The following is a 70,932-nucleotide window of genomic DNA, read 5'->3' on the forward strand; positions in this document are numbered from 1 at the left end:
ACGACTGACTCCCTTCTCTACTGCTTCCCTACCAGCCCCTGGCAGAGTCTAAATTCTTATATGTAGTAGCATGCTGGTCAGTTCGAGAACTGGTTCTCTAGGAAGAAAAAAAAAATTCCAGTTTGTAGCACCTGCCAATTCATGAGGTGGAAATACTCTCACTGTGACTGATCTCAGGCTGTTAATGTGACATGTCGCTGGGCGTGGAATTGGGAAGAGATAGGCATGACTGACTGGTGCAAGCCAGCGGGAAGGGACTCCAGCACAGGGCAGCAACAAGCCTTTCTCGTGAAGCTTCTGGGGAGCCCCAACAGACCTGAGCGAGAAGCTGTTCGGCATTGAGTGTTTCAGGAACCAGCAATTTCCTCCTACCCTGAACGTGAAGGATGATAGACGCTGCCCCAAAGCGATCATGTGAAATCCTAAGCTCACCATAACGGGGGTCAGTTTTGGAAGATTTGGCCTGTCAATGACTTTATCACCGGGGTTAGCAACATGTTGGCAGCATTGGGATTTTTTTCTAAGTGAAAGGATGGGTTATTTCATTTAAAATCCCCAAATTTGGGGTGCCTGGTGGTTCAGTTGTTAAGCATCTGCCTTCGGCTCAGCTCATGATCCCAGGGTCCTGGGATGGAGCCCCACATCAGGCTCCCTGCTCCGCGGGAAGCCTGCTTCTCCCTCTCCAACCCCATTGCTTGTGTTCCTTCTCTCGCTATGTCTCTCTCTGTCAAATAAATAAATAAAATATTTTTTAAAAAAATAAATAAAATAAATGAATACATTTCACAAATTTAAATTCTCTTAGGAGAAAAACCAGAACAAAATGGGGCACCAGGAGGCCTGCATTCCATCCTGATGAGAGTTCCTCTTGTAACAGAGGAAAAGCTGTCCTCAGGACAAGCCCAAGGTTACTTAGGTTTGTAAATCCTAGTTGAGACCGTATCTCCTCTGGTTTGCTCTTTGGTAGCACGGTGTGTGTGTGTCTGTGTACGGTGGGCTGACGAATATCCATGCATGATCACAGTTGCCCCAGTTGGAGGAAACAGATGCCATTTGGCATCTTGGAGTACCTGTGCTCACTCTGGGTGCTCAGCAAGACTTGGTACATCAAGGGATACCAGAACACAGGCAGGGCATTACCTGGACCCCTGGTAATGCCTGGTTGAACATTAGAATCACTAAAGGAGTTTCACAAAAAAAAAAAAAAGGTACATAGTCCTCAGCCCAGACAGTTGACTAAGAATCACTGGGGATGCAGTCTGGAAATTAAAATGTTTTGGGGTGCCTGGGTAGTCCAGTTAAGCGTCTGACTCTTGATTTCAACTCAGGTCATGATCTCAGGGGCATGGGATCAAGCAAGGGGCTCTGTGCTAGGCATGCAGCCTGTTTGAAATGCTCTTCCTTTCCCTCTGCCCCTGCCCCTCCCGTGTTCACTGGCATGTGCGTGCACTCTCTCAAAGTAACAAATAAATAAAAAATAAAATAAAATGTTTTGAGAAAGCCGTATTTGTGATTCCAGTGTGCAACTTTTCTTTTCTTCAGGAAGCACTATTTAGGGTGACTTTTTCTTGGACTAAAAGAAAAGTCACGTGCAGTGACCAGCATTCCCTCCTCGGGTTGTAACTCCCATTCCTGCCTGCAGTAAAGGGGTGGGACAGCAAAGGAGGTGTGGCTAACCCGACCCCTGCTGCTGGATGGAGGGGAAGATGTATCTGGTCCAGAAGACTGGGGCTGGGGTTCCAGCAGAGGCCAGAGGCAGAATGAGTTTTGGTTCACAGTGCAGGCAGCTGAGTGCCCTAGAGCTTCTGCCCTGTGAGAAATCAAGAGGGACAGAAAGTAAAAATTCCCCTTGGTTCTTTCAACCAATATTTATTGAGCACATACTATGTGGCTAGGCATTGTTGTAGATGCTGGAGATATAGCAGTAAGCAAAAGAGACAGAAATGCCTGCCTTTCTGCCCTGACATTCTACTGAGGGAGACAGAAACTACACATAACCAAAAAATCAGTATATGAGAAAGTGAGAAGTGAGGAAAATAAAGCAGGAAAGGGGGAACGGGAATGTGTGGTGGGGTTGCAATTTGGGGAGGGTGTGGGAAAGAGGAAAGGCCTTGGTGAGAAGGTGACATTAAAGCTGAGGATTGAAGGAGGTGAGAGGGTGAGCCATGCAGGTATCTATTTGGCAGAAGAGAGGTCTAGGAAGGAAGAATTACAAGGGCAAAGGCCCTGAGGTGAGCATTTGGCAATTTGAAAGGCAGAGAGGAGGCCAAGTGCTTAAGCAGAGTGAGAAAGGGAAGAGTGGTGGAAATGAGGTCAGGGAGTTGGACCTTATAGACCATTGGCTGTGGACTTGGCTATGACTCCCAGTGAGATATAAACTAGATATATCACTAATGTAGACCGGTAGAAGGGAGCCTTCGAAGATAGTGGGGAAACTAAGACGAGAGTAGTGGATGTTCAGCCAGCTCTCTTTCAGATTTGCCCTGTGAAGGCCTGGGGAGGGTGGTGGCTCACTCCTGTTGGAGCACTCGGAAGAGCACGGGGTGGGAAGACAGAAAGCCAACCCCAGAGAAGGCAGAAGAGTGAGGGAAGAGAACCCAGTACTCTCACACGACCCCTTCCCACATCCTCAGAGTGTCCTGTGGCCAACTCAGGAGAGATCTGGGGAGGACTGACCATGCAGCAGGTGCTGTGCTCATTTCTGGGACACAGAGACAAACAAGCCGTTGTCCTGCCCTCTTAGGTTTTGTAAGGACTAAGGCCTCAGGCAAGCTTTGGGCATATCCTTTGTCTTCTTTTCCCAGGTTCCTAGGATGGGGGTTCTCTGCTGAAAGGAGGGAGGGAGAAAGCTGGTGGGAAGAAAGGAGGGGATCGTGCTGCCGTTTGATGGGAGAACTGGATCGGAGTGGGCTCCTGCGTGGTGGGTTACGGAATAGCACTCCCAGTAATGTGTAAAAGGGAGCTTAGTAACAGAGCAAGTGCAGTAGTGGGGGGCTCTCACAGGCAGAGAAGAAGTCCCGCTGTTGTGTGGGAAGACCAGGAAGAGGTAGCTCAGGTCCGGAAGCAGGTCGCGGAAGAAAGGTCACCGTGGGCAGGGCAGCTGGCTATGTAGGAACAATTTGTTCTCTTTATTCCCACCCAGAAACCTGTCAGTCCTCTCCAAACTGTTTGAGTTTCTCTGGGCACTGCAGCAGAGGCCCCAGTGGTCCTCGAGAAAGGCCCACAGCTGTGTGGAGATGTAAGGAGTGACCCGAGCTGTGAGGCCCGGGTGCTGGCCGGGTGCTCACACTCCGGGCGTGTCCTCAGTCGCGGCCTGGCACGGTTCCTGGGCTCTGGCCATGCCTGGCTGGCTCCCTTCTAGTGCCTCCTGCCCAGGCCTTGGCTCTGTGGAGGGGGCCCCCCTCTTCCCCCAGAAACACAATCCCTCCCTCTGCTCCCTCCCAGCCTCCCAAGGGCCTCCCTCCTACCTCCTGCACCATCGGGTTAGCCCAGCCCCACCTCTCCCTCTTCGTTCCCAGTTTCCCAGGCTGCTTCCCTCCCCGCCCCACCTGATGCCTGCCTCCGGTGACCTTGAGTCCTTCCTGAATAGTGGAATGTGTGCCAGGGCCTGGCACAAACGTTGCCCAATCCCCGAGAATGCCAACTTTGAAACCTGATCGTTCACACGCTGAAGAAGAAAGAGATGTTTATGCTCTACGCTGACGTCCTCGCCGGCCACCCACGACAAGGCTGACACAGATTTGCTGTCTCGTCTCCAGCCGCCTTGGCGGCCCTAGGGCAGCCGCTCTGCTTAGCACACGCTGATGGACGTGTTTGCTTTGGTCTCCCTGTGTTCCTCTCTGAGCGATCTACCTCTGTGTAATGACACTGTGAGGCCGGAAAACATGCAGGACTCCCGGACCAGACTGCAAAGGGGCAGGGGTATACAGCAGGCAAATAGGGGAGGCTTTCTGGGAAAGGTGACTGGTAGGAAGGCAGACAGCCACCTGAGGGCTGGCCCCCACAACTGCTGAAGGGGGCAGGCGGCAGCACCAAGTCCTCCTACAAGAGGGCTTTTGTGGGATTTCCAGCCGAGGGACAAGTGGGAAAATTCTGGCTGTTTGGGAGAGGACAGGGGAGCCGAGTCTTCCTATGAGGGACTTTTGTAGCTTTCTCCCTCTAAATCAGGGACTGGCAACGAAGGGCACTGACACTGCTGGTATGGCCTCTGCCCTTCCATGCCCCCGACTTGGACAGCCCCCCCACCCCACACAGGGCCTCCCAAAGACCAGTAGTGTGGTAGAGGACAAATTGGGGGGGGGGAGGGGGCTGGGAGGTGGCGTGCACAGGTTGGGGTGGCAAGGCCACACCAGCCTCAGGAACGGGTTTCAGCTGGCTGCCTGCGTCTTCCCTGGAGCCCCGTCATCCCCACAGCCTGTCACAGGCCATTAAGCTCTCCGCAGGTGCTGTGCTTGACTGAGGCTGGGTGCAGGCAGGGGTGGGGGCAAGGGGGAGGCTTGGGAACACACTGCTCTGTCCTCTCCTGGGCCTTGGCTTGCTAAAGATAAATGCTCCCCCCCTCGCCGGGCGTCTTCATTCCCCCTTGAAAAAGCTATGCCCTCATGCACTCCTGGAGATTTCCTGTGTGTGTACATACATATACACAAATACCACATATACATACCCCCCCACCACACACCACATGCACAAACATATCATGCACACACACACACATCACACACATGCCACACACATGTGGGCCTGTATGCACACACACGCACACATAGCATCTAGGTCCTAAATTCTGACACTTCTTCCCCAGCAGCCCCCACTCCCCGAATGCCCCCTGCTGCTCCAGGGCTGCTAGTGAGAGCCCCTTTGGATGTCTCTAGACTGCACACAAAGCCCTCTTTGCAGCCCAGGGCAGAGCTGTTCAGACAGTCAGCCACGTGACTGCCCAGCCCAGCAGTTCCTGCTTGGGTATCCCTCCCTGCCTGTGTCCCTCCAACTTTCCCCCTATTCGGGCTGCAGGGGAATGAGCTCATCCAGCCTCCTTAGGGCTTGAAAGCAGAGGAGAGAAAGCACAAGACTTACTCATGCCAAGGACCACAAGAGCCCTGAAGCGGAGAGGTCGCCCCCACTCAGAGGGAGACGTGTTCATGCCCAGAGGCTCAGGGACTCCCCTGCTTAAAACTCTGTACCCACTCCCCTTGGTTCACAAGCATCTCAGCTCAGCAGAAAAAGCCTGCCAGGGCCAGACCCCCAGGCTCCCCTCAGCCTGTGTCCCTCCATTCCCCGGCTCCTGGACTCTCAGATGTGCTGGACTGTTTGCTCTTCTTCCCCATCTAGTCTTGGTCTCTCAAGTACACACCCCTTTTCTTTGTACATGCTGTGCCTTCTGTTTCTTTTTAATATTTTATTTATTTATTTGCGAGAGAGAGAAAGAAAGAGAGAGAGCATGAGCAGGGGGGAGAAGAAGAGGGAGAGCGACAAGCAGACTCCCCACTGAATTGAGAGCCTGACAGGGGCTCCATCCCAGGACCCCGAGATCATGACCTGAGCCGAAGACAGAGGCTTAACCCACTGAGCCACCTGGGTGCTTCTATTCCTTGTTTTGAATGCCTTTTCCTACCTTGTCCACCTGTAGAATTAATTCATCCTTCACCCTTCAGTTTGCCCCTGCCAGGAAGACTTCCTTAATAGTACCCGCTATTCTCTACAGACTTTGATGCCCCTTCTTTGGGACCCTCGTTCAGAGCATTTCCCACATCATATTTTAGTGGTTAACAGGCCCATCTTCCTTATTAAACTATGAGCTAAGGGGCAAGGGACTGAGTTTCATCTATAACTTCAAGCCTAATGCTGACACACAATAGGTGCTCAAGAAATACTTGGTAACTGCATGGATGCCTTAATAATGTGGGGAAGAAAACATCAAAGAAAACAGAGAGGCATACCAGGTCTCTCAGGAGGAAAAGGAATGCCAATGGTAGGTAGCAAGGAAGGCTTCCTGGAGGAAGTGAACAGGCTGTTTCCAGGGAAAAGGAACTGATTGGTCAAGGCAGCAGATAACCATAGCAAAGGTCTTTGGTCAAGAGCAAGAATGTTGGGGCACCTGGGTGGCTCAGTCATTAAGCAGCTGCCTTTGGCTCAGGTCATGAATCCCACGGTCCTGGGATCGAGCCCTGTATTGGGCTCCCTGCTCGGCAGGAAGCCTGCTTCTCCCTCACCAACCACCCTGCTTGTGTTCCTTTTCTCACTGTGTCTCTCACTGTCCAATAAATAATAAAATCTGCTTAAAAAAAAAAAAAGAGCAAGAATGTTTGTAGCCCTTACACGTTACTCTCCCATTTAATCTGCACACCCACCATGGGAGGGTGACTCTGTCATGATCTCCATTCCACACATGAGGAAAAGTGGAGCTCAGTTACTGGCTTTTGCAAAGCAAATAGGTCAGATTTGACAAAAGCAGCAGAGCAACAAGGAGTGATAGAGAGTGTGGGATTTGACCTTCTACCACAGGGAAGCTACTTAAAGAGCTTTTTAAGCTCTTTAAGCCTTTCTTTTTATTTTTTTGACAGAGAGGGTGGGGTGGGAGAAGGGCAGAGGGAGAAAGAAAATCCCAGGAGGGCTCCATGCCCAGCGGGAGCCCAACCTGGGGCTCGATCCCATGACCCTGAGGTCATGACCTGAGCCGAAATCAAGAGTTGGACACTTAACCAACTGAGCCACCCAGGCACCCCAGGGCAGCTCCTTAAAGAATCCATGCCTCGAGTGAGTCTAAGCTCCTCAGGCGGGCAGTGGCGGGGGGTGTGTGAAATGGGGGGGAGCAATAATGAACTGAACCAGTGAAAAAGCGCTGGGGGTCTGCAGGAAGGACAGGCTGCCACCTCCAAGCCACCAACCTCGATGACCCAGGTGACCTGCGGGAGCAGCCGGCACCATTGGTCCTGGAGCTAACCAGCCAGCTGTCCCGGGAACTGGACAGGCTGAAGGACCTGGGTGGGGAACCCAGACCCCCTTCCACAAGCGTGAGCTGCACTGGCATGGCCTCAGGAGCGAGCACAGTGGCCGCAGCCCCTCCTGGATCCACGGTCAGCTTGTGGGGGAAAGCATTCTAGAATTCTAAAGAATTCTAGAGTTTGGGTGACGTGGCACAGAGCCACCGCTCAAGGTCCCATTCCAGACCTGGATGAAATGGCCGGGAAGGTTAATCAGAGCCAGACTGGGAAGGTCTGGAAGGCATACCAAGGAATTTGGGAATTTTTCTGGCTTGGAGTTGGCGGTGAAGGTGGGCCATGCCTCTGGTGATGTCCTGAAGGTGCTGGGCATCCTGAGGCTGAGTGGGGAGGGCAGGAAGATGTGCCTGTGGAGCCCAGGGGTAGGTTCTGAATGGGTGGTGTGGGCTGTGTGTCGCTGAGGCCACAGGGCCTGCACGGAGCCTCGGGAGGTACTGGCAGGTGAGGAGCAAGTCAGGGAGGAGGAACAGTGAGGAGCTGAGGAAGTGGGGGGACCAGGGACGCAGAGCCATGGAAGATTGATCTGGGTGCGGGCACCATGGCTCTCCTTCCTGGGCCGATGCAACTCTGAAGGCGCCGGTGTCACGTTCAGAGTTGGGCTATCAGATGTCCCTGTGCCCTCTCCCCGCCCCATGGGAGGGGGAGGTCATGCTGTTTGAGCCTAGATTCTGCTCTAGAAGCCCAAGGTACTGGCAGCTGAGGGCTGAGACAAGCCTCTGGGCGCAGGGTGTCATATCTGTCCATTCCACAGGCCTCCTGAGGCCCTACTATGTTCCAGACCCTGGGCTGGGCTGGGGATCCGGGCCGGAGGACCTGCCCTGCCCACAGGGAGCCCGTGTACAGTCCGGTGGGAAGCCGAGGAAGCAACTGGGTCCTGCAGTCTAGGGAAGAGGAGCACCAAGGAGAGTCTCTCCAGACCTGGAAACGTCCAGGAAAAGCGGCAGTTAAAGATGGATCTGAGCAAAGCCCCTAGTTGAACCACCATGGACAGGAAATCCAGGGGTCAGCCCTGCAATCAGCAAAATCCTGATTGTGGGACCTGTAGGGCCAGCAACCCAGTGTCCTCTGAGCTGTATTGTGTCGGAAAACAAAAAGAATGAGGTAAACCTGTGAGTGGGAAGGGAGTTCATAGGTGGGACATTGTAACCTGTAGACTTTATTTGAATCCTGATTTTTTTTTTATTAAGTTATCTCTACCCCCAGCATGGGTCTCGAACTCACGACCCCCGAGATCAAGAGTCACACGTTCCACCGGCTGAATCAACCAGGCGCCCATAGCTCCAAATTAAAAAAAAAAAAAAGAAAAAAAATAATGATGGATGAGTCTGCTCAGGCTGCCATAACAAAATACCACAGCCTGAGAGGTTGACAAAGAGCATGAATTTATTTCTCACGATCTGGAGGCTTGAAGTTCCAGATCAAGGCACTCGTGGTGTTCTGTTTCCGGTGAGGTCTCTCTTCCTGGTTAGCCTCCCATGGCCTCCCCTCAGAGGGTGTGCAGGCTGTGGGGGGAGGTGGGCGTGAAGAGATTGCTCTTCTTTTTCTTAGAAGGCCACCAATCCTTAAAAGGACCTTCTTCATATGACCTCATTTAAGCTTAATTACTTTCTAAACGCCCTATTTCCCAATACAGACACGCTGGGGGCTAGGGTTACCAGATGAATTTTTGGGGAGGGCTCAGTCCACTGGAGATGACATTTAGGAGGCAACTGGCTCTTTGCTGACTCAGCATTCGATTACATCAAGGAATTACCGGTAAATATCTCGGGGTATGGAATGGTAGTACTGTCTTATGTATAGGCATACACATGTATGTAGCATATGTGTGTATGCATATAGTGAATAATATTACCATATATGGATGTGTGCATGTAGTATGTATATATGTTTCCTTATCTTTAGATACACAACAAAATATTTATGGGAGCGATCATCTGACTTTGAGTATTTGCTTCCAGATAAGGGGGAATGAATGTGGCTGCAAATGAGGCAGGACTGGCCATGAGTTGATGGTTGTTGGGTCTGGGTTATGGGTTCATGCGAGTGCATTATGTTATGCTGTCTACTTTTGCATGTGTTCTAACTTCTCCATAACAAAATGTGAAAACAGAAAGTGAAGAGGACTGGGGCACCTGGGTGGCTTGTCCTTCTTGAGCATCTGCGACCTGATTTTGGCTCAGGTCATGATCTCATGGACAGTGAGATTGAGTCCAGTCCCATCCTCCCCACCCCCCCACCCCCGCCCTTGGGCTCTGTGCTCAGCAGGAAGTCTGCATGAAGATTCTCTCCCTCTGCCCCTGCCCCCACATGCTCTCTCTCCCTTTCTCTCTCTCAAATCAATAAATCTTTAGAAAAATGAATAAATAAATACAATCTTAAAAAAGAAAAGAAGTGGAGAGGATTGGTGAAGTTTAGGGTTGGGGGAAGGAGTCAGGCATCTGCTAGAAGAAATTGTTCAGGCAAAGCTCTGAGCTGGTGGGGCAGGTGGGTATGTGAGCCCCCGGGGGTTTACAGGTGCTGGGGCATGAAGCTGTGCCGAGCACGTCGGGGATCCAGATGACTAAGGCCCAGTCCCTAGGCTTTGAGAACAAAGATGAGTCTCAGTGGAGCGCCCTGCTCCAGGACCAGTGAGACTAGAACCCAGTGGGAGAGCCCTGAAGGGCCAGTAAAGCTGTAAGGGGGGTTAGGAGATGGGCATTTGTTGTGGAAGGGCTGGGAGACCGGGTGGTAGGGGAAGCTTCCAGCAGAGACAACCTGGCACGCTAAGAGCAGGGCAGTCTGGGGATGACGCAACAAGAATGTGCTCATCCGGGTTCTCAGCCAAATCTCTGCTGGAATTGTAGGCAGCTCACCTTTGCTTTGGACATCTGACTTCTTTTGTGTCCTTACTGGGTGACTTTGGTCAGGTTACTTAACCTCTCTGATCCCTGGTTTTTTCTTCTGTGAAATGGAGGTAGTAATGGGGCTGCCTCATAAGGTTATTGTGGGATTAAATGAGAAAATGCTTGTAAAGCACTAAAAAGAGTGTGCGTTAGCTGTTATTATCAGAGTTTCGGGGAGGAAGCTGCTCTCCCCTGGGGCAAGGAGGTGGAGACGGTAGCCATTAAAATGAGAGCCCGGATGGGGAGGTGAGAACAGCTCTGTATTCCTCCCTGCTAGCCCTTAACAGGTTTGTGATCTATTTTTAATTTGAAAAAAGTGGTTTCCTCATAGCAGTGAGCCACTGGTCAGATGCAGAAAAGAAGTTGCTGAGAAAATTTCAAGTAAAATCCACTGGGCCTTATGATAAATCGTGGCTGGTCAAGATCAGCCATGGGAGGGCTCCAGAAACTGCCTCTGGGCCCCGTTGCCCCCTTGGGAGCAGAAGGTCAGACCCTGTGAGGGAGGGTGGGGCCTGAGCAGGCTCCTCCCTCTTGGAGGAAGCACGGGCCTTTCCCCTTCGGGGCTGTGGCTCTGGGACCACTTCCTCCTTCCTTACTCTGAAGCTGGTAGCAGGCCCACTGAGCCCTCTGGAAAGACCAGAGCTCATTCCAGGATGCCTTAGCGCCTCTGTGACCCCACGTGGGGGTGGCTGAGGGTGCTGATTGGAGGCCTCCCGCCCTGTTTCAGGGGTAGCTGAGGACCACCATGGAGGCCTGCAGAATGGAGGGAGAGAGTAAGGAGAAGCTGGCATCTGTGTCCAGTCTGGTGACCGTGTTTGAAAACAGCAGGTATGTGGTGGTGGGGGTGGCAAGGGTCGCCAGGGCCAACCGGTGGGCTCCCTGTAGTTCCATTGTCCAGCCCGGGCCCCCCTCTGCCCACCCACCACCAGGCCTGGAGCACAGGCCCTCCCAGTCTCCATGGTTAAGGATCAGTACTCGGGCCACCTTGGCCCCCCACAGTGAGCAGTTTTCTTTCTGGGCCCATGCTAGACACCTCCTCCTGTCTGAGCTGTGCCCGGATTCCTGGTAGAATGGAGGAGTGTGGTCAGGCCCCAGGAGCTGGGCAGCGGGGAGGGTGTATGCACAGATATGTTGGGGAGAGTCCAGAGGTGTGTAGTTATGAGTGAGTGTGGGTGGGCCCCACAGTGCTGGGGCTGCAGCACTCCACCCATTGCCTCTCCCTCAGAAATGATGTTGATGCTTATCAGACACTCCTTATAAGTAGGACAACCATATAATTTTTCATTCCAATCAGGGCACAATTAAAACTGGAAGTGGATGCCATTAAATTTTTTTGGTGGAGGAAAGGGGGCGAAAGGAAAAGCTGAGACTGTATTGGGCGAACCCAGATGGATCAGCAGCCTACGTTTGGGACACTGTTCTAAGTGACTTGTGTGACTTTTTTCGTTTAATTATCTAACAGCTTCCCGAGGGTAGGTCTATTTGTAGTCCTACCTTCTGATGAGACTGTGGGTGTACAGAGAGGCAGGGAAGCTCAAAATGCTTCAGGTTCATGGATAGGAGCTCCCATCTGAAGGGAAAAAAAACTGGGCCGGATGCATGGAGTTTACTGGTGGCCCTGGCAGGGGCGGGGTGTGTGTGTCTGTGTGTCTGTGTGTCTGTGTGTGTGTCTGTGTGACATTGATCTACTCTGCAGGCTTTTCCTTTCTTTTCTTCTTCTTTTTTCTTTTTTATTTTTTTGAAGATTTGATTCCTTTACTTGTCAGAGAGAGAGAGAGAGAGCACAAGCAGGGGTGGCTGCAGGCAGAGGGAGACGCAGGCTCCCCACTGAGCAGGAGCCCGATGCTGGGACTTGATCCCAGAACCCCGGGATTATGACCTGAGCCGGAGGCAGACACTTAACTGACTGAGCCACCCTGGGCATTCCCCTGCAGGTGTTTCTTAAACCCAGCACTATGTTAGGAACTGTTGTTGGTAGCATTCTCTGGAAATAGACTCTAAGGTAGAAATTTGCTTCAGTAGATTTATTGGGGATAGTTTTGGGGATGACACTTGTCGGTGCAGGATATAGCACTGGGAGAAGCTGAACTGTGTATACTTGCAACAAAGGCCTCAGCCTGTCCCAAGGAGCTCTGGAGCTGAGATTTCCGTCAGGTTGTTCTATTGAGGCAAAGCCGGGGGTCTTTGTACCGCCACATGGACCAGTCATTGGATGTGGACTTGACCTGGAATGACACAGCATCACCCAGAAACTGTAGTGGACACAGTAGCCAAAAGAATGATCCCTGATGGGAGGATTTCTGTCTTTGGACATTAAGCTTATGGAATTACTGTGATGCCTGGTCACAGACAATAGATTTCCCAAGAGGAGCCTAGATTCTGTGCTGAGGGAACTCAGAGCAGAGAAAGACTTCTGTGGGCTTCACAGTGGATGTGGCACAGATGTGGGCCTATAAGGGTGGTTCATCTTCTTGAGCTCGTGACCTTACCCCGCCTCTCCCAGAGTTCTTTGCCAAGCACGTTCTAGTTCAGCACCGAGGACAGCTCTAGGCACCGCCTTCCTGGCCCACCACCCGCCCCTTGGAGTGTGGGGAGAGAGCACCACCCAACTCCACAGGCCAGGCATGCCCAGTGGAGACCCGTGGCATGTGTGCCAGGCCCAGGCAACACTGGGCAGGAGGAGGCAGCCTGCAGACCAAAATGGAGTCAAAGGAGGCCTTGTCCGCAGGGTGAGAGCCACCCGTTATCGGGTGAGGAGCCCCGTGCCAGCAGCCTTGGCTTTGGCTTTCTTGCGAGGTCTCCCCAGCACCTTAGCTGATCCAAAACTGAGGGGTGAAAAGGAAACAGAAGTTGGCCTGGGGCACTTGGAGGGAAATGCAGAAGCTGAAACCAAATGTAGAACAGAAAGCCAGAGGCCCAGCTATTTCCACGGGCCGAGGAACCCGGCACCAGGGTGCCAGACAGGGGTGGGAGAGCCCATGGGGAGCCGTGAGGACTGGTTTCCAATCCTCTCTCTCCCACCAAACAGCTGAGGGACTCGGGGCGGACATGTTGACCCTCTGGACCTGCTTCTCCTTAACTCAAATGGGGAGGGGCAGTTTAGGGTGAGGTCTCAGGAGCCAGCATGCTTGATCTGGATCCCATCTTTGTCACCCCTAGCTTTGTCACTAATGCTCTCTGTACCTCAGTTTTCTTAGCTGCAAAACCAGGGTCATGAAAACCTTTCTCAGAGTTTTGGAGACTTTGTACATGTCTGGTCTCTCCATCTACCAGCCTGTCTGTCTCGTTGCAAGCCTTTCCATACCAAAGAGAATGGGTATAGCCCAAATTGTGGGATATATTCAGTGAGGGTGGCCTCTTTTATCTAAAGAATTTAACTAGCCTGTGGACCCTGTAGTAGGATAAACACACACAAAGCTACCCTTCAAGAGGGCATTCCTGGAGGAGCAAGGAAACTGCTTCCAGACTGCCTTTCCCCTGCCATTGGAGATGTAGAGGGCATGGTTCCCATGGAAAAGCCCCAGCTTCAGCAGCTCTGTCCTCCCTGTAGAGTGTTCCATGGCTCCCACCTTCTCTCCATATATAAGTTACTCAGATTTTAGGGCCTTTCCTGCCACAGAGACTAAAAACAGAGGTGAGATGTATAGGTGAGGGTAAGCTGGGGCCACTTAGAAAGCACTGTATACAGATGAGGGGTTCCTCACTGTGTTTTAAAGAGGGAAGTATGTCGTTCTCCAGAAAACAAAACAAGTCTACGCTGACTCATTTTGAAGACTGGAGTTCCCTCCAAGAAGATGTTGGGGAAGGAAGTGGATGTTTTACTTAGCAAATTCCTTCTGAGTGCAGGGGCCACTTCATACCTGTGATTTGCATTAATCACCCCTAAATCCCCACCAGGGAAGTGCTATCCTTCTTCCTATTTTACAGCCAGGAAGCCCTCAAATCTGTTTTGTTCACCTCAGGACTCCAGGTGCAGCATCCAGAGTCTGCAAGCTGGAGATCGAACATCACTGCCCTGGGGGCAGGGCTCCCCCACCCGCAGAGCCGTGGAAGGAGCCCAACCTTGGGGAGACCCTGCAGGGGTCCGAGCCCAGGATGGTTAGCAGGAGGTACCTGAGCTCTCTGAAGAACAAGCTGTCCAGTGGGGCCTGGAGGAAATCTTGCCAGCCTGGGACCCACCCTGGGCTAGGGACACAGGTGCCTGAGGGCTAGAGCAAAAGTGGGGAGCTGGGGGGACCCCTTCACTGACCTCCTCCCAGAAAATTCTCTCCCAGCCAAAGCCAGCGCTTCCCCAGACGGGGTCTCTTGTGTCACCAGAGATCAGTTGAAAGCTAGATTCTCTCCTCTTAATGGCCTTTGATTAATGCCTACAACGCACCCCACTGTTGGCATCATTTCCCGTGCCCCTCACTGCAGGAGTCTTTTAGGCAAGGACATGAAAACTCAGACAACTTAAAGAACTTGTCCAAAGCCACGCAGCTTAGAAGCGTCTCCATTTTGTGAACAGGTACCCTTCCCATGTGTGGCCTCAGTTTATCCACCGAAGGAGGCAACAATCCCAACTAGAAATAGAGGCTAGTGCTAATGCTGCCGTTAGACTGATCCTGGACAGGTCACCTGCGCAGTCGGTTGTCGGTTTAATTGTCTGTGGTGTTCAAGGGCTTAGGGTGCATGACCCTGTACACCCTGGAGCCAGACCACCAGGGGTCATGCCCCAGCTCTTCTGCTTTCTAACTGTGTGACCTTGGGCAAAGCACTTTTAAAGTACCTCTTTGTGCCGTTCCCTCATTTATAAAATGGGGAGGGTGATCATGTGGTGGCTGAGTACAATTTATTATTTCTCACAAATCTCTGGGTTGACTAGAATGCTCCCTGATGGTTCTTCTACTGGTCTCACTTGGGGCTTGTGTTAGCTAGCTTGGGGCTGCCATGACAAAATGCTACAAACTGGGCGATTTACCGGAAATAGATTTCCTTATGATTCTGGAGACTGGAAGTCCAAGATCAAGGTGCTGGCAGGGTAGGTGTCTGGTGAAGCCTCTTGTCCTGGCTTATCAATGGCTTTTGTCTCACTGTGTCCTCATGCGCATACTCTCCTGGGGTCTGTCCCTACTCTTCTAAGGACACCGGTCCTGTAGGATGACGACCTCACCCTTATGACTTCATTTAACCGTAATAATCACCTCCAAGGCCCTATGTCCAAATACAGTCATATTGGGGCTTTAGACCTTCCACGTATGGATTTGGGGAGGGGGCCACAATTCAGCCCATGATAGAGTTTCTCCCATGACTGCAGTCAGATGGTGACCACTGCTGGAATGCCCGAGACAGCTCAGTTCTCAAGCCCGGTGCCTGGGCAGGGACAGTAGAAGCTGGGTTCAGCTGGGGTGCTGGCACAGCTGGGCCCTTGGCTCTCTCTATGAGTGAGGTCTTTGGGCCTCTCCTCTCGACATGGCCTCTCCATCAGGGCAGCCAAATTTCCAGATGTGGTGGTTCCTGGCTCCCAAGAGAGCATAAGCTTCCAAGAAGCTTCCAGACCTTTTAGGCCTTTGGACCAGGTCTGGCACAGCCCCACTTCCTGCCCCATTCTTTGTTAAAGTGATCCCGGCGCCAGCCTAGATGCACTGTGGGAGGGCATGAGCGCCGGGAAGTGGGTGTTCATTGGGACGTCTTTGGAGACTACACCCAGGGTCCCCATCAGAGGAGACCAAAGCTGTCTCTCTCCTTCTCCTTCTCCCCCTTGACCCGCCTGCAGGAGCCTGAGGAAAAGAGGATCGTCCAGGAGCTCCTGGAGACAGAGAAGGCCTACGTGGCCCGCCTCCATCTGCTAGACCAGGTCAGGGCCCAGAACACCGCCCTGTCCTGCTCCGAGCTCCAGCACCCAAGTCTCCTCTCCCCACCTTCACTCTCCCTTATGTGTACCTCACTGGCGCTGAGAGTTAGGACCTGGCATGTGATTCGAGGAAGTTTCAGTCTTTACCCTCATTGGCTGGAGTTGGGGCAGAAATGAGGATTTAGGGAACTGATGCCACTTGCCATTCCAGCCCTGGTGCCCAGGCCAGCACCTCGCGTGTAGCAGAGTGCACATGGTCCTCCCAGCCGCGCACAGAGTCCTCATCTGTTACCCCCACACCCAACATCCTCACTGTTATTAGACTTCACACATTCTTAAAAAGCCCCAAGCCTGAGGGTTAAATATTCATGCATTTGGAGCATGATCCTTAGCCTGGTGAAGTCCAAGACCTTGACCGACATGAGGTGGGCCCATTTCTGACATTCATCAGCTGCCAGGCCCTGGCCAAGTCCCTGAGCCTCTAGGCCTTCATTTGCCCATCTGTAAGGTGGGCAGAATACAGCCCTTTCTGTCTCTTCCTGAGGCTGTTTCAAGGATGATGGGAGGCTGAAGAGGTGAAAGCATCCCCCAGACCACAGAAGGGCCCGGAAAGCCCCCAGGCTGTGCCTGTCTCCGCCTGGGCGGGTGTGCGGGAGGGGCTCTTCTAGGCCACGGACCTAGTGACTGGCGGGCGCGGCTGCAGGTGTTCTTCCAGGAGCTGCTGAGGGAGGCCCGTGCCAGCAAGGCCTTCCCCGAGGACGTGGTCAGGCTCATCTTCTCCAACATCTCCTCCATCTACCTGTTCCATGCACAGTTCTTCCTCCCAGAGCTGCAGCGGCGGCTGGACGACTGGTGAGAGGTCCTCCGTGAACACCCGAGCCCCCATGGCCACAGCCCAGGCCGGGACAGGGTGCAGACCCCCGTGGCACTAGCTTTGGCCTGTTCGGCCCCCTGCCCCTGCTGTGTGTCCATGATGGTCTCTTCCCCTGGGCTCAGTCTGTGCTCACAGTAAGGGGCTTGGACGCGTGGGTGCTAAGGGGCTCTATGTGTGTGTATGTGTGTGTGTGTCCTGGGGAAGAGGGTGTGTCAGTCCCCACCAGGCTGAGGGACTTTAGAGCCAGTGGAAAGAGGCAGTGCTAACTGAGGGCTTCTGACATGCCCGGCCTTGGGTTTCACACCTATGAACTCACTGATTCTTCAAACCCATCTCCTGTGCGGTAATGCAAGGAACTGTCTTCATTTTCAGAGACGACCACTGAAGCATTTGGTGGAGGAATTACTTGCTTTATATATTTTGCTTAAAGAAATGCCACGAGGACTGGGGTGTCCTTTAAAATTCTTCAGCAAAGAGAAATGTCCATAATTGTTAAATTCAGGGTCAGATATATAGGGCCTCATTATTATATTCTTTTTCCTTCATGACGGCTTAAAAAGTTTTTCGCGATAAAATGTGGGTTGGTTTTTGTTATTTTTACTTTATTTTGAAGATTTTTTAAAAGATTTTATTTATTTGAGAGACAGAGAGAGTGAGTAGGAGGGAGAGGGAGAGAGAATCTGAAGCAGACTTCACTCTGAGCTCAGAGCCAGACAAAGGGCTCGATCCCATGACCCTGAGATCATGACCTGAGCTGAAACCAGGAGCCAGGCACTTAACCAAATTCACCACCTAGACATCCCTGGGTGTTCTGTTGTTGTTATTGTTGTTGTTGTTTTAAAGATGACCCTATGCCTACCACCATTCCTGTTTTTTTCCAGTGGGAGAATGGAGATACAGAGAGGTTAGGTGACTTGTCCAAGAACACACAGCTAGAGTAAGTGGAACAGTTGGGAATCAAACTCAGGAAGGCCAGCTTCAGGGACCGTGGGGCCCCTCATCACTCTGCTGTCACAGCCCCTGGGCTGACCTTCAGGCCCTACTACGATATGACCCTGGATATGTTCTTACCCCTCTGGGGCTGTTCCGTCATCTCGAAGATGGGACAATGACCACCCCCCACAGAGGTGTGAGAATTAAATGGGGTGAGACCTGTGGTGTGTCTTGGACGGTGCTTGGCTTCTGGCCCTTGCTGCCATTACGTCAGCTGCCTCAAGTGGTTTCGGGATGTGTGGTGGGGGCCCGACGCTATGCTGGATCTGTGGGTGGAAGAGAACAGCATCTGCCCTCGGGGCTTAGAATCTGAGGGGGCTGGACCCTGCACATGTGGGTGAGGGTGATGAGCCCCCATGCCTGCACCCAGAAGTGCAGTGGAAGGATGTTTTGGGGGTTTGTGTGGTTCAGAGAGCCTGGCCTAAACTGACCCTGCCTGAAGTCGAGAGAGGAGGTCCTTGGGCTGAAGGCAGTACGGGTGGCCCTCTTCCAGGATAGCTACCCCCCGCATCGGTGACGTCATCCAGAAACTGGCCCCATTCCTGAAGATGTACAGTGAGTATGTCAAGAACTTTGAGCGAGCGGCTGAGCTGCTGGCCAGCTGGACTGACAAGTCTGCCCCCTTCCAGGAGGTGATCACCCGCATTCAGGTGAGGCTGGGCAAGGGCTGGGGCTGAGCCTGCACTGCCACCCCAGTGGGTACTGGCTCAGATTTCCCAGGGATCTGGGGCACTTCCCGCTCAGCTGCTTGCACAGGCTTCCCACGCCAGTGTGCCCCACCCACTGCCCCCGACCCTCTTGGCAGCCCGCTCTGCCCTTCCCCACTCTCAACCCACACTGTTCCACCTCCCATCCCTCCCCAAGAGCAGCGAGGCCTCCGGCAGCCTGACTCTGCAGCACCACATGCTGGAACCTGTGCAGAGAATCCCACGCTATGAGCTGCTGCTCAAGGAGTATGTCCAGAAGCTGCCAGCCCAGGCTCCAGACCGGGCCGATGCTCAGAGTGAGGATACCACCCCTGGAAATCCACAGGGCTAGGGAGACCTGAGCCATTCCCCTTTATTGATTGAACACCCCATCAGCTATCAACATTGATTGTTGGTACTTCCTAGATGTTATCTATACCATTAGCCGTTTTTATAGCCACTAAGGCCCAGAGAGATCAAGCAACTTGCCCAAGGTCACACAGCCAGAAAGGGGCAGAGTTGGGATTTGAACTATGCCTATATTATGCCAAAGCCTGTGCTCTTTCCACAGCACCCTCTGGGTCTGACTTGGTATGGGGAGGAATGAGTTGGTCACAGAAGCCCAGTGTCTAAGCCCTATCTTTCAGTGGCTTCCAGTCTCTCCACTCTGGGTGAGAAATGGCCCCCATCACACAGTCATTCCACGTGCTGGCCAGGCTTCTCCTACAGTCACTCATGGCAAATCCTCGGACCCCTTTGTTAAGCCTTAAGGACTTTCTGCCTCAGCCCCCAGCCCCACATTTTCAGGAGATAATTCTGGCCCTGTGCCCTCCTTCAGAAGCACTCGACATGATCTTCTTGGCCGCTCAGCACTCCAACGCAGCCATCACTGAGATGGTGAGCAGCTGGCCCTCAGGGGTGGGACCAGCAGGCATCCCCAGGGGCCCTGTACCTCCTCCCTGCAGCTCTTAGCCACCACCCCGCCCCCGCCGTCCAGGTCTCTATCCACTCATCCCCTCGGCCTCTGCTGTCCTCCCCCTCACCTCCCGTCCCTGTCCACACAAGGCAAACCTTCCAGAAGCAGGTGGGCCCTGCTGGGCCTTGGCTGAGGGTGCTCACCCTGTCCCAGGAGCGGCTGCAGGACCTGTGGGATGTGTACCAGCGCCTGGGCCTCGAGGATGACATAGTGGACCCCTCCAACACCCTGCTCCGTGAAGGTCCCGTCCTCAAAATCTCCTTCCGCCGCAGTGACCCCATGGAGCGCTACCTTTTCTTGGTACGAGGACGCTAAGTGGCCCTTTCCCCCTGCCCTGGAGAGGGCGGGCCAGGGGCCACTCCCCACCAGGTCCCACCTGCCTCGTGTCTGCCCGGCACCGTGGCAGAGGCCGGGAAGAGCCTGCTTCTCTGTGCGTTATTGCTTTGGCACCCAGGTGACTTTAGACAAGTCACAGGCTAGGCCTCAGGATTTCCAACTGAGGGGTTTCTCAGGTAGGCCCTAGGAAGCAACAGAGGCAGAATTGGAACCCAGTCTGTTTGGCTCCAAACCTTGCGGTATTAAACTGCTCTAGGAACTTTAAACATTAAACTTGCTCTAGGAACGCAAAGCGGGAGAGAATCAGGTTAGCTGGTAAGAAGAACTACCCAGATTGGCACTCATGAAGCGGGGGTGGGTGGGGGGGTGTCTCCTGGAAATCTGGCAACTGGTCCTCCCTGGAGGTCTGGAGGAGGGGGCTGTAATGTCCCATGAGCCTCTGCAGCCCTGAGCCCCATGAGAAAGGCCTTGTAAGTCTGAGGCCCACAGACAGGGCGACTCCTCAGTGACCATCCTCATCAGATTGGAGGCCAGATAGACAGCCCCTTCCTCATCACACCTGCGACTCCTGGGAGCTGACCTGGAGCCTGGCGAGAGGAGAGGGAGGCACAGGGTGCTCCAGCTCTGCCTCCCCGTCCTTCCTGCCCTGCCACTACCCACTCCCTCACCATTCCTTGTCTCCGGCAGTTCAACAACATGCTGCTCTACTGTATACCCAAGGTCATCCAGGTGGGCGCCCAGTTCCAGGTGAGGACCCGCATCGACGTGGCCGGAATGAAGGTGAGAAGCACCCCGTCCCCTGACAGCGCCAGGCTTCATCCTGAGGCTGGGATCGAGTGTGGGGAGTAGCAACAGGGTCTGCCGGGTTCTCAACCCAGGAACCCAAATCTGGAGATCCTGGGCTAACATGGAGGTGGGAACGTTTTGGGGTCGGAGCTCTGCCCTGTGGGGGCACACAGGCCTGGCCCACTCTTTGGGACAGTGCCCTCCCTGGCCTGACCTCTCTCTGCTTTCCCTATCCACCGCCCCAGAGCTCTAACAACTTGAATATGTGCATGAAGCCCTGGGAGTCTTGCAAAAATGCAGGTCCTGATGCGGTTGGTCCGGGGCGGGACCTGAGACTGCGTTGCTACCAGCTCCCAGAGCTGCTACCGCTGCAGGCCACAGGCCACACTTGGAGCAGTAAGGGTCTACATGGTCAGCTCCACCACTGGACCGTGTGTGTCCCCAGCCAGAGATGGCCACAAATGCGTGGGGACAGCAGTCCATAAATAGTGCCCACCGACTGGCTGGTCCCTGTGGATTGGGCCCTGCATCACCCCACCAGACTCTCATGTATCCCTATAGTGGAGGAGCTGTTATTTTCCTTTGCCTGTTTCTTTTAAAAATAACACTTTTTTACTTTAAAGCATAAATAATACACATCCCCAAATCAAATATAAAAAGCGCATACAATGAGAAGTCTCCTCCCCACTCTAGCCCCTAGTTCCCTTCCAGGAGACAGACTTTTTGCTTCTTTGAAGGCCTTCTGGAGGTAGTCTTTGCAGACACCAACTAATAATATATTTATTATTGCTTCCTTACTTACATTTTGCATAAACAGTGAAACCATTTTCCAGAGACACTGTTTTCTACTCGGCTTTTTTCACTAAGTGCTAAGTTCACTAAGTTCACTCCAGGCTAAGTCTAGTGATCGGTGCACGTCAGGACATTAACAGTGGCCTCACCCTTCAGTGGGTAGCTGCGGGGTGTCCCCGTTTGTGCAAAGTACTGTAACCCATTCAGCTAGCCCGCTACTGAGGGACAGCTAGTCGTTCCCCGTGAATAACTACAAAGGAATAACCAGGTACATGCCTGCATGTGAGTCTATCTGTAGTTAGTCCCATCCAAAAAAAAAAAAAAAAAATCCGGAAATAAACGGTGGCACATCGAGACAACGGAATATTGTTCGGTGATACAGAGAAATGAGCTACCCAGCCATGGAAAGGCAGGCGGGAATCTTCAGTACATTTTGCTAAGTGAAAGAAGCCAATTTGAAAAAGGCTACACGCAGTGTGGTTCCAGCTGTCGGACACTCTGGAAAAGGCAAAACTATGGAGACCGTAAAAAGCTCATTGGTTTCCAGGGGTTAGCGGGGAGGGAGGGACACGCAGGTCGGGGGATTTTAAGTGCGGCAAAGCTGTCTCATGCTTCACTGGAGTGATATTTGGCCAAACCCCAAGAATTCACCAACAGTGAATCCTAATGGGGACTGCGGACTCTGGGCGATCATGACGTGTCCATGGAGGTTCATCAGTCCTCATACATGTCCCCCTCTGGTGGGGGATGTTGATAATGGAGAGGTTCTGGTGTATGGGGGCGGGGGAGGGTATATGGGAAATCTCTGTATCTTCCTCTCCATTTTGCTGTGAACCTAAAATTGATCTAAAAAAAAAAAGCCTTTTTTTTTTTTTATTAATTTCAGGGGTAGAATTTAGTGATTCATCAGTTGCATATAACACCCAGTGCTCATTCCATCAAATATCCTCCTTAATGCCCATCACCAGTTACCCCATCCCCCACCCACTTCCCCTCCAGCAACCCTAAGTTTGTTCCCTATAGTTAAGAGTCTCGTACAGCTGGTCTCTCCCTCTGTTTTCATCTTATTTTATTTTTCCTTCTCTTCCCCTATGTTCATCTATTTTGTTTCTTAAATTTCACATGAGTGAAATCATGATATTTGCCTTTTTCTGACTGACTTATTTCGCTTAGTATAATACCCTCTAGCGCCATCCCTGTCGTTACAAATGGCAAGATTTCATTCTTTTCCATGGCTGAGTAATATTTCAATATTATATATATATTCAATATATGTATTTTATATATATATATGTATATATATATCTATCTATCTCACATCTTCTTTATCCATTCATCTGTCGATGAACATCTGGGCTCTTCCCATAGTGTGGCTATTGTGGACATTGCTGCTATAAACATCCGGGTGCAGGTGCCCCTTTGAATCACTATGTTTGTATCCTTTGGATAAATACCCAGTAGTGCAATTGCTGGGTCATAGGGTAGAACGATCTCTAACTTCTTGAGGAAGCTCCCTACTATTTTCCAGAGTGGCTGGCCTGGTTTGCATTCCCACCAACAGTGTAAGAGTGTTCCCCTAAAAGTCTTTTGAAAGGAAACTGAGGCCCAGAAATGTTATAATTTGCTTGGGGTCACACAGCAAATCTTGGTTTGAGCAATCATACCAGGTAAAACAGAGTCCAGAGTCCCTGGACCCAATCACCCTACTGGGCTGTCTCCTCTTTAGGCTTCAACTCAGAGGCGAAAAGCTTATGCAGAATTGCAGGCATAGTGGAGTAAGTCAGGGTGGGGAGGAACTTTCTTGACAACTCTGATCCCTCCTGAGCTCCAGTGTGTCCTGAAGGCTGAGGCTGGGAGAAGCGGAGGTCAAGTCCGGCCGATCTTGGTATGCTTCCATTTCTCCCATCCCGTCTCCCTGTCACTGGCCCCCCAGGATCTGCCCCAGGAGGGAGGTGCAGGTAGGAGTTGAGCCAGGACCCTCAGTCCTCTGGAGAACCCCTGGGCCTCTGAGAGCCCTCAGCAGGGAGGACCTTGTCTTGCTCCTGACTGGGCTTACATGGCATTTGGGTCCCAATCAAGGGCCCGAAAGTGGGGTGCACCTTGAGCATGATGAAGTCCAATGGGGGGACCTGGGCTCCCTGTGGGGATTCTAGCCTCCTCCCCACACCTGAGCTGCCTGCAGTCTTTTACGATTGTAGCCTTTCACCCCGTGGCATCCAACCACCCTTCCTGAGTGGTCAGAATGTCCCAGAGGCAAGGGTGTGTGCAGGCTTGTAGGTCTGGGAGCCTTGGTGAGTGAGACCGAGAAAGGCAGGTTTATGGAGAGCAACAGACAGACAGAAATGGAGACAGGCAGCCCTGTCTTAGGGCTGGCAGAGACGCAGGTGTAGAAAAAGAGAGGCAGAGATTGACAGATAGAAAAGCCAAGAAATAGAGAGATCAACACAGAGTCCTAAAGAGAAAATACACAGAGACAAGACCGAGAGCATCAGTGCGTGCCGAGTTCCTGGCTCCTGCCAATCCCAGTGAGCACATTTCCTGCACAGAGTGTCGAATGCTCTAGCAGCTGCCCAGCACCTTCTCCTGAAGGGCCCAGGCTGGGCCAGGGCAGAGCTGTCTACCTGCCTACCATCTGCGTGGGAGCCATTTCCCAAGTCTGCAGTCTGAAGGTAGGTCTGGCCTTTGACCACCATGACAGTTCCCACTGGCCTATGACCCTCTGGCCTCCTCCTTTCTGGATAGCAAGGAGGCCTAGTTCTCAGCAGCTGATTCTCCCAAGGTCCAAGTTGGTCCTAATGTTGTGCCATCCCACACAAGGCCAGCCTGGGAAGAAGGAAGGGATGCAGGCACATACACACCTAGAGTCTCCATGTACAACTGTGTAGGTTGGGCACTGCACAAGCACATCTCACGTAGGATGAGCACATCTCATCCAAGCAGACATTGTGGACTGTTTACTTACAATTCTTATTGTCCGGCAGATGGCAGTCAAGTGTCTTGTTCCAACAAAATCTGAATATTACGCAGTTTGCCAACAGATGTCAGTAAAGTGTTTTGAAGAAGGGGTGTCTCTTTCTAATTAGTACAAAGGCACTGTGTGGGTTAGCAGGGCCCTCAATGGGCCCAGACGTGGGGAGTGGTCGAGACTGGGCTCAGCAGACCCTGGAAATATCCTCTAGAAGCTTTCATCCTGCCCTTCTACAGAGGAGGGTTCTGGCCCCTCTGGTTCCCCCTTTTCTTTTCTTTTCTCTTCTTTCTTTCTTTTTTAAATAGTTTATTTATTTATTTGAGAGAGAGAGAGACAGCGAGAGAGGGAACACAAGCAGTGATAGTGCAAGAGGGAGAAGGGGGCTTCCCACTGAGCAGGGAGCCTGATATGGGGCTCAATCCCAGGGCCCTGGGATCATGACCTGAGCTAAAGGCAGAGGTTTACTGACTGAGCCACCCAGGCGCCCCTGGTTCCCCCTTTTCTAATAAAAGCATCATATTTCTTTTTATCTCTGGGCTCCAAACCATAGATTTCTCTCTTCTTTCCCTCCCCCATTTCCCTCACCAATTAGTCGTGGAGTCTTGCCAGATTTCCCCATATCATTCCCCAGAGAGAAAGCGTCTTGCTTCCCAGGTACAGGCTGGCCTGTTCCCCCCAGATCCAGCCCTTCTCTGCCCCTTGCACGCAGCAGCTGGAGTGGCTTTCCCAAACACCTCTTTCCACATCACAGGAGCTTCTCCATGTATCAACCCTCAGAGCCTCCCCATTACCATGGATTCAAGTCCAAATCACATCAGGCACCTTCTAGAGGGAACAGACCAACTCTGTGGCCCAAAGGGTAGAGCAGGCCTAACATGAGGAAGGACATACCCAGAGTCAGTTTCCCTGGGACGCGGTGGGCCGGCCTGAGAGTGTGCAAAGGCCTGGTTGCCACAGGGCAGGGAGCCAGCAGAAAGCCTCAGGTAACAGGTAGAACAACAAGGTTCCCCACACCACAACTCTTGTCTACGTCTTAGTTTCCCCTTGTGACTCTCCACTCTGGGAGAGGTCTACGTTTATGGGACTCTGGGGTGGGGTAGAAATAGATGTTCTTCCACCTTCCCCTGGGAGGCCAAAACCCTGAATTCAAACCCTCATTCTGTTCTTTAGCTGCTGTGTGAGCTCAGGCGGGTCTCTTGCCCTCTCTGAGCCTCCATCTCCACATCTCCTAAATGAAGGTGGTAGCATCTCTCTCCCAAGATTACTGTGAAGATTTTCTTTAACTTTTTCTTATGGACAGTTTGGAGCCAAGAAAGTAGCTCAAATAACTTGTGTACACTCATCACCTGATTTCAGCTGTTAACTCAAAGCTGGTCTTGTTTCCCCAGCATCCCCCTCCTATTCCTCTTTCCACCGGATTATTTAAGAGCAAAGCTCAGACCCATAATCATTTCACCTATAAATACTTCAGTATGTGTCTGAACGAGATAAGAACTCTTTTTTTTTTTTTGCCATAAAAGGTGACAACAGGACCATTATCACATCTAGCAAATTAATACTAATTATTTAATAATACTGAGATCCTTTGGTTTTCTTTGACGTGTAAATGCCTTCTCACAGCTGATGTGTTTGAATCATTTGGGATGTGTTTCTGACATCCCTTCTAATCCATTACACATCCCCTCCTTCTTCTTTTTTCTCGTGTTTTAATTGAAGCAATCAGCTCATTCTCCGGGAGCATTTCTCACGGTCTGGATTTTGCTGACTGCACCCCTGAGGTGTCACTCAACATGTCCCATGGTCCCCCACATTTCTTGTAAACTGGCAGCTAGCCTAGAGGCCTGACCAGATTCGGGTATGCAAGACCGTGGCTGGCTGCCACTGCCCTCAGGAGGAGTGTTGCAGCTAAGAATTAGGGTTGATTGGCGGGTTCAGCAGTACGTGTTAAGTGAGAACAGGTATGGGGAGCCCTGAGCTCAGTGGCTGGCACATAGTAAGCATTTCTCACCGGCAGACTTCATGATGGCCATGGACTTGGGGTTCTCAGACAGGGGAACAGTGAAAGACAGGAAGTGGGGGGAGATGTCTGTCAGATCTCTGGATTGGGCAACCAATTTCTTCCTTCACTGTATGGGATGAAGAGTCTTATTCTAGGCCTTAGGTCTGCTCTTGAAAAAGCTATGTCCCCAAACCCAATTTATGACCCAATTTCCATCTTTGGTTAATCCTTTGTCGGAAACTGTCACTCCTACCTCACACAGAGTCAATTTAGCTGCTACTGAAATTCTAGGAGCCTTGACATCCTGTTTACTCAGGTGCATTTACTTGGCTCCACAGATTTTGGGAGGCCAGGGAGAAGGTCCTCATACCTGTCCCTCAAATTCGAATTATTCCTTGGGCGCGATCCACCTCCATCCACCTCACGGTGCCTGGAGGGACGGAGTGTGACAAGTCTGAACGAGTCATCTCCCTCTCATTCCGGAGCAGGTGCGGGAGCTGACTGATGCGGAGTTCCCCCACTCCTTCCTGGTGTCAGGGAAGCAGCGCACTCTGGAGCTGCAAGCCCGGTAGGCATGGAGCCGGGGGCTGGGCCGGGCGGGAAAACTGGGAGTGGCTGCTCTCCTCAACACCTGTGTTCACTTTCCGAGCAGGTCCCAGGAGGAAATGATTTCCTGGATACAGGTACCAGAACATTCCAGGGCCCCTGGGGTTCTGAACCCAGCCTACCCACCCAGGCCAGGGGTGGGGGGAGGAGGTGTGTGTGCATGTGTGTGCACGTGCATGTGCGTGCACACATGCCCAGCTGCTCCCTGTGCATCCTCAGGAGTCACTCTGTGTTAGTTTGGAATGAGACCTGGGTTGAAATCTTGCTGCCTTTCGCTGCCTAGCTGGGTGGCCTTGGGCAGGTCACATAATGTCCTTGAGGCTCAGTTTTCCCATCTGCAATCTGGGGCTAACTGTTTCTCCTCCCTTGAGTCAGCTGGGTGTGTTTAGAACCTGGCACCCAGCACCCAGGAGGCTTCCAGCAGTGTCTGTTGACCGAATGGGTGGATGGACAGAGGAGCGAGCCCTCCTTGCCACTCCCTAACCGCTTCCCGTGTCCCCTTAGGCCTGCCAAGCGGCCATTGACCAAATCGAGAAGCGGAATGAAACCTTCAAGGCTGCGGTCCAGGGCCCTGAGGGAGACACCCAGGAGCAGGAAGTAAATGAAGACTTTGCCTCCCTCAAGGGAGCCACCAGCCTCACACAGGCGCATTCCCTCTCTTGGCTCTGCCCAACCCAGCCTGGAGGGCGGAGGGGGGGAGTGTCACCCACCGGGACTGATTTAAAGGGACCCAAGAAAGCCCACCCACCCCCACATCAGAGACTCAGTGCCAAAGGTTCTCCCATTAGAAAAAATTTCCTTTGGGAGCCTCTCTACGCAATCCTCCCCAGGAAGGATTTCATGTCTGTGTAGCTCAGGCTGTGGGGGGAGGCAGGTTGGGGATGAAAGTGCCCATGAAACATTAAGACCAAGGGAAAGTGGGAGGCAGGTGGGGTGGGAGAGGGAGAGTGTCCGGGACTTGACTTCCACTCTGAGCTCCGAAGTCTGGCTTGCTGGGTGTCTTTGCTGAGTCCCTTGACGTCTCTGGGCTCAGCTTCCTCACCTGTGCAAAGGGAGTCATATTAACTGATCCATAGTATAGTCCTTGCCAGATTTGGTTGGCTTCGAGCGGAAGCCGCTGGGAAGCAGGGGGACAGAGGGCCCCTGGGCCTCAGGGCGGGGCCAGAAGGGGGTCCTGAAGCCCCCACCCGACCTCCCAGCAGCTGCTGTCCGAGGAGCTGGGCCTCCGGGCGCCACAGTGGGTCCGGGACAAGATGGTGACCATGTGCATGCGTTGCCGGGAGCCCTTCAACGCCCTGACGCGCCGCCGGCACCACTGCCGCGCTTGTGGCTACGTGAGTAGTCCCGCCAGCACCTGTCCCCTCACCTGTCCCTCGTCTGCCTCCACCCTCCCGGCTCAGGGCCCCTCCGGTCTCCCCACCAACTCTGCCAGCCTGAACCCATGCCACCCAGGGGCGCTGGGTGCTAACTCAGGCCCGGATACATGAGTGGCCTTGTTTGGACCTTACAATGTCCCCCTGCGACCCAGCGGCTTCTGTGATCCCCGTTCTGCACATGTGGAAGTGAGGCTCGCAGGGCTTAGACGAGGTGCTCCAGACACCCCGTGAAGCTGGCCCTGCGCGTTCACCTGTTCTTACCACTGCTTCCTGAGAGCCCCAGACCCAGCCCGGGGAGGTGGTCTCCCAGTCCAGGTGGGGCATGCACCCAGCACCCCACCAGCCCCACGCCTGTCCTCCCGTCTTCTTGTGTGACCTTGGCTCTCAGGCCCCTCCTCTCCAGGAAGTCCTCGGCTCTCCAGCACCTGCTCAGTTCTGCGGCTAACTGTGCCTCAGTTTCCTCGCCTGGGCAGTAGGGATTATAATAGCTACCTTCAGGGTGGTAGTGAGCTCCTCCTTTCCTTCCTCAACAGTTTCGGGCAGGGCTCACTCAGAGCAGCAGTCACCAGCTGATTGAGGAAGGAACCTGTCCCCTCCTCGTATCAGCTCAGGCCCAGTTACTCGAGGCAGATCCTGCTTTGCTTTTCAAGCACCCGCTGCACTTGGGCTGTTCTTTGTGGACCCAACAACCCCCTCGGTTTACTCTGCAAACAGAGAAGCCCTTTACGGCCTCAGTCTTTAATGACTTCCAGGAGACAGGAGACCAGCTGGGCAGGTTGGGGCTGCTCAGGGAGGTGTCCCCAAAATGCACTACATGGCAGTTGGAGCACAGAGTAAATTTCAAGGACTGGGAACACACCTGTGTTTAGACGTAAGTGAGGCGTTCTATCAGAGCCAAATAGAAAGGATCCAGGGATTAGCCACTGTTCTTGGTGATTCACGTCTGCAAATAAGGGTTGAGTCAATTCACGTTTGCAACTTGGTAAGTAGTTCCTAAAATATTATTTAAAATAGTTAAGAAATACAAAGAGGCGCAAAGAGTAACAATACCTGTGACCTTTAAGGTACAGGGAGGAAATATAACATTCTGACAACTGAATGAAATGTATGATCCTTGATTTTTTTTTTTAAAGATTTTATTTATTTATTTGACAGACAGAGATCACAAGTAGGCAGAGAGGCAGGCAGAGAGAGAGGAGGAAGCAGGCTCCCCGCTGAGCAGAGAGCCCGATGTGGGACTCGATCCCAGGACCCTGGGATCATGACCTGAGCCGAAAGCAGAGGCTTTAACCCACTGAGCCACCCAGGTTCCCGTGATCCTTGATTTTAATCATGGATCGGAAAAACAAAACCAGCCGCAGAGGCCCTTATTGGGAACTTTGGGGAAAATTTGATCACAAGCAGTAATCCTATATGGATGTTAAATTTCCCAAGTGTGATCATGACATAATGAACAGTCAGGAAAATGCCCTTGTTCTTACACGACACCAGCTATTTATTTGAGGGTATAATGTCACAATAACTGTAATTTATACTCAAATTGCTCAGAAAAATGATACATTGATATAGAGAGAGATAAAGCAAATGTGGCAAAAATGTTAACAATCGGAGAGTTTGGTGGGGACAGTATCATTGCAGTATTCTTTTGACTTGTCCGTAGGTTTGAAATTTTTCAGACTAAAAAGCTGGGGGAGGAGAAAATAAATACACACTAGCAAGATAAAAAAATTTAAAGCTCAATAAAATAAAATATTCCCAAGGTAGTTAAAGCCCCCTGTGTGGGGCTCTGTGAGATACCCTTGGCCCAATTTCAGGATTTCTCATGCCTGTGCCGACCTTTGTATTCTGTGAGTCATCTTTTCAGTCGTTTGGGTGCCCAGTTTCTGTCTCCCCACCTGCCAGACCGGAATCCTGGTGCGGGTGGGGCAGGCCAGGCCTTCTCTGGCGGGGCCCTCCCAGACCACGTGCTGTGTTGGCCACCCAGAGGAGTGGCCCTTGTCTCTGTGTCTTGCCCACCATTTCCAACCCCACATCCTAGGCTCACGGTGACACCCCAGTCTCTCTGGAGGTTACAGCCTACCCCCCCCCCGCCATGCTTCTCTCCGAGTCTTGCCAGGCCTCTTTCTCCTGGCTTCCCCAGCATGATCCGTGTTGGTCTGCCTGGGGGCTTTCTCCGCGCTGGGCCAGCAGGGGCTGGGTGGGGGGCATTCCCCCCAATGCACATGGCAGGTCTTCCTGGCAAAAACCCGCCCTTCATGTTTATATTAGAACACGCTTGACTCTAGGATTGCATGAATCTTAAAGCTAAACCATGGAACTTTAAATACCTGTCCTGTCCCAGGGAGGGCCAGCTGCTGCCTGTGAGCAGAGGGGCCCTTGGCAAGTCACTGCCCCCTTGCTATGGGGGAGGATGGAAGGGCCAGCGCTGTCCACCTGGTGGGGAGGCTGGGACAACCAGAGGAGATGGCAGAGGGGAGAGAGAGCTTGGAGAAGTGAATTAGAGGCAAGGGTGTGTGCAGGGAAGCCCCTGGGATTAATAGCCGCCCTCACAAAGGGGGAATCAAGACACACCTGTGGGGGTGGGGGCACACAGTTGGGGGGAAGCTCTTGAGCTCCCAGCTGGGGGAGCACAGAGCCTGAGCTCTCCCCTGAAACCATGGCCTCCAGGCTGGGCCTCTGCCAGCACAGGGGACCACCTGTCTCTGCCTCCATTCCTCTCCTGAAGTTTGCTTTGTCTTCCTCCTGTCCCCAGGGGCTCTCATGCCCCCCACCATCTCCCAGGCCAAGGCACCAGTGCAGCCCTCCCCTGCCTCACCTCAGGCCCCGAGCCCCTCCTTCCCCCTCCTCCCCTAGGTGGTGTGCGCCAAGTGCTCCGACTACCGGGCTGAGCTCAAATATGATGACAACAGGCCCAACCGCGTGTGCTTCCACTGCTACACCTTCCTCACCGGAAACGTGCTCCCCGAGGACAAAGAGGACAAGAAGCGGGGCATCCTAGAGGTGAGCGCCGAGGGCCTCCACTCAGCAAGTGTGTGCAGACGCCTGCCCCGTGCTGGCCCTGTCCTTGGTGCTCAGGACCAAGCCAGCCGAGGTCACACTTGCCATCCTTATCTCTGCCTGTGGTCCTGGGGAGGTGGGGAAAGACACCCCCCCCCATGCCTTCCAGCTGAACACAGTTTCCGGGGTTCACGGCTGTGCCCTTCCACGGACCTCTGCCCACTTTCCAATCTTCCCCATTCCCTGCGCATGCCTTCCCCACCCAGGAGGCCACACAGCTCACTCCCTCCCTGCTCAGGTCCCAGTTCTGTTCCCTGGGGCAACTCACAGGTAATTAGCCCTCCCAGCACCTGCCCCAACCTCAGGCTGCCTGGGGCTTGACCACAGCTCTGCCACCGACCAGCTACATGACCACAGGGCCCTGGTGGGACCTCTCTGAGGCTCAGTGACAAATGACCCCTCCTTGTAGGGTTGCTGCAAGGACTAGAAATGGTGATTGTCAAGCCCCTGGTCCAGTGTCTGACACAGGGTGGGTGCTGCATTCCCCAACAGTCAGTCTCTCTCTCTCTCTTTCTGGTTTTTAGAAAGGGTCCACAACAGGGTCCGAGCAAAGCATCATGTGCGGCTTCCTGCAGCTGGTCGGGGACAAGTGGGGCAAGAGCGGGCCCCGGGGCTGGTGTGTGATCCCCCGGGACGACCCCCTCGTCCTCTATGTCTATGCTGCCCCTCAGGTAATGCCACCCCCTGCCTCCCAGACTTTGGCCTTTTCATGGTATGTGTGTGTATGGGGGGTATTGTGGGCCCCATATGCCAGAGGAGGAAACGGAGACCCAGGGAGGATGTGGTTCCCTCCAGCCAGAGGGTTAGTGGCTCTCAGAGCTGGGCCCCGACTCCAGGTCACAACAGCTTTGCCCAGCGGGCAGCCAGTCCTCCTCCATCGTGATGCCCTTCCACCAGTCCACCCTGCTTCCTGGGTGTTTGGGGAGCAAGAGGTGGGTATGTGGCTGTTACCTTCAAATTGGTTGTCCCAGGTGCTGGGGCTGAGCAGAAAGACAGTGGCCCATGGCTCTCTCCTCCCCTCCCAGGACATGCGGGCTCACACCTCCATCCCCCTGCTGGGCTACCAGGTGACTGCGGGGACCCAGGCTGACCCTCGGGTCTTCCAGCTGCAACAGTCATGCCAGCTTTACACCTTCAAGGCTGAAACCGAGGAGCTGAGGGGCCGCTGGGTGAAGGCCATGGAGCGGGCAGCCAGTGGCTGGAGCCCAAGGGAGCCCAGTGATGGAGACCTGTCCGACTGACGCCCAGCCGACTGCTCTCCCCTTCAGAGCCCGGCTCCTGCCTGGGGCTGACCCTGTGGCGTCTGTGATCCACTGTTCCACGCTGAGCTTTCAAATAACCAATTTTCAGGGGCACCTGGCTGGCTCAGTCTATAGAGCGTGCAACTCTTGATCTTGGGGCCCTAAGTTTGAGCCCTGCGTTGGGTATAGAGATTACTTAAAAAAAAAAAAAAAAAAAGAACTTTAAAATACAAACAACCGATTTCTAGTCATTGGTGCCCAGACGGTGTGTCTTGATCTGGGGTTCAGAAAATGTGGGTCTTTGGGGAGAGGGTGACCAAATATCCCTGTTTGCCCAGGGCTGAGGGGTTTCCCGGGGTGTAGGACTTACAGTGCTAATACCTGGAAAGTCCCAGATAACCCAGGACTGTTGGTCACCAGTACGGTTCGCCGCTGGGCTGCACATTAGCATCACCTGGGGAGCTTCAAAAAAAAAAACCAAAACAAAACAATGAAGGGGCACCTGGGTGGCTCAGTTGGTTAAGCATCTGCCTTCAGCTCCGGTCATGATCCTGGGGTCCTGGGATCGAGCCCCACGTCAGGCTCCCTGCTCAGTGGGGAGTCTGCTTCTCTCTCTCCCTCTGCCCCTTCCCGCCCCACTCATGGATGCTCTCTCTGTCTCAGATAAATAAAAAAAAAAACTTTAAAAAAAAGATTTTTAAAAACCCTAAAAATTTAAAAAATACCAATGCCCATATCCATTACAAAGATTGTGGATTTCATTGGTCTGGGGTGAGGGAAGCACGGGAATGCTTTAGAAGTACCATCCTGAGTCTCAGCTTGGACTACCCAGATGAAGAAGAGAGCAAGCAAATCGGCAATGGTTGAGCACCTGTTGAGTGCCAGATGTGATAATAATCAGAATAATAAATAATAAACATCTACTGGGCCAGGCACTGCACTGGGTGTGTACTGGACTATCTCATTTCACCCTCAGGAGTTACAATCCCCATTTTCCAGATGAGGACACTGAGTCGCAAAGAAGTTTAGTTATTGGCTCCAGGTCCTATGGCTGGTGGGGTGCCAGAGTCACGTCAAAGCTCTTTCCATCAGGCAGCTGTTTCCATCAGGCAAGCAGAGAGGGGAGGGGAGTGGGAAAGAGGGAAAAAGTGGGAGGAGGAGGAGAGGGCAGGAACACGCTTGTCCTGCCCTGGGCTCCCAGGTGAGGCTGCTTTTCCCAGAGGGACCACTAGGGGGTAGCAGTGATCCCAGCGTGGGCCCTGACACCCTGAGCCCTTTCCATCCGGCCTGCCAGCTGGGCTCTGCCCTTAAAGAAGGCAAAACGGGGGGTCCTCTGGGTGGCTCAGTGGGTTAGGTGTTTGGCTCAAGTCATGATCTCAGGGTCCTGGGATCCGCCCAGCATCAGGCTCTGAGCTCAGGGAGCAGTCTGCTAACATTTCTCTTTTCCTCTGCCCCTCCCCATGCTCTCTCTCTTTCTCAAATAAATAAATCTTAAAAAAAAAAAAAAAAAAGGCAAATGGACAAGCCATAGATCTTTGCTCCATTCCTGGCCCAACAGTTTGCCTGCACCCAACTTGAGGCTACCTCCCTGCTGTAGGGTATTTTAAAAAGCCCAAGAAAACCTCATTGGCACAGTCTCTCTGGAACCAGCCCAGCCATGAGTTCATTCTTTCATTCCACAAATATTTGTTGAGTGTCTTGATAGGAGCCAAATGCAATTCCTGTACTGTGGAGATAGCAGTGAATGAGACAGATGAAAATGTCTGCCTTCATGGAGTTTATATTCTTATACAACAAAATAAATACATCATCAGATGTGATGAGTGCTTAAATAGAGTGACAAATCATCCCAGACTTTCCTAGTTTTAAAACTGAAAGTTCTCAGGGGCGCTTGCCTGGCTTAGTTCGTGGAGCATCTCAGGGTCATGAGTTCAAGCCCCATGTTAGGTGTAAAGATCACTTAAATAAATAAAACTTAAACAAAACAAAACACTGAAAGTTCTCAGGTCCCAGGAAACGCCTTGGTTCCAGGCAAACCAGAATAGTTGGTTACCCTAGTGGAAGAAATGAACAAGACAGAAAACAGAATGGGGTGTGTGTGTGTGTATGTGTGTTTGTGTGTTTAAAGGAAAATTAAGGAAGTCCTCACTGAGAAGATGTTTGAACAATAACCTAAATAACCTTTAGGAAAGGGGTGCCTGGGTGGCTCAATGGGTTAAGCCTCTGCCTTTGGCTCAGGTCATAATCTCAGGGTCCTAGGATTGAGTCCCGCATTGGGCTCTCTGCTCAGTGGGGAGCCTGCTTCCCCCTGTCTCTCTGCCTGCTTGTGATCTCTCTCTCTCTGTCAAATAAATAAATAAAATATTTTTTAAAATAATAAAAAAATAAATAACCTTAAGGAAAGAAGTAAGAAAGGAAGCCACACAGATACCAGAGGGAAGAGTGTTCTGGGAGGAGGGAATAGTAAGTGCAAAGGTCCTGAGGTAGAATCCTAGCTGGCACATGTAAAGAACCATGAGTGTGGCTGGAGCAGTACAGGCAGGAAAGAGATAAGAAGAGAAGACATCAGATAATCGCTAAACTTGGGGTGAGGTCAGGTAAGGCAGGTGCTGGTCCCGCTGAGGGCTGAGTGAGATGGAGAGTCATTGGGGTGGAGGGGGGCATCTGATTTGTTTTGGCAGATTCCCTCCTGCTGCTTGTTGCATTAGACCAAACGAGGTGAGGGTAGAAGCAGTTTTGAAGCTGTTGTGGCAATCCAGGTGAGAGAGGTGATGAGAAGGGACTGGATTCTGGACTTATTCTAAAGGTAGAGCAGAGATTCCCTTGCAGAGTGAACATGGCGAGACAGGAGGAAGGAACCAAAAGCGACACCGAGTGAGGCCTCTGACCTGAGAGCATGGAGGACAGAACTGCTGCTGACCCAGATGAGGAAGCCCTGGGAGGGGAAGCTTGGCGAGCAACAACACATCAGGTCTCTGCCTCGGACAAGTGACAGCTGAGGCGCCCACTCACGGCCCCGTCCAGTAAGTAGTAAGTAGTTAGGCATCTGAGCCCCGGCACCTGGTCTGGGCTGGGGATGTAGACATGGGAGCTATCATCCCCGAGATGGGTTTCAACCCATGCGTGAAACAGAAGGAGACACGAGTACTGAGCCCTGCAAATCCCACATTTTTAAACTGTGCACATGCCAGAATTCTGAACTTGCCCACCCCAGCATGCTAACCTCTTGACCCACAGTTACCAGTGTGACAAGACTCCTGGACATCATTTATAATAGCTCCCCCAAGTTGAGAACTACATAAATATCCATCCAAATGAGGAGATCGAGGCCTGTAAACTTACACTCACGCAGAGGGACTCATAGACAAACCGCTAAGTCCTCGCAGGGGAAATGGCACGGCTGCTGGACGAGAAGGCTTGAATCTTAGTGTGCTGCCTTGGGAAGATGGCCGTGAGGTGTTCAGTGAGGAATAACAGCAGAAGGAGCTAACACTTCTTTTTTTTTAGATTTTATTTATTTGAAAGAAAGAGTGAGACCACATGTGGTGGGTAGGGGGAGGGGAGAGGGACATGCAGACTTCCCACTGAGCACAGAATCCCGCCTCGGGGCTCCATCCCAGGACCCTGGGATCATGATCTGAGCTGAAGTCAGAAGCTTAACCGACTGAGTCACCCAGGCGCCCCAGGAGCTAACATTTCTATGTTCTCACTGTGTGCCAAGCCCTGTACCATGGTCTTGGAGGAGATTATTTCATTTGATTCCTTAATGACCTTAGAAGTAGATAGAATATTCGGATCCCCATTCTACAGATGAGGAAACTGAGGCACTCTTGGTTGAGTAACTTGTTTGTAGTCACCGAACATGGGAGAGAAGGGGCAGTGTCCCAAGCCACTGTGTGGTGAAACGTTCCAGTCCTGCTTGGGTGAAGACAGTTCATATCTATCTGCACCATCTAAGGGGCTACACAACATACTTTAGGAGTGGTTGGTTTGCTTTCTTCTTTAGATGCTTCTGTGGTATTTGGATTTTTTTCCCCCAATAACATATATTACTTCTATAATCCCAAGAACAAAGACACTTCCCCATGTTAAGGGGAAAATAAAGGAAGGAGCAAAGGAAGACTCATCTATTCTGTCCTACTGAGCAGGGTCCCTAAGAGTTCAGTGCTGGAGCCCAGAGGCTGCGAGCCCCAGAGGCCACGGGGAAACACTACCTGGAAACACCCAGTGGGAGTGGAGTCACTTGTTAGTCCATGAATGAGCGTGGAGACATGGAAACATGTAGTGACAAAGGGGTGGGGGGATGGGGCCTGTGCTTACTTGGCAGAACTTGGGTCCCATCAGAAAGTCATAGACATGGAGAGGGTGCCATCCTTGAGGATCTTCTCCTGGTAGCTCAAATGGTCCAGTGGGACTCAGGGGAGCCCCTGATCTCTCCTGGCACCTTCTCACCCTGGACTCACTTGCTCACTGACACTGTGTGTCCCAGGCTCTGGCTATACAGCAGCAAAGACTCTAAGGGCTTTGGATTTCTTCTATGAGAGGTCCCTATCTATAAAAAGCTGGAGGCTCCCCTAACAGTCTGGCAGCTCTGGTGCCCATGCACCCCCACCCTGTGGGGGAGGAGTTCAGGAGGGGGAGGGGAGGCTGGCCAATGCCAGAGTGGGGGCATCTCTGGAGGGCGGAGTGGACCCAGGCGCCCCTCATTCATTCATTTCTTGCTGTATCAGTGCTGGAGTATTTCATGATGCAGTGAGCACTTGGCACTCATCATCTTCTTTCATTCCATAACCGGCTTTTGACGTCATTTCAGGCAACGACGTTTTGCAGATGGGAAGGTGAAGCCGAGCAAGGCCAACGCTAAATAACTTGTCCACGGTCACCCAGCCTGTGAGCCAGGAATGAATGCAAATTAAAACCCAGGCCCATCGGATTGCACAGTCTGACCCCAGCTGGCACTAGGGGGCAGTATTTCCCAGCGGTTAGCGGGTCCGGGCCGTAGCACAGCTCCGCCACTTACTGGCTCTGTGGTCTTGGGCAAGGCTTCACTACTCCGTATGGGGGTTTCTCCACCTGCCAAAGAGGGATAACCATGGTCCTATCTCTCTAGGGGCTAGGGTGTAACTGAATGAATACGTGTCCAGTACTCAGCGCCGTGGTGGCCACACGTGATTATTAATAGGCCTTCACGGCCATTGGCTCTTTCCTACATGCCCTGCAATGCACCTTATTTATGGAGGACCTGGGGATATCAAATCGAAAAAAATCACAGTTCCTGCTCTAAGGGAGCTCGATTCTAGGTCATTAACATCACTTGGGAAGCTTTCCATAATAGTCCCAATGCCCAGACTTCACCCCAAACCCAAGTAAGAACCCCTGAGTTTGGCTGGGGCTGTGGCGTCAGAATTTTTGAGCTTTCTGGTGATTCCCATAGAGAGCCCCCTCCGAAAAGGCAGGAGGAGTTCTTGAGGCTGTGAGCTCTGGCTCTGGTCCCTAAGGGGTGGGGGTGGGGAAGTGGGGGTGGGCGGTTAGGCTGAATGGGGGTGTGGGAAGTGGCCTTCCTGTGGTGCTAAATGAGTTAGATTTATTAAGGTATAATTTACATACAGTAAAATCCACCCCTCATCATATCGTTTTATGAGTTTTGACAGAAGTACAGTCCGGGTAACCACCACCACGACGAAAACACAGAACAACAGCTCCAACGCCCCAGAAGTTCCCCAGTGCTGCCCCTTCAGAGTAACCCCTTCCCCTCACCCCCAGTCCCTGGCAACCACTGACCTATAGTTCCCTTTTTCAGAATGGCGCATAGACGGGACCACACGGTATGTAGACTTTTGGGTCTGACTTCTTTTCAGAACCACGTATTTGAGGCTCATTCCAGCTGCCGCGTGAATCAGCCGTACTCCCCTTCAATTTTTTTTCACAGTCACCGGCTGCAGGACGTTTGGGTTATTTCCAGTTATTCTGGCAATTAAGAATAATGCTGCTGGGAGCTATACACATTCTCGCTCAGGTTTTTTGCGTGAGCACACGTTTTTGTTTCTCTGGGGTAAATATCTACAATTGGATCACGGGGGGCGCCTGGGTGGCTTAGGCGGTTAAGCTTCTGCGTTTGGCTCAGGTCATGATTCCAGGGTCCTGGGATCGAGCCTCATGTCCTAGGGCACCTGCTCAGTGGGGAGCCTGCTTTTCCCTCTGCCCCTCTCCCTGCTCGTGCTCACCCCCCACCTCTCTCAAATAAATAAATAAAATCTTTAAAAAAATAAAAATAAAAATGAAATTGGATCACTGGGCCACAGGGTAAACAAATGATTAACTTTCTCAGAACCCGCCAGCCTGTTTTCGAGGGTGACTGTACCATTTTGCACACCCATCACCAGTGATGAGGGCCCCGCCTTGCTCGAACCTTTCCCAGCATTTGGCACAGTCGGGGGTTTTGTTTGTTTTTAATTTTAGCCACTTGCGGGTGTGTGTCGTGCTTACAATCTTTTTAAAGTTTATGAATGTATCAAAAATATCACGTTTTGCACCTTTTTTATTTTTTTTTAAGTGAGCTCTTCACCCAACCTGGAGCTTGTACTCACAACCCTGAGATCAAGAGTCACATGCTCCACCAACTGAGCCAGCCAGGCGCCCCGTGTTATATACCTTCAATCTATATAATTTTTATTTGTCAATTATACCTCAATAAAGCTGAGGGTGAGTTTATGGATGTAAAAAAAAAAAAAAGAACATTAATAGCAAACATTTTGCAAACTCATAATCATTTAAGACCCTACTATGTGTCAGGTAGTATCCCAATCCTTCCGATTAAAGTCCCAGGAGCAGCTGGTAGGATGGGAAGGGTACCCAGGAGGGTGTGAACGACTGAAATGCGGGCTCTGTTGTGGGCTTGCTGTGGGAGGTTGGGCACATCACTCAACCTCTCTGAGCCTCCATCTGTTTATAACAACTGGATTGATCAATGACCTCTTGCAGATTTGCTGTGAAAACCAAAGGAGAGAAAGCAAGGAAACGCCTGGATCACAGGAGGATTCCAATAGCCGGGAGTTGTTACAAGCTTTGTTCTTTATGTAGCTAAATACCCACAAAGTTTTATTCCAGCAGCAAATCTGGTTGCTTCTACCTTCATATTCTAAATGGAGCCTCTCCTCACATGTCACACCACCACTCTGGTCCAAGTCTACTCCTTCTCTCTGGGGGAGCGGGTCACAAAACCTGCTCTCCTTTCTCCTACACTTGTTCCTGGTGGTCCTACTCCAAACAGCGACAAAGGAGTTCTTCGAAAACTGACCCCCGACCCCAACCACTACTCTGTCCAGGGTCCCGGTCCCAGCCCTCCAGTGGCATCATGGATGGAAGTCAGTCTGATGCCTCCCTCCCACCGTCCACCAGGAGAAATCTCCTGCCCTGGAAACTCTTCCCCCGGATATCTGCATGCCACATCGCCTTACTTCACTCAGGTGCCTGCCTCACGGGGTGGCTCCTGTCCCTGTCTTACCTAGAGCACCTTGTTGCTGCCTCACTCCCTCAGTCATGCTACCATTACACTGCTCGATCTGGTTTGCAGTAAGACTAGTATTTATCTCCACCACTAAAAATGTGGTGCCTGGATGGCTCAGTTGGTTAAGCATCTGCCTTCGGCTCAGGTCATGATCCCGGGGTCCTGGGATTGAGCCCTGCGTTGGGCTCCCTGCTCTGCTGGAGTCACATTAGCTCCATCAGGCCACAAACATGGCGGGTGATGCTTTTCTTCCATTGAGGTGACTGGAGGTCAAAGAGGTGAAACTGTTTGTTCTGGGTCATGTCTCACTTCTGCGGACTTTCTTGGGGACCAGGATGAGGAGCCCCTAACTCTGACTGTGGTCTCACACCTTGGTCTTTTCCTACTGCCGCCTGCCTCTCCCCCATGGCTGGACCGCCGGACCCCACTTCTTTTCAAAACTGGTCATGGCGAGCATATTCACACTATGGAAATTGACAAATCAGCCCTTCTTAAAAATGAACAACTCAGGGATGCCTGGGTGGCTCAGTCGGTGAAGCGTCTGCCTTTGGCTCAGGTCGTGATCCTGGGGTTCTGGGACCGATCCGCACATCAGGCTCCTTGCTCATCGGGGAACATGCTTCTGCCTCTGCCTGCTGCTCCCCCTGCTTGTGCACTAGCCCCCTCTCTGTCAAATAAATAAGTAAAATCTTTTCTAAAAAATGAACAATTAACATTTTTACCATTGGACACCCAGTCTGGCATGTGGAGAGGATGAGTGAAGCCACTTGTCTGTGACTTGAGCTTACAACCCTCTGGGTGGCCCAGATGCCCGAGCCCTCTGTTTTCTCCCTGGCCTGGCCTCACACTCTGTCCCAGGCTGGCTGCCAGCTGGAAACAGTGAGCATCTGGAAACAGTGAGCCTCTGCAGGTTGAAGGCCAAGGTGGGGGTGAAGGCGCCTTCCTCCTGGCGCTCCTGGCCTGACCCTGGCCTCTGCCTGGCCACCTGCTTCCCTCTCTCATTGTCTGAGCCGTGGGAGGACATGCTACTGCTGTTCTGCCTCTGAGTTTTTTTCTCACCCTCTTCTCTCCACAATTCTCTTATTTCTCATCTTTGCCATTCTCCTCATTTATCTTTATCTTTGGGAATAAAAATAAGAGCTAAAATAAGAGCTAACTCTTTTTTTTAAGGTTCTGTTTATTTATTTATTTGAGAAAGAGAGAGCATGAGCAGTGGGGGAGGAGTGAGGGGAGAGGGAGAAGCAGACTCCTGGCTGAGTGCAGAGCCCAACGTGGGGCTCGATCCCACAACCCTGAGATCATGACCTGAGCCCGAACCAAGAGTTGAAAGCTTAACTGACTGAGCCACCCAAGCACCCAAGAGCTAACTTTTATTTTTTATTTTTTTTTAAGAGCTAACTTTTAAAGAGCACTTAACATGTGCTTTCCCCGCATCAGCTCATGTAATCCTCACACCAACTCCATCGTACAGATAAGAATAAGGAGGCACAGAGAGATTCAACAACTTGCCCCACATCATAGAGCAGGGAAGCAGAGCTGTCCCAAGATGCTCTGTGACCTCTCTGGGAAGCAGCAGTAAGCACATCAGACTTAGAATTTTAAAAACACGGTGTTGAGGAGCACTTGGGTGGCTCAATCGGTTAAGGGTCCAACGTTGGCTCAGATCACGATCTCATTGTCATGGGATCGAGCCCCATGACACTCTTCTGCACAGAGTCTGCTTATCCCTTTGCCCCTCTCTGTGCTTGTGTTCTCTCTGTCTCTCTCAGATGAATAAATAAATCTTTAAAATAAGGGGGGGGGCACGGTGGCTCAGTGTCTGCCTTTGGCTCAGGTTGTCATCCCAGGGTCCTGGAATCGGGGCTCTCTGCTGAACAAAAGTCTGCTTCTCCCTCCCCCTCTGCGCCTCCCCTTGCTCGTGTTCAATCTCTCTGTCACTCTCTTAAGTAAATACAATCTTAAAAAAAAAACAAAAAATAACCGGGCGCCTGGATGGCTCAGTGGGTTAAAGCCTCTGCCTTCAGCTCAGGTCATGATCCCAGGGTTCTGGGGTCGAGCCGGCATCAGGCTCTCTGCTTGGCGGGGCTCTCTCTCTCTGCCTGCCTCTCTGCCTACTTGTGATCTCTGTCCATCAAATAAATAAATAAAATCTTAAAAAAATAATAATAACCCCCCAAAATCATGATGTTGAGTCCTGGTTCTGTCACCCCCTTGTGACTTCAGTCTGGAGGCCCCGGCTTCCTTCCTCATTCATAAAATGGGATGACCAGCACGTGCCTCGTCCATTCATAGGCTTGTTTCAGGGTCAAAGGATACGTGGGTGTAAAAGGGCTTCAAAACAGTAAAATGCTGAGTATATGAATGGATGATTAGCATATAGTTCTGTTTTCCAATTTTCCTTTCCTCTTGCCTCTCAGAAGGCTTCTCTGCCTTAGTTGTGCCAGTGCGTCTGGTGCCTGGGTAGGGTTCTTCCCAGATACGGAGGCACTCGGGAGGTGCGACTTCTCTTCCTCTCTTCTCCACTGGGCTCCTATTTCCTAAGCTTTTCAGGGAGACTCACCACCTGTCCCCTTCTCCCACTACCATCAAGCACACACTCAGAGGGTGGATGGTTCGCCCTAGCAAACTTCTTTCTTTCTTTTTTTTTTTTTTTTTAAGTATCTTATTTATTTATTTGAGGGAGAGAGAGAGCATGAGCAGGGGGAGGGGTAGAGGGAGTAGCAGGGAGCTGAGCAGGGAATCCAAAGCAGGGCTCGTTCCCAGGACCCCAAGATCACAAACTGAGCTGAAGGCAGATGCTTAACCAACTGAGCCACCCAGATGCCCCATCCTCAAAGACTTCTGATGCTTGGATCCCGACCAGCACTGGAATTAAGTCTGCGAGTACGTCTTAGACATTATAGTCGGAACCAGTCGGAAATTATGCTTCATTTTTTAAAAACTGGAATAAAGACACTTTCCAGAAACACATCTACTTTTATGGAACAAGGTAATAAATCCCAGTCTGACTTGACTGTCTTTTTAAAAAATATATTTTGATATTTTTTCATGAAAAGGCATCACTCTTTTGGAAATATGGCTTAAAGGAAAGTGCACAGATCTTAAGTGGGGTGGGTGACTTTCCATATTTGCTCACCCACATCACCCCTACTCAGACCAAGACCTAGGACATTTCCAGCACCCTGGAGGGCTGCCTTGTGCCCCCCACCTCAGGCAATATACGCTCCCACAGTATCAATTTATTTTGGTTCAAAGTTCAAAAGGGACAAAGTATAAGCTGAAAAACCTCCCTCCCATCCTGCTGTCAGATACCCAGTTTTTTCTCCAAAGAGTCAATATTACTGGTTTCTTATAGATCCTTCCAAAGAAAAGAGACAGGTGCACCCACACACAAACGTTCGAAGTTATGTTATCTTGTATATGTTCTCTCCTTTTTATACACAAAGTACTTAATGATGGAATTGTTGTGTGCCTTGTGTTTCTTGTGTTTTGTTGTTGTTTTTTTAAATTTAGCAATATACTTAAAACACTAGAATCATTTTAGAGATTCCTGGGTGGCTCAGTTGGTTAAGCATCTGCCTTCAACTCAGCCTGGGATTGAGCCCTGAGTGAGGCTTTCTGCTCAGTGAGGAGCCTACTTTCCCTCTGCTTATTGTTCCCCCTGCTTGTGCTCTCTCTCTCTGTTTCTCCGACAAATAAATAATAAAATCTTAAGAAAAACCACTAGAATCATTTTAATAATTAGCAAATTAATGTCTTTACCAAAAATCTGCCCCTAAAAAAACTGGGTTTACATAAAATCCAAACTTTCATTACCAAATATTTCTATGCTCTGCCTTACAGCCCTCCTAGGATCCTTGGGCAGCAAGTCCTGTCACTACATCAAAAAATACAATTCAGGTAGGTAAAGATGATTCATGGAACTTTTTTTTTTAAGATTTTATTTATATATTTGACAGAGAAATAGAGAGCACAAGTTAGCAGAGCAGCAGGCAGAGGAGAGAGAGAAGCAGGCTTTCTGCCAAGCAGGGAGCCCGATGCGGGGCTCGATCCCATGACCCTAGAATCATAACCCAAGCTGAAAGCAGCTGCTTAACCAACTGAGCCACCCAAGCACCCCAATTCATGGAACTTTTCACAGCCCACCCTATAAACCATCCTGGGAGGTTCTGTCTTACTGTTATTAGCTTTTCCTTTCATAGTCCTTATCAATAACAATATCATGGGTTTATAGTCTCAATAACTTACCAGTTCTAAAGGACCTGTGTGAGAGACCAAACAAATAAATAAATAAAGTGACTAAATTTTGGAACATAAATTGTAGAATATCTCAAAGGCCTGAATTGGTGGAGTTCATTAGTTTGGGATTAATAAAAGGGAAAAGAAATATTTTGTATTTTCAGATGCATTCCCAGTTTTCCTGGGAAATTGGTCAAGAGAATCCACTGGCGGCCGTAGGAACTTCCCCAGAGGGGAGGGCAAGTGAGCCCTGCCAGAGGGCAGCTGAGGGGGCTGGGCTGGGCTGTGAGTTCCAGTAAGCAAAGTAGGGCACAGTCAGGAGCGGGAAATCTAGAAGATAACCCAAATCAAAGTCTTCAGACGCCTCAGCAAGGCCAAAGAGCACAAACGGGGCCTCAAACCAAGACACAGCCAACGCGCAAATCTTCGGAGCTAGACGGGCTGTGAATGGAGTTAGGAACAACAGGCAGGCACCAGGTTGTTGCCAAGAAAGAGGCCAAAGTTCCCAGCCCTCTGGATGCACATGTGGAGTGTGTGGATCCCTGGGATGGACTTCCTGGAGCAGTGTTACAAGAATGGCCCCCAACAGAATTAACCCCACCCCTGTGCGCATGTCCCTTTGCAATCTGACTGCTCTGTTTCCGCTGTCCCAGGTGCAATCCACTTCTCCTCCCCTTGGGTCAGGACTGGCCTCACAACTTAGCTTTGATCAATAGGATGTGGCAGGATTGATGGTGTACAACATCTGAGGCAGGGTCCTGCTTTCTATTTTTTGGAATGTTTCTTTTTTCTTTTCTTTTCCTTTCTTTCCTTTCCTTTTCTTTTCTTCTTTTTTTAAAGATTTATTTATTCATATGAGAGAGAGAGAGAGTAAACACACACAGAAGGAGAGGGAGAAGCAGACTCCCCACTGAGCAGGGAGTCCAACTTGGGGTGGGATCCCAGGACCCTGAGATCATGACCTGAGCTGAAGGCAGGTGCCTAACGAACTGAGCCACCCAGGTACCCCACGGAAAGAAAGGCTAGGCATCCCGACTGTTCTAGACTGCCTAAGTGAGGGGAGCAGTCAGCCGACTGCAGCTACGTGAATAAGACAGCAGAAGAACTACTCCAGCCAACTCACAGACCCGCAAGAAATAATCAAGATCGTTGTTTTAAGTCATCACATTTGGGGATGGTTTGTCCCACAGCAACAGATAACTTATAGAGCCCTTCACCGCTGCACGGTTACTACGTGAATCTACAAAGGGTCTCTGTGTTAGGCAAGCTCAGAATGGCAAGACCCAGAAATACATATATCTTACATGTAAATAATTACATTCTCTGAATCCCTTCACATGTAATTTAATGTCCTGACAATCCAGCGAGGAAGAGGAGTGTGGCCTATCTCTGTTAAACATACAAGGAAACGGTGGCCCGGAAAGATTATATGATAATCCCAGGGTCACTGAGCGAGTTAGTAGAAGTACTATTATGGACTGACTTGTGTCCCTCCCCACCTCAGATTCCTATGTTGAAACCCTAACCTCCCATGTGACTGTATTTGGAGATAGGGCCTCCAAAAGAGGTAATTAAAGTTAAATGAGGTGGTAAGAGTGAGTCCCAATCCGATAGAACTTATAAAAAGGGGCACCAGGGATGTAGACACATGGAGAATAGGTCATGGGGGACATAGCAAGAAGGTGCCTGAAAGTCAAGGATGGAGGCCTCAAAAGGAGCCAAGTCCTTCTGACACCTTGATCGTGGACCCCCAGGCTCCAGAACTAGGAGAAAATAAATTTATGTGGTTTAAGCAACCCAGTTTGTGGTATTGTGTTATGGCAGGCCCAACAAATAGTGATACTCAAATTTAGGTCTTCTACTTGTTTAGTAGGAATTTTTTTACAACAGTAGGATACCATTTCTTGCGTATCAAACTGGCCAAGATTTTTAAAAGATAAACTTAATTGTAGTAAGAATGTGAAGAAATGGACTTTTTCAAACACCACTGGCAGGAGTCTAAATTGGTACAACTTTCTAGAAGGAATCTAGTAACAGATTATCAGAGGTCTTTAAGATGCAGTTTTCATAGCAAAATACTGGAAATGGCGTATGGCAGATTAAATTTTCTTTCTTTTTTTTTTAAGATTTTATTTATTTATTTGTCAGAGAGAGTAGAGAGCGAGCACAAACAGAGGAAGCAGCAGGCAGAGGGAGAAGCAGGCTCCCTGCTCGATCCCAGGACCCTGGGATCATGACCTGAGTCGAAGGCAGACGCTTAACTGACTGAGCGACCCACCTGTCCCCAGTTTAAATTTTCTTTTTTTTTTTTTTTTAAAGATTTTTATTTATTTATTTGACAGGCAGAGATCACAAGCAGGCAGAGAGGCAGGCAGAGAGAGAGGAGGAAGCAGGTTCCCTGCTGAGCAGAGAGCCCGATGCGGGGCTCGATCCCAGGACCCTAGGATCATGACCTGAGCTGAAAGCAGAGGCTTTAACCCACTGAGCCACCCAGGCGCCCCCCCAGTTTAAATTTTCTAAAGATGGAAGCACTGGGGCGCCTGGGTGGCTCAGTCTTTAAGCGTCTGCCTTTGACTTGGGTCATGATCCCAGGGTCCTGGGATCGAGTCTCATGTCAGGCTCCCTGCTCAGTGGGAAGCCTGCTTCTTCCACTGCCTCTGCCTCTCCCCCCACCCCGCTCATGCTCATTCTCTCTCTCTCTCTCTAAGAAATAAACAAATCTTCTATAAAGTAATATATAAAGATGGAAGCACTGATATAACTCATTTCCCATGCTCTTGTTACAATGTGATGTTAGCACTCCTCCATTGAAGGGCAGGGTCTCTTCTTTCCCCTTGAACCCAACAAACCTATGTAGTTGCCACAACTAACAGAATACAGTGCAAGTGAACATGTATGACTTTCAAGGCACTGGAGCTTCTACCTTGGCCTCTTGGATAAATACGTTGCAAAAGTCAGCCACCTTATCAGGAGGACAATTACGAAGCACCTTAGAAAGGTCCAGGCAGAGAGGAACTGAGGCTGCCAGCCTTCCTTCAGCACTGCCTTAACAGTTATGTGAGTGAGTAACCTTGTAAGTGGATCCTCTGGCCCCAGCTGAGTTTTCAGATGACAGTAGCCCCAGCCAGCATCTGACTGTGGCCTCATGAGAGACCCCAGTGAGAACCATCCAGCTCAGTCCTCAAATTTCTGATCAACACAAAACCTAAGAGAAGATAAATTTTTATTGTTGGTTTGGGTTTGTTTTTTTTTTTTGTCACTGGGTTTTGGAGTCATTTGTTCTAGAGCCATATAGAATTAATACACAACCTAGATGTCCATCAACAGGGGACTATTTAAATATATTACAGTTCACGCTTATCATGAAACACCACTCAGCTATTTAAAAAAAAAATGAGGAAACTCTTTATGTACTGACTTGGAAAGTTCTCCAAGGTTATTCAGGAGGTGAAAAAAGCAAAGTGCAAAATCATATATAGAAGATACTACCATTTGTGAAAAAAATTATGTATATAGATATATGCATAGAGAGAAATGTATATATATGTACATATGTATATATCATAGAGAATACACCTGTATTTTTTTTAAAAGATTTTATTTATTTAGTTATTTGAGAGAGAGAAAGTGAACGAGAGAGCAGGAGTGGGGGCTGAGAGGCAGAGGGAGAGGGAGAAGCAGGTTCCCCACTGAGCAGGGAGCCAGACAGGGGCCTCGATCCCAGGACCCTGGGATCATGACCTGAGCCAAAGGCAAATGTTTAACTGACTGAGCCACCCAGGCACCCCAAGTACACACCTGTATTTTATACTTGTGTGTATATATATACATCCACACATTCTATCTATCTATAATTTATATATATGCAAAATATCTCTGGGAAGAACATAATATTTAAGTAATAGTGATTGTCTGTGGGTGGGGAGGAGTTGGGTGATTTGAGAACAGAGGTGGGGAGATGCCTTTGAAATTTTGAAACTTGTGAATTATTAAAAATCAATAAAGTGTAAAATTTTTAAATTGTGCTATTCTCTGCAACTCAGAAATTCCACCTCTAGGAAATTATACTTAGTAAATAATCATGGCAAAGATTTAGCTACAAGGATGTTGTCACTGCTTCATTTAATATCAAAATGGGAGAGGTGCCTGGCTGATTCAGCTGGAGGAGTGTGGGACTCTTGATCTTGAGGTTGTGAGTTCGAGCCCCACGTTGGGTGTAGAGAGCTCTTGAATAAGTAAATAAATAAGCTTTAATAGTGTGAAAATGGTAAACCACCCAAGTATTCAGCAATAGGAAGTTTGTGGAATGGCTTACGCCACTCTCATAATCTGCCACCATCGAAAATGATGCCAGAGAGAACAATTCAGGGCCACAGTAAAGGGGTCATGATATTGTAATTGACAAGAAGTTATGAAATGGTATGGCTTAATCTTATCTTTAAATTTAAGTAAATCTTATCTTTAATGTAAATGTAAAGGTAGATGGAGATCGATCAAGACACATGGATAGCTACAGATAGAGAAACTAAAATGTTAACAGTGATTATCTCTGGGAGGTCTGATTTTGGTTAATTTTGTTTTTCTCCTGTTTCATCTGTGTTTTCAACAATAAACATGTGCCAAGGTTATAAAAACACAAAGGCTAAAAGTTTGTGTGTGTGTGTGTGTGTGTGTGTGTGTGTGTGTCTTTTTTTAAGATTCATGGATGATTCTATAAATAGCAGCTCTGGGTAGAGAATTTGAAACTTTGTTTTTAAAAAGGGCAGTTCTTCAAGAGCAAAGGTCACTAGACTTTCATCATTGGGTAGAGAGATAGGCCCACTGTGTTAAGAAGTTCTAGCATTTTGGCTATACCATTGACCTCCTCCCAACCCACTGGCCAGTGGGGGCCACGTCCAGCTGCTCTGTCCCTAGCTACCCCAGATCAAAACTGGTAGGTAGGGGAGGCTCCAGAATTTCTAGAGGAAGGTGGTTATCACTGAGGAGTGATCATGGGATGAGTCTCCAACCTACAATGCCAAAGTCAGCACACTGTTTTCACTTCCATTTGTAGGTTAAAAATGACCAAGCATAGGGCTGAATGGTGTCCCCCCCACCCCAAAATTTGCATGTTGAAATTCTAAACCCCTAATACCTCAAAATATGACTATATTTGAAGGTAGGTCTTTACAGAGGTAATTAAGAGGGCTTCTGACTCTTGTTTTCAGCTCAGGTCCTAATCTCAGAGTCATGAGATCAAGCCCCATATCAGGCTCTGAGCTCAGCACGGAGTTGGCTAGAGATTCTCTCTCTCCCTCTCCCTCTGCCCCCCCCTGCTTGCATGCATGCTATAAATAAATAAATGAATAATCTTTAAAATTTTAAAATAAATAAATTCTTTTAATAAATAAGCAAATTAATAGGTAATTAAGGTAAAATGAGGTCATATGGGTGGGCCCCAATCCAATATGACAGGTATACTTAGAAGAAGAGGAGAGACTCCTGGTTAAGCATCTGCCTTTGGCTCAGATCATGATCTCAGAGTCCCGAGATCGGGCTTCTTGCTTCTCCCTCTGCCAGCCGCTTCCCCTGCTTGTACACTCTCTCTCTCTGACAAAGAGATAAAATCTTAAAAAAAAAAAAAAAAGAAGAAGAAGAAGAAGAAGAAGAAGAGATGAGGACACAAACGGGCACAAAGGGAGGACTCTCTGAAGACCCAGGGAGGAGAAGAGAGGCCTCAGTAGAAACCAGCTCTCCTATTACCTTGATCTAAGACTTAAAGCCTCAGGGTGGTAAGAAAATTCATGTCTGTTGTTTAAAATACCCTGGCGGTGGTTCTTTGTTATGGCAGCCTTGGCAAACTAATACACCAAGTTTTCCTAGAGATAAACGTTTACGAAAGGTTGAGAAAATGCCCATTGATCATAGTGAAGACTATGATCTTTGCTAGTAGCTCTGAGGTACGGAGCTGATGGTGATTATTGGGGCCCCCCTCGCCCCTTAGTGCCACCTCTGTTGGCTACACATTGGCATCCCTGGCCTTTCCAGCAGGCAGAGGCCCAGAAATAATCCTGACATCCATCCGGCCTGGGGGTTCCAGATGCGGCCTCCATTCCCCTGCCAAGGCTGCAGCCTGGCGCTGAGGCCCCCGCAGGATCTTGCCAGTCCCCTCTCCAAGGACCATGTGGGACCCTGACACTCCTCCCAGAGGGAGCCTTCCTGGACCTGTCCACCACCTCCATCCCCAGAGGGGCTGTCTGCAGAAGTTCATCCCACACCACCATCAGATCCTGGAATACAGTGGCTGGTCTGGAGGGAACACCGCGTCCCAGGGACTGCCCTTTGTGGGGTTCTAAAGGCCCTGGGCATTCTTGGGGTGCCTGGGTGGCTCAGTTGGTTCAGTGCCTGACTCTTGATTCTGGCTCAGGTCATGATCTCAGGGTTGTGAGATCAAGCCCGGCATTAAGCTCTGTGCTCAGCACAGTCTGATTCTCTCCCCCTCTCTCCGCCTCTCCCCCTGCTCTCACAGCCTCTCTCTCATTCAAACAGATAAATGAATTAAAAAACAAAAAACAAAAAACAAAAAAAACCCCACCCAAAATAATAGTAAAGGCCCTGGGCCTTCTTACTCTCAAAGCCTACATCCCTCAAATGCATTCAAATGCATCCACGTGTCACATCACACATAATTTACATAAACTGTAGAAGCTGGGTTGCAATTCTCTAGTTAACATTTTGTAGACATTTAATCATTTCATCTTTACAAAATGCTTTTCTCGTTTTGGTGCCGGTAACAATCCTCGCTGTGGCTCAGGTGTTTCCATGGATGTTTGAAAAGCTGGCTGGTCCTGGGCACCACAGCGATGGACACAGTTGTTGGCAGTCCCCAGGACCCCTTCCAAGGAGGTCCAGCGTGCACTGGGTGTGCCTGACCCAAGAGGAGCCCCCCAGGCACCCAGTGTCCAGTTGTAATGCCCCAACCCCCTTTTGGAGTTGGAGGGCAAGAGGGCTGCCCATTTTCCCAGCAGAGCTGGCCTCTTCCTTCTCCTTAAACTTCCTCCTTGGTGACCTTGTGCCTTCTCTTGCTTCCAGCAGATTTCCCTTGGGCTGGAAAAGCCAAGGGCTAGGAAGTCCTTAGCCATCATAGAATCCAAATCTCCCCCCTCCCCCGCCATTACAGAGATGAGAAAACAGGAGTCCAGAGAAAGGACAGTCCTCTTCAGGAGCACGCCTATATTTTTGTGGAATTTGAACACAGAACTCTGCCCTAGGCTAAGATTGAGATTTTGCAATTACTCAGGAGGAACCCTTGAAGCAGGGTCTTTCCACCCTTCTCTGACCATTGCAAGTCCCAGCTTTGCTTTCATCCCAGGCCAGTGGTTTTCTCCCAGCTGTGCTGTCTCTTACTCTCAACAGCACCCCGCTGGGACCTCAGGGAAGGCGGGGACTTTGCCCCAGGTGCTGCGTGTCAGATACAAAACAGGATGCCCGGTTACATTTGAATTTAAGATCAACAACATTTTTTTTTTTTTTTTTAGTATAAGGATATCCCAAATGTTGTTGTTGATCTGAAAATCGAATGTAACTGGGCATCCTGTATTTTTATTTACTAAACCTGGCCACCCTCTGAGCATCCTCTTTTCGTTCCGGTCAGGCCCTTCCGACCAGCGGCTGCGAATTTCCTTGCCACCTCACCAGTGTGTGTGTGAGTCACGCAGCAGCGGACCTCCAGGCAAATGTTTTTGAATGGAACAGCATCACGGTTTGGGGGAATTCCCCCCACTGTCCCCATAACGCATGTGCTGGCAAAGAATGATGCCCGTGAGAGGAAAATAAAAGAGGGCCACAGGAGTTCCTCCCACCTTGGGGACAGTCCCCAGCCACGCTAGCGCTGGGAAGGCGTCTCTCATTCAGTGGCTTGCACCTCACCTCTCAGAGAGGCACAGGTTGCTGAGAGAATCATCGGGGTATTGGCCACAGGATCTTTCCAGCCAACCCTCTGAGGGCCTGATAGCCTTCCTTCCCCACCTTTCTGAGAAGAGGTCTACCGGGAAGAATGGCTGGTGGGCAGTGAGCTGGGCAGGTGGCTTGACCTCAGGGATTGCGACGGTATCTTCATCAGGGGGTCACTGTGGGTAATACAGGAGGAAATTAATACCGAATGCTTGGCTTCCCATCAATGGTGGCTATTGTTTGGATACTGTGAGGGCTTTTGCTTTACCTCCCAAGCCAGTGGGTCTTCCTGAGAAGGCTTCTTTCAGTTCTCTGGGATCCCACAGTTTGACCTCATAAAGCTTTGGGCCTCTAAAATGGGCGTGTCCCCCCGACCTGAATCGGCATTCAGCTGACGTCATCTGTCAGTTCATGGGGGCTAGATTTTTCAGTTGCCCAGCAGAGCCCTGAGGAAGCAGGACTCTAGAAGAGGTTGGTTTAGAGGGTTGAGGAGATAAGTTTCCTATGCTGGAAGGCAGGCCACATTTGTGCCTGTTGGGGGGAGCCGGGAGGGAGCCTGGGGTTGCGTCCCTGAGGAGGAAGAAAGGAGGGAACGTGGGAAAGGGCCTGCAAAACACACGTCCTCACTTTCCTCTTTTGGAACTTCCGATATCAGGCCCCCACAAACGCGCATTGGTTGGAACTGAGGTGGGAAAGCTCCCGAAGTCAAAAGGTCTTTAACATCTGGCTCTGACAAGGGCCCTCACGTTGGAACACTCCGGCTTCTTAGAAAGAAACTGAAAGCCCTTAGGAGAAACTCCACCACTTCCCCTTCCTCAGTAAGAGGAACTTGGAGTTGCCCTGACAGGAAAGCCTTGGTGGGGTTTCTCGGAAACTGCCACTGCTTCTCTACTGAGGAAAACCGCAGGCCGGGGGCCAGGCTGGGGGCCAGGCTGGGGGCCAGGCCAGGGGCCAGGCCGAGGGCCACGCTGGTGGAAAACCAGCCATTGACAAAGTCATGGCCTTTGGTTAGGCTCCTGAGCAGGACTGGGGAGCTGCCAACATTTTCTCTCCAGCACCAACCACCACCCCTTTCCCGGGGATTTCACGCTGTTTCCCTCCCTCTCAGCTGCCAGGTTCCCTCCCCACTGCCCGCCCCCTCCCCAGCCTCTTAACCAAATCGCCCCTATGTCTGTGCTCTAGGTCCCCTACTATATTCACCACCTGTCAAAACTCATCCATCTAGTTCCCACCCCTCAAAGAAGCACGGACTCTCCAGTAAGGGCCTTGGGCATGCCCAGTGAGCACAGGGAGTGACATTCTGGAAGAGGCCAGACCCTCTGTGCTATCTCAGATGACCTACCAAGAGAAAGGGAAGGTAGCGGTCACACAGGGACGCCTGACTTAACATTTCTGTTTGACCCATTCATTTCTAGACTGGACACAGACTTCTCTCTGGAGACTGGGGTGCCTCTCCCCCTCTCAGACATACCCAGGGGCAGCTGCTACAGCAACAAGAAACGGTATGCAGGCACAGATCACTTCCCAGGCCCAGCCCCAGGAGAAGCCGAGACAGCCTCAGGTCCTAAGCTTTCGTACAAATGCGTCCATATGATACTGCACCAGAATTTGGCCAGAAGGCCCCTAATGAAAACCTTGTACAGCTTCCCACTGCCTGGAGGACAGAGTCCGGGCTCGGTGGCCTGTGTGTAAGACTCTTTGCCAAGGGCCTCAGCTGTCCTCTCCAGCTCCTCCTCTGAGCTCTGATCCGATGAGCCCCTGCCTCCGTCACCCAGCTATCTCCAGCTCACAGAAGACCTAGCAGGGCGTGGATTTCCTAGGGAAGTCTTCCCTGCTCCCCATCCCAGTTCAAATGGTCTAGGGGCCGCCCTTGGGACCTCACTGGCTGCACCACAACACCTTGTGATCTCTAGTCTCTTGACCATCACCCAGCCTGTAGGATCCTAAGGGACAGCGTATGGGGGCTTGGCGTATCTCAGTGAAGGTTCTGGGAGGGAATAAATGAATAAATGCGTGAATTTAGTGTTAGCTGCCAGGCCGTGTGGCTGAGAGCCCCACGTGCCCACAGGCCCAGACATCCACGTGTGGATGTGGACGCCCACGTGCAGTGGGAGGAGGCACGTGCATGCCTGTCATGGTGTCCCCGAGAGGTGTGTCTGTGGGTCCCTGCGTGTATACGCCAGCATCAACGATGGTGCGCTTTGGGCCAGCAGGTGGCGCTGCGCCCTTCCGCTGCAGGGTCTGTCGTCCCTGACCGGCCCGGGCTGTCATCACAGAGGGGCCCGCAGCAGGCGCCCAGAGCAGCCTCCTTTATCCCACGGTCAGGGGCGGGGGGGGGGGGGGAGGGGGTTGGGGGGGCGCCAGGGCTGCTGGGGCTCACGGGGAATCAGTTTGGTCTTCCGGCTAAGCAGCCAGGGCCCTGACGCCACAGCGCCCAAACTCTGGTTCAGCGCGGGGCAGCAGCCCTATGTAGGCCTCATGCCAAGCCGGACCTCATAGGAGAGCCTGAAGTACAAGCAACTGCAAGGCAGAAAGGTTAAGATAAAAGCATGCGCTGAAAGTTCCAGCTCAGCTTCTGGCTGGCTGTGTGACCTTGGGCAAGTCCCCCACCCTCTCTGAACTCATTTCTTCGTGAAGTGGGAATCGTGCCAATTTGTGAATGAGAGAATCAGTGTAAAACACGGGCCACAGTGGGGTTGTGCCGCCAGGCAGCGGTTCTGAAAGTGACCTTGGAAGGTTAAAACCCACATGACGGGGCGCCTGGGTGGTTCAGTGGGTTAAGCCTCTGCCTTCAGCTTAGGTCATGTCATGGTCGCAGGGTCCTGGGATCGAGCCCCACATCAGGCTCTCTGCTCAGCAGGAGGCCTGCTTCCCTCTCTCTCTCTGCCTATCTCTCTGCCTACTTGTGATCTCTCTCTCTCTCTGTCAAATAAATGAATAAAATCTTTAAAACAAAACAAAACAAAACACATGGCTTGGGCACTTCTCTCCGAGGGTCAGATTCAGCAGGTCTAAGGTGGGGCTTCTGAGTTTGCAGTGCTAACGGGCTGCTGCCGCTGTCTGGAAACCACACTCTGAGATCCCCTTGGGTCCAGGATGCTCCCAGTCTATGGGCTACAGGGGCCCCAGGGAGGGAGGAAGGTGACCTGGGCAGTAAGAAGAGGTTGGTTGGGAGGGGGCGGCTCTGGACCTGGCTCTGTTCCCTCCTCCAGCGCTGAGCAGTCACCCTGGAGGAGGTAAGACCGGGGGCCCACCTGCCAGACTCGAGACGACCAAGCGCCACATGGCCATTACCTCTCTCCCATGAAGGGATGGGTCGATTGGTTCTCTGCTCCCGGCTTGGCCGTCGCTGTGTTTCCTGGGCTTCTGAGAACCCACATTTCCTTTCTCTGTCTTTTTTAAATACTGCTTTTGAGTCAAATTATCATAAAGGTGATGCACGTCCATCTGAGAACATCAGTACAATGCAGAAAGGCGTAAAGAAGAGATGGGATTTGCAATCCAAAATCCGGTCACTCAGAGACCATCACTGCCAACCGATTACTACTTCATGTTTCCACGCCTCATGTGTGATACTGTGTCTGTCTGACGTAGCAGGCATCTCATCCTTTGCCATGAAAGCGCTTAGGAAACATGAATTTAAGGACAGGGCAACAGTCTCAGTGGAGTCTTTTTTTTTTTTTTTTAAGATTTTATTTACTTTTGACACAGAGAGAGAGATAGAGAGGGAACACAAGCAGGGGCAGCAGCAGGCAGAGGGAGAAGCGGGCTCCCTGCTGAGCAGGGAGCCCCATGCGGAGCTTGATTCCAGGACGATTCCAGGACACTAAGATCATGACCTGAGCTACCGAATGAGCCACCCAGGCGACCCTGTTAGAAATACTTTTCGGGACACCTGGGTGGCTCAGTGGGTTCAAAGCCTCTGCCTTTGGCTCAGGTCATGATCCCGGGGTCCTGGGATGGAGCCCCCACATCGGGCTCTCTGCTCAGCAGGGAGCCTGCTTCCCTTCCTCTCTCTCTTCCTGCCTCTCTGCCTACTTGTGATCTCTGTCTGTCGAATAAATAAATAAAATCTTTAAAAAAAAAAAAAAGAAAAGAAAAAGAAATACTTTTAGAATGTCCTGAATGTGACCCTTTCTCCCCACTCCACCACTACCAACCTGGCCCATCTTTGCCTGGGTGACCACAGCAGTCCTGTCACTGTCTCCCTGCCCACTCCCCACTCTTGCCTCATTGGAGTCTCTTCCCCACAGCAGCCAGACAGATCTTTTTTTAATCATTTATTTTTTAATTTTTTTAAGATTTTTTTTTTTAATTTGACAGACAGAGATCACAAGCAGGCAAAGAGGTAGACAGAGAGAGAGAGGGTGGCAAGCAGGCTCCCCACGGAGCAGAGAGCCCAATGCGGGGCTCAATCCCAGGACCCTGGGATCATGACCTGAGCCGAAGGCAGAGGCTTTAACCCACGGAGCCACCCAGACACTCCCTTTTTAAAACCTAGCCCAAACATGTTTGACCCTCAGCTCACCACCCCCCACCTCCAGTGGCTCCTATCTCACCGGGGGTAAAAGCAAAGACCTTACTATGACCCATAGAGGCCTTTAAGGATCTGTGCCTCCTCCACTCCCATGGCCTCCCTGACCTCACTTCCTATCACTCCCTCCCTTACCTACTTGGCTTCGTGGTGCTCCTCAGAACACCCCATGCACACTCCTGCCCCAGGGCCTTTGCACTTGCTGTTCTCTCTGCACAGCACATTTCCTCAGATACCCTCAGGGCTCCTCTGTTCAAATGTCATCTCAGAAACAACCATAAGCAAATATGATTTATTTTGGAAAGGCCTGCCCTGACCACATGGTCCCAAATAGCACCCTGGCCGCTCTTTGTTGCCTTACCCCATGTCATGTTCCTTTGGGAGTACCGCTCACTTACCTGATTATTGTCTGCTTGCTGCCTCCCCAACGCCAGCTTGTGGACAGAGCCCTGCATATAGTAAGACCCTGCACAATGTTGCCACCCAAATGAATGCATGAGGAGAGGAAGAAATTCAGGACGGGGCAAAAGAGACCTCTGCATGGGAGCTAGGAAACTGGAATTCCAGATGAGCCCTTGCCACTCAGAATCACTGAGGCCTTGAGCAAGTCAATTCACCTTTTCGGACCTTGGTTTTGTCATCCATAAAATGGGCAGGATGATGCCAGTGAGGCCGGCATCCCACGGCTGAGGATTACACTACAAATGTGGGTCAGCAAAGCACAAGGCCGCCATGTGCAGCCTGCCCCTCCCCTGCGAGCTCCGCCCAACACCGAGCCTCCCCCTCCCCGGAGCACTAGCGGACCCCTCCACAGAGATGTGTGGGAATGAGTGTCCTGCTGGCATGTGTGAGCACAGTGTACCAAGTGGACTGCCGGACCCCCGCCCTGTGTGCCCCCATATCTGCACTCACCTACCTGCCCTGTGCCCAGTCGCCAACTAGTGCCCCTTGGACATCTGGTAACTGACCAATAAATACATCGTTGAAGCTCTAGATGCTTCACTGTGAAGCGAAGGGATGAGGGTGGGGTTTTCAGACCTAGAGACAGGCTGGGGACAGGTTTTCTGGGCTCTGGGGCAGGCGGGCATGCCAGTGCCTTAAGGACCCTGACCTGAGAGGAAGGGAGGGACTGAGGGACAGGCTGCCTTCTCCCTGGGACAGGGCCCGGGCAGCTTTGGCCCCAGACATCTGCCACACCAGCCACATCTTCTGGGCTGCTGGGTGGAGGCCTGGCTCCCCACCTGCATTCCTCGCTCTGTCTCCCCATGATCTCATCCCGGCCCTGCAGCCGCCCACGGGCCAGGAGGCTTTGCCCCACTTTACAGATGAGGAAATGGAGGCTTGTGGAGATCGATGCCCTGCCCTGGGGCAGTCTCCTTGCCTGGGCTCAGGGAGGCACGCTGGTTGGCCCATGGCTCCAGGCCGGGGCGGGGGAGGGCAGGTGGGATGCAGTCAGGAGGACCACTTCACACTCTCCAGTCAGATATGAAAAGCCCCCATAGATCCCACCCCCGTGCTTAATCAACTCTGGGCAGTTGGGTGGTTGACCCACTGGTCAGGCGGCAGGGGGGTCCAGCCAGGCCCAGCTGCCTTCCCTCTGCAGGCTCAGTGACCCAGACAGGGCTAACTGGCAAACAGGCCCGGCCCAGGAGGGGTGTGGGACGCAAGGAGCGAAACTCCTTTTAGGAAGGAAATCTTGGAGCCAAGCTTGAGAAACTAGCGTCTGGCCCCGGCCTAGGGGTGGGGGAGCCCAGGTGAGCCGACTCAGTCCTCAGGAATGGGTGGGGTCTCAAGGGGAGGCGGGCACTTCCTCCAGCCCCAGCCTGGGGTCCTGTTCAGTCCTTATTAAGGAGTTTCCTGGCGACAGGCAGTGACCTGTCAACCGCCCGTGTGGGAAGCAGCTTGGCGTGGCCCTCACCATCTCATTAGTGGTGACTCACCCAGGACTCACCTGGCTGTCAGGGACCTGTCCCACTGCCCGCCAGAACCAGCTCGGCCGGCCCCCTCGCAGGGGCAGAGACCTTGTTCCATCAGCCCGCTGTCCTCCATGGCACCCGAGGCAGAACCTGCCTGGCACACAGTCAGAGCTCAGAATTCATTCATTCAACCAACAGATATTGATTGAGGACCTACTGTATGCCAGGTGCTGGGGATACAGAGTGAACCAGGCAGACCCAAATCCCTGCCCTTCTGGAAGCCACAGTCTTGTGGGGAAAGACAGACGGTAAACAAATAAATAAGTGAATCACGCAAGTTCTTGAAGATGGTGAGTGCTAGGGGGAAAAGGCAGGAAAGAGTATGAGATGGAGGTCGCAGTTTTAAACGGGGGATTCTGGGGAAGCTCTCTGAGAAGGTGATATTCCAGCAAAATCTGGTGGAGATGAAGATAAGGAAGGGAAAAAGGTACACCAGGAACAGCAAGTGCAAAGGACCTGGGGTAGGAATGTGGGGGTGGGGGACTTATTGAAAGAACACCAGGGAGACCAGCCTAGCTGAAGCAGTTGGCCAAGGTGAGAGTGGTGGAAGACAGGGTCAAAGAGGTAGGGGCTAGTTCAGACTGTGCAGGGTTTTGTAGGCCTTTAAAAGAACTTTGGCTTTTACTCAACTGAATTCTATAAAAATGCTCCAACTCCCCACCCTCACCCTCCTGCCAGTGGAACCCAAGACCAGCTCCCCAGAGCAAAGTGAAGGGTCAGAGATTGTTTTCCCTGGGAAGGGTCTGGAAGGATGAGTTTGCTGAGCTGAGCATTGCTGCCTGTGGAGGATGTGTGAAGAGGAAGATGCTTGTTTGGGAAATAAATACCTACTGAAGAGGGATGTTGTGGGGAAAGGAAGAAAAGAGAGCAGAGGCCAAGCAAGAAAGGGAAGGCCAACCTTGCCCAGCTGTCTGCCCCAAAAGCCTGTCTTTCTGTACTAATCTGGAACATACCCCATCTGATACTCTGCTACAACCCCTCTCTCATCTCTGGGCCTTTGCACATGCTGTTCTCTCTGCCTGGGAATCCTTGCCATTCTTTGCCTTGTGAACTCCCACTTATCCTCAATGAAGTGGTCGCGGAGATCCCAGAGTAGATGCTCCCCCCATGGGCCCCACACGCCCCTGATGAAGCATTTTCACACTCGGTCATATCTGACCAAGGGATCTTTCCTCCCCATGAGACCATGGCTGTGGCCCATGCTGGGGTTTGCTCACCTTTATATCCTCTGAGCCCAACAGAGTAGGTGTTGAAACAGAAGAGTGAATGAACAAATGCTCACCAGGATTTGGATCTCTTAGAGGTTTTGGAACAGAGTGACAAGATTAGATTTACATTTTTGGAAGATAAACTGACTCAGTTTGTGTTGAGTGTGGGGGGAATCGGAGGAGGGTGACAGCTTACAGGCTACTGCAATAGTCCAAGCAGGTGCAAGAGAGAGGTGAGGAAGGACAAAACCAGGATGCTAGACGCCGGGAATGAGAGGAGGATCAAGATCTAGGGGAAGTTTTTCTTTTCTTTTTTCTTTTTTTTTAGATTTTATTTTTTTATTTCAGAGGGAAACAGAGAGCATGAGTGGAGTGAGGGGCAGAGGGAGAGGGAGAAGCAGACTCCACGATGAGCAGGGAGCCCAATGCGGGGCTCGATTCTGGGACCCCAGGATCATGACCTGAGCCGAAGGCAGATGCTTAACTGACTGAGCCACCCAGGCATTCCTAGGAGAAGGATTTAAAAGGGACATCAACACTGGCCCTGGACTGATGAGGAGGAAGGAGTAGAGGGTAGGCTCCTCCTTTTCCCTTCTTTTTTGTGTCCTTCTGTCTATCCACCCATGGACAACTACTACTTCCTCAGATGCAATATAGCACAGTGGTTATGAGCCTGACTCTGGGTTCAAATCCCATTTCCACCACATACTTGCTATGTGACATTAGGGCAGGTTGGCTCAACCTCTCTGTTCCTCAGTTTACCTATCTGTAAAGCAAGGATGACAGCTAAGAATTAGTTACTGTATTTCATTAATCCTAAGATTCCTATTTTAACATTTCTGGAATCAGGGAATCAATGACATGCCATGGAGTAATTACCAGCATCATTTTTTTTAAGATTTTATTTTTAAGTAATCTCTACACCCAACATGGGGCTTGAACTCACAACTCAGAGACCGAGAGTCACACACTTCACTGACTGAGCCAGCCAGGTGCCCCTAACTGGCAGCATTCTTCAGTGGTAGGTGCATCAGTCATGGTGAATTTGAAGACTGATGAAACCTTAAATATGATGGAACACAAAAATACATGGAGAGATCAGGACCTGGCATGTTATAGGAGCTAAATAAATGTTAGCTGTTGTTATTACTGTCGTAATTTGCTTTCAGGAGTATTGTTCACAGCAGTGACAAAAGCTCCATCAGGGTAAAGAGAACTCATAAATAGATGTAAAGGTGAAAATTTTTTAGTAATTTCCCCCAGAAAAACACCCAAGGTCTGACACTTCCTCTGAAAGATCCCGCAGAATTCTGCCAAAGTTCCAGAGAAAACTTTAGAAATTCCTCCTATACAATGGGGACCAGAACTCCTGGCTCCCTGACCGGCAGGGGGAACCAGGGCATGTCCCCAGATGACTTCGGGGGTGTTCCCTGTGTCCTTGTGAATTTTCCTGAGTCACCATAACTCACTGCCCATATTCAGGGCTCTGCTACTTTCGGACCAGGAGACCGATGCCCTGGGATCAAGAGCCGTCCTCAAACAAAAGTGTGATTACAGAGCGTTCCGCACGGGCCGGGAACTGTCTGCCACTCAGGAACGCGGGGTGACCCTCACCGGTGTCTTATTTTTGGCTTCCCGGGTTGGGTTCCTGCCTACTGACTTGGCAAATCCTGGGTGACTCGCCTTGTTTTCTCTCCTCACTTAAATACATGTCTGGAAAAAGCCTCCACCCCCACAGACACTGCTGCATGTGGAAACGGTGACAGGCCTAGTGGAGGAGGAGAAACCAGGCGGCTGAGTCTTGGAGCCTCCCTCTCAATGAGGGGGAGAACGGCTGGCCCAGCTGCTGGGGTTAGTGACACTCCCAGGCCCGTCTCCTGCCCCTTTGGGCTCAGCCAGGGCCCCCCATCCCAAGATCTGATTCTCTCCTCTTCTGTCTGGGTTGACAAGAGAACTTCTCGCCACAGACACCGTGTCAGGCTCACGTGTCAAGTCTCTGGTTTGCACCCCAGGTCAGGAGGCTGTCAGCCTGAGAACACAGGAACCTGGGGACCCACAGGCTCTGTGCGTGTGCTGGGCCTCGAGGGGGTGGGTGAAAGGCGCTCCGTGGCCGAGAGCTGACACCGCGGCTCCTGCCAGCTCTCAGCCAGTTGGGAGGCGGGACACTCCGCCAGAGGAAACAAGGCACCAAGCCATCGGTGGTGGGTCTCTCGGGAGGCCCTTTGACCAGGACGACTGCCTTCCCTCCTGACACCCAGACGCCAGGCCAACCATCTTCCAGTATCACAGCCCACCCCTGCTGCCCTCACGCTGATGGCATCTTCACTCCAGAATGCTAACTCCCCAGCGGATCTGTCCATTCCCAAGTTCTAGGGAACCTCTTCTCCGGCTGGAACAGACACCGGGCTGGTTTCAAAGCCTCGTACTCCTCCTGTTTATACTGGGACGCTGGAATGGACAGGGAAGAATGCAGGGCTCCTCCCATGCCCAAAAGTCCAACCAGAGTCCAGAAGAACAGGTGGCATTGGAACGGGGCTGGAAATAATGTCCCCTCTTCATCAGCTCTGCCGTGCTTTGATCAGAAACGTCTTTATTTTACCTAAAGGTGCTTTGCAAATCCCAACCCTCTCCACTCCAGATCAGTATTGAAAAGAGCTGTTTACTTGTCTGTTTTGTCCATTGAAGTATAACTTTCTGAAGGCAGGGTGGTGTCTGATCCACCCTTGACCACCTGTCCCCAGCGCAGTGCTGGCACACAGTAGGCATGTCACGAACACGTTGAATGAAAACACCTGTGTGCGGTGCCCAGCCCTGTGCAATCCCTCCCTGATGCCTATATCAGCCTGGAGAGACAAGCATTATCATTGCCACTTGCCATCCCCATTTTAAAGATGAGTAGAGGGGTACCTGAGTGGCTCAGTAGGTGAAACGGCTGCCTTCAGCTCAGGTAATGATCCTGGGGTTCTGAGATCGAGCCCCGCATCACTCAGCAGGAAGCCTGCTTCTCCCCCTCCCTCTGCCCTTCCTCCAGCCTGTGCTCTCTCTCTCTTGCTCACTCGAATAAATAAATAAATAAATAACCTTAAAAAAAAAAAAAAAGAAAATAAATACAGATGAGTAGACTGGGACCCAGGGAACTAAACAGCCTTGTCTGTGGTCTCACGGTTAACAGGTAGCAGATCTGGGCTTTTAACCAACGTCTGTCAAACCCCAGAGCTTTCATTCTTTTTTTTTTTTTTTAAAGATTTTATTTATTTATTTGGCAGAGAGAGTGAGAACACAAGCAGGAGGAATGAGAGAGGAGGAGCAGGGAGGGAGCACGTCACTGAGCTCAATCCCAGGACCCTGAGATCATGACCTGAGCTGAAAGTAGACACTTAACCAACTGAGCTACCCAGGTGCCCCAAATAGTTCCATTTTAAAGATAAGGACACTGAGATTCGGAGAAGTTCCATAACTTGCCCAAGACCGCACATTGAGTAAGTGGTGGAGCCGGTCGTGTTTGAATCCTGATGTTATCTCGCTTTCTAAGCCATGCACTGACCGCTGCGGATGCCATCTCTTTTTGGGAGACACCGCTGACCCAGCTCAGCTGCACAACCAGCTTACGTTCTCCTTCGGCAGGGCCCCCCATCTGGAATTTTCTCTTATTTGTCTCTTCTGGGCAGCACCCAAACTTTCCATCCAGCTTCCCAAGCATGGGCTCCTCCTGCTCGGCACCCTAAGGCAGGCCGCCTCTTGACTTGGCTCTCAGTCATGCCTTGAGGCCCTGCAAAGCTCCCTCAACAGAGCCAAACAGCCCCGGCTCTGAACTTGTCAACAATTTCCTCACCAAATTTCTTCACCTTGAGAGAGATGTCAGGAGTACAGTGGTGAGAGGCCACTGAGAAAGGTGACAGGGGCCACATGAGGGGATGTGGCCCCGTGAGAGGACTTTGTTTCTTTTGTGGCATCTTTTGAGCCAAAGCAAAATAGCGGCAGGCTTGGCCTGCCTTCACGGCTCACGTGTGTACCTCTAAAGCCTCAGGCCACTGGTGACCACAGCTCTTGGCAGGTCAAAAGCATTGGTGTCCTGGCCCCACTTTGCTTGGTTCTCCAAGGATGGCAAAGAAAACACACTCCCTTGACCAATACTGGGTCAATCTTGTAATCAGACTCAATAGGAGCCTTGTTGGAGCAGTGAGAAGAAATTATAATAGTTTATAAAAAGGGAACCTGTTACTTAACCATTAGGATGGCTACTCTTAAAAAAAGAAGAACGTAACAAGCATCAGCAAGGATATGGAGAGATTGGAACCATGGTGCACCGTTGGCAGGATTGTGAAATGGGGCAGCCACTAGGGATAACAGTCTGGAAGGTCCTCAAACAATAAAAAAACAGAACTACCATATGATCCAGCAATCCTACTTCTGGATATCTATTTAAAGGAATTGAAAGCAGCGTCTCAAAGAGGTATTTGCATACCCATGGTTTTTCAGTGTTATCCTCAATTCCACCAAGAGGGTAAGGTAATCCAAACGTCCACCAAGGATGGTTGGATAAACAAAAGGCAGTCCATGCATACAGTGAAATATTACCTAGCCTTCAAAAGGAAGGGAATCCTGTCACCTCCTGCAGCATGGATGAACCTTGAGGACATTAAGCTAAGCGAAGTAAGCCAGACACAAAGAGGCAAACACTCCATGATTCCGCTTACAGAAGGTAGCTAAGGTAGTCAAGTTCACAGAAACAGAAAGTAGAATGGTGGTTAGCAGGGGCTGGGGGGAGGAGGGGAAATGGGGAATTGTTGTTGAATGGGTATAGAGTTTCAGTTTCACAAGATAAAAAAGTTCTAGAGATTTATTGCACAATAACATGAATATACTTAACACTCCTGAACTATATACCTGCATACTATATACCTGTATACAGTTATATACAGTGTATACAGGTATACACTCCTGAACTGTATACCTACAATGCTGAAGAAAAACATGTAAATTTTACGTGTTTGGTTTGTGTGTGGGTGTGGGTGTGTGTTTTAACCATAATTAAAAATAAATTAGGGGTACATGGGGAGCTCAGTCAGTTGAGCATCTGACTCTTGGGTTCAGCTCAGGTCATGATCTCAGTGTTGTGAGGTCAAGTCCCACACTGGGGCTCCACGCTCAGCAGGGAGTCTGCTTGTGATTCACTCTCTCCCTCTCCCTCTGCCCCTGCCTCAACTCCGAGCACTCGTGCTCTTTCTCAAATAAATAAATAAATCTTTAAAAATAAATAAAGTTTATAAAAATAAACTAAAAGCAAGGGGGAACCTAGCTAATTTCCTCACTTTAGAGATACTTATGATACTGACCGTGCTAGGCCCTCTAAATGCGTTATTTTCACCCTTACCCTGACTTAACGTGGCAGGCATTTCTTTTTCAGCCCAGTGATTGAATTGCAGCCCAGTGAAAGAAATGGACTTATCCGCAGTCTCTTGGAATTTATTTAGGCGAAGAAACCCATTTGTGCTCGGGTTTGTCTGCCTTCAAACTGGGGCTCGCGCTGCCCCACACTCATGACCAGTGGAGTGTCTCCAGATTCAAGTGGCCGGTCACTGACAGAAAGAAGACAGACTTTTCAGGACCTCTGGGTGGTTCAGTCAGTTAAGCGTCTGCTTTCAGCTCAGGTCGTGATCCCAGAGTCCCAGGATCTCATCCGGCTCCCTGCTCAGTGGAGAGTCTGCTTCTCCTTTTGCCCTTTACCTCACGCATGCTCTCTCTCAAATAAATAAATAAAATCTTAAAAAAAAAAAAAAGAAGAAGAAGAAGACTTTTCATGTGAGTGTTCCATTTCCCCAAATTGTGCAGAAGTTCCTTGGTGAGAAGCTACAGAGATCTTCTATTTCTTGACCTGCTAGGGGAATTAAGTCAAGTAGTGAGCACACATAGTTAGTGGGGAACCAACACTTGAGAACTAGCTGAGTTTTTCAAACTTCTCAAAACGCCAGAAGGGGTCTTCACAGAAAATACGATTTAAGCACTTTAGCTCGCAAAGCATTTTCACGTACTTCAACCTCTTTGCTCCCAACAGAATCCCTGGGCAAAAGAGATCTCTATCATCTCCATTTTACAGAGGAGGAGGGAAGCACAGCTCAGACATACACGTTCAAGGTCCCACAGCTGGGATTGCAATTACTGGAGGCATGACTTAACAGGTGTCTTAGGACCCTGAAATCTGTGATGCTTCTGCAGGCGGCCTTGTAAAGTTAGGGCCAAGTGCCCTATCTCGCTCAAAGCTCTCTGTTGATTGTGTGCCGCACTCACCTGCTGACCCAGAGGGCGGGCCTTGACCTCCAAGGCCAAATAAACTCTGGACAGACCACGTGAAGGCTGGACATGCCTTTCTTGAGACCGTAGCTCAGCATCAATACTTAGCCAAGGGCACCTGGGTGGCTCAGTGGGTTAAAGCCTCTGCCTTCAGCTCGGGTCATGATCCCAGGGTCCTGGGATGGAGCCCCACATTGGGCTCTCTGCTCAGCGGGAAGCCTGCTTCCCTTCCTCTCTCTCTGCCTGCCTCTCTGCCTACTTGTGATCTCTGTCTGTCAAATAAATAAATAAAAACTTAAAAAAAAAAAAAAACTTAGCCAAGTACCATGTGCCAGTGAGTGAAAGGCCGGGGCATTCCCAGCCCCAGGAAAGCGCTGGTCAGAAGGGGTCTGGCAGGAGTCCTGCTAAGCAGGGAGGCTCAGCTGCTGGCTCAGAGCAGGGAGCGCAGGAGAAGAGGTCAAGCTTGGGGAGATAGCTGAGGCCATCATATCGATGGGAGACGACTGGATCTGCCCCCCAAGGGTCAGAGATTCGTCCAGAGGGGCTGGAACGAGCAGAGCAGAGGACCAATGCTTCTTTTTCATTCTCCACTCTATTTCCCACTCTCTTACCAAGTGTGAGCAGCTGCCAGTCCAAGCATCCTGGCCCTCCAGGGAGGGCAGGCGGTGGCCTGCAGGTGGGGGCAGTGGCCAGCCACATCTGTTTGGTCCTTTCATTATGACATGTTTTCCCTGATACGAAAGCATCTCTTGTTCACGACAAAAAAAAAAAAATTGAGGACTACCAAAAAAACCACATATGTGCAAAATAAAAATCACCTGTAATGCTCTTTTTTTAACTGTTAAAAAGGATAAAAATTAAAGAGCAAATACCCTCGTGGTGGTACAGTCAGTAGAGCTTCCGACTCTTGGTTTCTGCTCAGGTCCTGATCTCAGGGTCCTGAGACAGAGCCCCACCTTGGGCTCCCAGCTCAGCACTGAGTCTGCTTGAGATTCTCTCCCTCCTGGTGCCCCTCCCACTTCAAAAAAAAAAAAAAATCGAATGCCCTCTCCTCTACCCCAACTGTCCCCTCCCCCACACACCCAAGGTCATCAGTGCTGGCTGCCTGATAGCCTTTGTTAAGGCTCCTTCTCTCCTCTTCCCTTTGGAGGGAGGGATTTTCCCAGAAAGGAAAGCAAAAACTCTGTCACTGTTGTCAATAATGATGTAAACTTCCATTTTATTCTAACGTTGGTAACAAGGTATCCTGCCTAGGAAGTGTCCTGACTCTGTCCACTCTGGATGCTTTTACCTCTGCCACCTCTAACCACCCTTACAACCTCCCCCTCCCCCGCGAGGAAAACCAGAAGAGGACGCCTCTGGGGTTTGACTTCAAGGCAACGAGGAGGCTTTGCTGTCCTCCGAACACCTATGAGATCACTGGCACTGGACATTCCACCGTTAGGACGTCATAACTTCAATAGAAATCTTCATTTTCCCTGAAACTATAACTCCCTCATGGGAACTATGAATCTTTTAAAAGCGTGGAATAGACAATGTGTTGTAAGTTTTTTTTTCTGAGGACACAGTTTAGGGTTTTGCCAAGTTGGGGTGGGGGGGTTAATGATAGTTATGTTGGTTAACATGGTTAATGATAGTTATGTTTTCTTTTCCTAATTACAAAATAACACATTTGTTGTAGAAAATGTAGAAAAAGAGAAGAGCATAAATAAGAAAACAAAACAAAATTTGCTCATATACCCCGAAAATAACCACCACTACTATTTTTTCTATAAAAAACTTCTAGTTTTTGCCCATATAAATTATGTATGTATAGATAAATGTACACAAACACATTTGCATACACACATATAAATAAGCCAAATCGGCATTTAAAAAAATATTTTACCACGTCATTAAATATTCTTTGCTTGCCTAACTCTTAATGTATACCGGCTCACTGTCTCATAAATAGACCCAAATACAGCCCAGTGAGCTAGTCCCCGCACCGCCTAACAGAGGAGCTGGTTCTAATTTTTCTCTGCTCTATCCAGCGCGGTGGTGAGCATCCTCTCAGGGAAATACTGCGAGCAGGTTCCAATGGCAGGATCAGGAGCACATGCAGCAATGCCAGCGGCCGGGGCCAGGGGCTGTGGAGAAGAGAGTGTCGTGCACCCAGGAAACTTGGAGATCGCGGACACAGAGGGCACGACCACCTTCCCGGAATGCGCAGCTCGGCCCGCGGCTGGCGGTCACTGGGTGGCACGTGAAACATGACAGGCAGGTCCTGTTTGCTGGCCAGCTGACATACCTTAGCGCTGTCCTCCTTCTATAAAAATAGCTTGCATTCTCTGATGGACCGTCTGCACGATTCTCTCCGAGGGCAAGCCGCAGCCACAGCCCCCACAGGCACAACCTCCGGCAGCTGGGCCACAGGAGCCCACACCCTGGCCACCACGGCCCCGGCCAAGATTTGGCCTGACACAAAGCTGCCATTTACAGGCTGGATGTGCAGCAGGGGCCTGTGGGCGGGGCAGCTCAGCATTCAAACTCTGCCTGGGGTGGGGGGCCTTCTAGATTGGACAGTGGCTTCCCAAGCCAGCTACCCCTCCCAGGGATGCTTAAAAAAAACAGGAACTGCTAAGTGGGCAGAAGGTGAGGGCTACTTGAGGAGAAGACAGTGGACAGGAGCCAAGAGATGGAAGCCAGGAGGCAGCAGGAGACATTAGGTAGAGAGTCCATGACCACGTTTGGTAGACGTGTCCAAGGATTCCAGAAGGAGGACCCAGTTGTACCTGAGGGCTACTTTCTGTCTGATGAGACGGCCTCCTGAGCTCCTTACCTTCCCTGCACAGCTTTATGATAAAGCCTCACAGGGTGCCTGAGGGTCTCAGCCTGTTAAGCATCCAACTCTTGGTTTCGGCCCAGGTCATGAAGTCATGGGTCGTGGGATCGAGCCCCATGTCAGGCTCCCTGCTTGGCTTGGAGTCTGTTTGGGCTTCTGTCTCTCCACTCCTCTGCTCATGCACTCTCTCTCTCAAACAAAGAAATCTTTTAAAAAAAGAAAGAAGGGGCGCCTGGGTGGTTCAGTGGGATAAAGCCTCTGCCTTCGGCTCAGGTCTTGATCCCAGGGTCCTGGGATCGAGCCCTGCATTGGGCTCCCTGCTCAGCAGGGAGCCTGCTTCCTCCTCTCTCTCTGCCTGCCTCTCTGCCTACTTGTGATCTCTGTCAAATAAATAAATAAAATCTTTAAAAAAAAAAAAAAGAAAGAAAGAAAGAAAAGGAACGCCTAGGTAGCTCAGTCGGTTAAGCCGTAGCCTTCAGCTCAGGTCATGATTCCAGGGTCCTGCGATGGAGTCTCACATCGGGCTCCCTGCTGAGCAGAGAGTCTGCTTCTCTCTCTGCCTCTGCCTGCCACTCTGCCTGCTTGTGCTCTCTCTTCCTCTCTCTCTCTCTCTGACAAATAAATAAATAAATAAATCTTTTAAAATAAATAAATAAAAGTTAAAAAAAAAAAAAAGAAAAAAAAGGAAATTTTAATAACGCCTTGTCCCTGGAAGTAACCACGGGCGGCCTGTGTCCCCTGCAGCCTGCAAGGCCCGTGTCCACTGCACACGCCTGGACAGCAACTTAAAGTTTACGGGGTGCCTTCCCAGCCATTCTGTCATCACGACGACCTGGGGAGGGAGAATGGTTTATCCCATTTTACAGATGAGGAAACTGAGGGGATCTGAGTCTGCTGGCAGGTCAGGGAGCAGATACTCAGAGCCAAGGCTGCTGACTCCACATCCAAGCTTTTCTCACTACACCAAGGGGCATCTCCTCCCCTCCCCCTCAGATGTCCTCAGACGCTGCCGGAGTGCTATCACCAGCCCTCTCTGCTGGAAAGTGAACTAACCTCAGCTGACTCCATGTGTTTCAACTTGTCTATTCATCTTGATGGTTTTGTTTTTGGTTTTGGTTTTTTTTAAAGATTTTATTTATTTATTTGACAGACAGAGATCACAAGTAGGCAGAGAGGCAGGCGGGGGAGGGAGAGGCAGGCTCCCTGCTGAGCAGAGAGCCCGATGTGGGGCTCGATCCCAGGACCCTGGGATCAAGGCCTGACCCGAAGGCAGAGGCTTTAACCCACTGAGCCACCCAGGCACCCCCATCTCGATGTTTTAACACATGAGGACTAGGCTCACGGGTTTTCTCGTCCATAGTGCCCAGCACACGGAGGATACAGCAGGTGCTCCATAGCAGCTGATGGTTCCCAAAAGCAGTTTTTCAACAATGTAGAACCCACATATCACCTGAGAGTCCAGAATGGACTTCTCGGCAGCTTTGAAAAATTCCCCTGGGAGTCTGATTACATTCCAGTTTGAAAATCAGATACACAGGCAGCTTATCCAGTCCACTCAACTCTCAAAGACACATCTATGAACCAGGAAATAAGCAAAAAATATGTAAATAAGTAACCAAACCGAATCTCATAAATTCCATGCACAAAAGCTAAAGCATGTTTGCCTTTAAAACAAAAGGCAAAACAGAACAAAAAACTGCATATGCCTCCCTCTGTGCCTATATGCCCTTACTTTACACGTAATTCTAATGAGGCTGGTCACTTGGATTCTCAGCCCAGGATATTGGAAGCGTGCAAAGGAACAGGAATGAGAAACTGAAAGCTGATAGTTTGAGAAAGGAAGTTTCAAAATAGTTACAAATATCAGTAATCATAATTGTGCCCTTTATCAAGAGGATTTATCAAGACAAGGTTCATTTATGTATGGCAGGAGGATACACAATCCATTTTAGAAAGAGCTTCTAAAGAGAATGGTTTGGGAGTCTAAAGCGAAGAGTTCCAGGGACACCTGGCTGGTT

At 50.8% G+C, this 70,932-nt stretch overlaps 1 protein-coding gene across 1 annotated transcript; it reads left to right on the forward strand.

Moving 5' to 3' along the window:
• Positions 1-10,640: 10,640 nt before the first annotated feature.
• On the forward strand, positions 10,641-32,653 carry FGD2 (FYVE, RhoGEF and PH domain containing 2; the record flags this gene model as incomplete). The annotated part of the gene is made up of 16 exons (XM_080805673.1): positions 10,641-10,708; positions 13,843-14,077; positions 15,636-15,716; positions 16,417-16,565; positions 18,074-18,230; positions 18,445-18,583; positions 19,105-19,163; positions 19,396-19,542; positions 20,266-20,358; positions 26,612-26,691; positions 26,776-26,806; positions 27,234-27,326; positions 27,932-28,063; positions 30,959-31,105; positions 31,687-31,833; positions 32,188-32,653. The coding sequence occupies 16 exons, from the start codon at positions 10,641-10,643 to the stop codon at positions 32,401-32,403; spliced, it is 1,974 nt and encodes a 657-aa protein (XP_080661799.1). The 3' UTR covers positions 32,404-32,653.
• Between the last annotated feature and the right edge of the window lie 38,279 nt (positions 32,654-70,932).

The sequence above is a fragment of the Martes martes genome (assembly GCF_963455335.1).
Source record: "Martes martes genome assembly, chromosome: 6".
In the NCBI taxonomy this organism is placed as follows: domain Eukaryota; kingdom Metazoa; phylum Chordata; class Mammalia; order Carnivora; family Mustelidae; genus Martes; species Martes martes.